At 44.6% G+C, this 64,767-nt stretch overlaps 2 protein-coding genes across 3 annotated transcripts; both read left to right on the top strand.

Moving 5' to 3' along the window:
• The first annotated feature begins 12,828 nt into the window (after nucleotides 1–12,828).
• CLSPN (claspin) lies at nucleotides 12,829–45,924 on the top strand. Its single transcript, XM_044237788.1, has 25 exons — nucleotides 12,829–12,998; nucleotides 15,733–15,841; nucleotides 16,591–17,036; nucleotides 17,637–17,807; nucleotides 19,154–19,231; nucleotides 19,555–19,627; nucleotides 21,008–21,116; nucleotides 21,289–21,863; nucleotides 27,132–27,323; nucleotides 30,796–31,037; nucleotides 32,013–32,191; nucleotides 32,526–32,590; nucleotides 33,188–33,387; nucleotides 33,715–33,869; nucleotides 35,218–35,444; nucleotides 35,990–36,101; nucleotides 39,062–39,137; nucleotides 39,387–39,490; nucleotides 41,751–41,915; nucleotides 42,007–42,128; nucleotides 42,353–42,480; nucleotides 43,020–43,122; nucleotides 43,698–43,780; nucleotides 44,029–44,190; nucleotides 44,501–45,924. Exons 1-25 carry the CDS (start codon nucleotides 12,975–12,977, stop codon nucleotides 44,609–44,611), a joined length of 4,011 nt encoding a protein of 1,336 aa, XP_044093723.1. The 5' UTR covers nucleotides 12,829–12,974; the 3' UTR covers nucleotides 44,612–45,924.
• Nucleotides 45,925–59,893: 13,969 nt separating this feature from the next.
• On the top strand, nucleotides 59,894–64,429 carry C2H1orf216 (chromosome 2 C1orf216 homolog). 2 transcript variants are annotated; one of them, XM_044236362.1, is made up of 3 exons: nucleotides 59,894–59,927; nucleotides 62,109–62,802; nucleotides 63,334–64,429. In XM_044236362.1, the coding sequence occupies exon 2, from the start codon at nucleotides 62,114–62,116 to the stop codon at nucleotides 62,798–62,800; it is 687 nt and encodes a 228-aa protein (XP_044092297.1). In that variant the 5' UTR covers nucleotides 59,894–59,927; nucleotides 62,109–62,113; the 3' UTR covers nucleotides 62,801–62,802; nucleotides 63,334–64,429. The 2 variants fall into 2 exon arrangements, with proteins under 2 accessions (XP_044092297.1, XP_044092296.1); XM_044236361.1 differs by having other exon boundaries at nucleotides 62,109–64,429.
• Nucleotides 64,430–64,767: the final 338 nt, after the last annotated feature.

The raw sequence follows: 64,767 nt of genomic DNA, 5'->3' as shown, positions 1-64,767 counted from the left end.
GGAATTAGCATTTCTTTACTGCCTACTGCACACTAGCCAGTGAGTTAGGGGTCTGAACATTTACCGTTTCATTGAATCATTATTTCACTGGGGGGAAATTGAATCTGAGAAAAGGGAAGTAACTTTCCTGCAGTCAAACGGCTGATAAGTGGGAGAACCAGTACTGGAATGAGGATCTCTCTGATACCAGTGCCCAGGCTTGTTTCCTCTGACTCCCACCTCACCTGGACTATAGCAACAATCTCCTCATTGCTAGTCCTGTCTCCAGCATTTCTCTTCTCAACCCATTCTTTAGATTGTAGCAAGCTGAACTTCCTAACACATGTGTCTACCTTGACTTAACATTGGTTGGCTTCCCTTTGGTAATGTGGGTCCAAATTGTTTGGTATTTAATGGTGGCAAGAATCAATTTGTTATGCGATCTTAGGCAAAATCATCTGTCCCATACCAAGCCAAGCCAATTTGCTTATTTGTTAATTATATTCTATTAATAAACTATTAACAATTGAGTAGGGTTTTATTTTTTCTTTTTTGGTCGTTTTTACTTTCAAGGATGAAGGGCAGCTATTAGTAGCCTTCAACGGGAAGAGAAGGGCCACATGTTCCTTCCTCAAACCTTACCACCAAGTGGTGTATTACAATGAAGGCAAGTCTTAGACTGACATCTGCCACATGCTCAAATATTTATTAACAAGCAGGCAAAACCAGTCATACAACTTGTTAGCTCAATGAAGTCTTAGCTCCTGATCTTTTTAGACACTTTGCCAAGCACTTGGCATGAAAGGTTTACTTTAGGTAAATAAGAAAATATTCTAGCAGCAGAATTTATCTGACCCGCTCGTCAGAATCAGGTAACACAATTCTCCACTAAATGGGAAGGAAAAAACTGAATAGGTCCTAACCCATAACATTTCTCCAAAGGAACCTAGTTGTTGGGCACACTAGATTCTTATATCTTGGTTAGGTAAGGGTGGGATGCTTGTACAATATAATACTTCTACCCAAATCACATATCTTGACCTCACTCATTTCACGCATGAGAAACTGTATCTAACACCTAACCATATTTAACAGCTTTTTTTTTTAAATTTATTTGACAGAGATCACAAGTAGGCAGAGAGGCAGGCAGAGAAGGGGTGGGGGGAAGCAGGCTCCCTGGCGAGCAGAGATCCCAGGACTCTGGGATCATGACCTGAGCCGAAGGCAGAGGCTTTAACCCACTGAGCCACCCAGGCGCCCCTAACAGCTTTCTAATGCTAATTAGAGACAGAGATAGTGGAAGTTCTTGTAACTGCTACTGGAATGTAGCCTATTGTCTAGCATTTCTCAGATACTAACTAACCACTCCTAAAGTATATTTCTTATTAAGGTACTTCCATGTTAACAAATAGCTTTACACTTCAGCTTTACACTAAAGCTAGTTAATATACTTGTATATCAAACTTTCTCGTCTGAAACACTGTAACACCTATTAACACATAATATATCAGATTCTATATTCTATATTATGGTATTTAATATAAGTAAATATCAACATAACACCTCCTCTAGGGCTCAGTCTATTTACATGAGGAGATAGGAGGAACTGACTTCTAAAGTTTCTTCCATGATTCTATAAATGGAATCTAATGCAGTTGTAAGGATCTGGGTTAGGATCATGAAAAGAATTTACTGATAGGTGGTAGAAGGTCATCAGCATGAAAACCTCTTTTCTAGAACACTCGGGTTTCCTTCAAAGGATTTCTTTTTCTGGGGTGCCTGGGTGGTTCAGTGGGTTAAGCACCTGACTCTTGATTTCAGTTCAGGTCATGAACTCAGGGTCGGGCGATCAAGCCCCATGTCATCTATGCCCAGCATGGAGCCTGCTTAAGATTCTCTCTTCCTGTCCTTCTGTCCCCCTCTCCCCTTCACCCTCTTTCTCTTCCTGAAAGACCCCCCCCCCAGAAAAGGATTATTTTTCTAAAACAGCAGCTCTTCTCCTTATCCCCCAACCACACCCATCATCCTCTAACCCTTCCTTTTTTTTTTTTTAAGATTTTTATTTATTTATTTGATAGAGAGAGATCACAAGTAGATGGAGAGGCAGGCAGAGAGAGAGAGAGGGAAGCAGGCTCCCTGCTGAGCAGAGAGCCGGATGCGGGACTCGATCCCAGGACCCCGAGATCATGACCTGAGCCGAAGGCAGTGGCTTAACCCACTGAGCCACCCAGGCGTCCATAACTCTTCCTTTTTAATACACTTTTAAGGGACGCCTGGGTGGCGCAGTTGGTTGGACGACTGCCTTTGGCTCAGGGCGTGATCCTGGAGTCCTGGGATCGAGTCCCACATCAGGCTCCCAGCTCCATGGGGAGTCTGCTTCGCTCTCTGACCTTCTCCCCTCTCATGCTCTCTCTCACTGTCTCTCTCTCTCAAATAAATAAATAAAATCTTAAAAAAAAAAGTCATTAATACACTTTTAAACACTAAGGTATAACTGACATACAACGTAATATTTGTTTCAGGTGTACCATGTTATGATTCAATATTTTTATACACTTGACCCTTGAACAACATGAGTTTAACTGTGTAGGTCCACCTATATGTGCATTTTTACAGTAGAATGCTGTAATGTATCATCTCTTATAATTTTCTTTTTAATCTCTTATAATTTTAATCTCTTATAATTTTAATTTTTATCTCTTATAATTTTAATCTCTTATAATTTTCTTAATAACATATTCTTTTCTTTAGCTTTATTGTAAGAATACGGTACCTACAGACTGCACTCCACTGTGTGGAGTCTGCTTGATATTCTCTCCCTCTGCCCCTCTTCCTGCTTGAGCTCTCTCTCAAATAAATAAATAAGTAAAATCTTTTAAAAAAAGAATACAACACATTATGTATACAACTTACAAAATATGTGTTAATGTACTCTTATGTTATTGGGAGGGCTTCTGGTCAACAGTTAAGTTTTGGGGGCATCAGAAGTCTATGTGGATTTTCAACTGGATGGGGAGGTCAGCACCAATCCATTTCCCCACATTGTTCAGGGGGCAGTTGAATATTTCAAACTGATTGCCACAATCTGTCACCATGCATAGTTACCGTTTTTTTCCTTGTGATGAGAACTTTTAAGATCTACTCTCAGCAGCTTTCAATTTTGCAACATAGTATTATTAACTACACTCACTATGATGCACAGTATATCCCCAAGACTTATTTATTTTATAACTAGAAGTTTGAGCCTTTTTAAAAAATATTTTTATTTGGGACACCTGGGTGGCTCAGTTGGTTGGGCAGCTGCCTTCGGCTCAGGTCGTGATCCCATCGTCCTAGGATCGAGTCCCACGTCGAGCAAGGAGCCCGGCAGGGAGCCTGCTTCTCCCTCTGCCTCTGCCTGCCATTCTGTCTGCCTGTGCTCACTCTCTCCCTCTCTCTCTCTGACAAATAAATAAAATCTTAAAAAAAAAAGATTTTATTTATTTATTTGTGAGAGAGAGAGGGCACAAGCAGGGGAGTGGCAGGCAGAGGAAGAAGCAGCCTCCTCACCAATGAAGGAGCCTGATACAGGACTTGAACTCAGGACCCTGGGATCATGACTTGAGCCGAAGGCAAACGTGTAACTGACTGAGCCACCCAGGCATCCCAGAAAGTTTATACTTTTTGACTCCCTTCCTCCATTTCACACACTCTCCATTTCCCCACCCCTACCTTGAGAAAACACCAATCTGTTCCCTGTATCTATGAAATCTATGAATTTGTTTTTTAGATTCCATATAAAAGTGAGATCATACGGTATTTGTTCTTCTCTGACTTTTTTCACTTAGCACAATGCCCTGAAGATTGTGTTGTTGCAAATGACAACATTTCATTCTTTTATATGGCCAAATAATATTCTTCTGTGTGTGTGTGTAGGTGTGTATCACATTTTTAAAAATCCATTCATCCATCAATGGATATTTAGTCTATTTCTATGTCTTGGCTATTCTAAATAATGCTACAATGAACCTGGTAGGGGGTGGAACGCATATATCTTTTCAAGCTAGTGCTTTCATTTTCTTCAGATAAATACACAAAAGTGGAACTGCTGGATTATATGGTAGTTTTATTTTTAATTTTTTGAGGAAGTGGCTGCATCAACAGTGTACAGTTTCCCTTTTCTCCACATCCTCACAAACACTTGTTATTTCTTGTCTTTCTGATGATAACCACTTTAACAGGTGTGAGGTGATAACTCATTGTGGTTTTGATTTGCATTTCCCTACTGATGAATGATGTTGAGCACCTTTTCAAGTACCTGTTGGCCATGTGTATGTCTTCTTTGGAAGAATGTCAATTCAGAGTCTCTGCTCATTTTTTTAAATTTTAATTTATTTTTAAAGTAATCTCTATGCCCAATGTGGAGCTCAGACTCACAACCCGGAGATCAAAAGTTGTATGCTTCAATGACTAAGCCATCCAGATGCCTCTCTGCTCATTTTTAATAGGATTTTTATTGTTTTTTTTAATACCAAGTTGTATAGTTATTTATATATTTTGGATATTAAACCAATGATTTATGATATATGATTTGCAAATATTTTCCCCCATTCAGTAGGTTGCTTTTTCATTTTGTGGATGGTTTCCTTTACTGTGCTTTTGTTTGATGTAGTCCCACTTCTTTATTTTTTCCTTTTGTTTCGTTTGGTTTTGGTGTCAGATCCAAAAAATCATTAAGAACAATGTCAAGGAGCTGACCACCTATGTATTCTTTTAGGAGTTTTATGGTTTCTTACATTCCAGTCTTTGATCCATTTTGAGTTCATTTTTGGGTATAATATAAGAATGTGGTCTAGTTTCATTCTTTTGCATGTGGCTGTCCAGTTTTCCTAACACCATTTATTAGACTGTCCTTTCCCATTGTTATATTTCTGGCTCCTTTGTTGTAAATTATTTGGTCATATATTCACGGGTCTCTCTCTCCCTCTCCTTTCCCACCCCACTGCTTTAATGATAGCCCTATACCCAACGTGGGGCTTGAACTTACAACCCCAAGATCAAGAGTCACATGTTCTACCCATTGAGCCAGCCAGGTACCCCATTTATAGGTTTATTTCTGAGCTCTCTATTCTGTTCCATTCATCTATGTGTCTGTTTTTGTGCCAATACCATGTTGTTTTGATCACAATAGTTTTCTAATACAGTTTTCTTTCTCAGGATTGCTTTGGCTACTTGGAGTCTACTCTCTAATCCTTTACCATCCTGTATTTTTCTTCAAAATATTTATCACTACCTGACATTATATTTGCTTATTTGTTTATTGTCTATCTTCTGGTAAAAGAACATAATCTCCATAAAAGCCGAACCATTGTTTAAAGATGTATCATCTATGCCTGACCCATGGTAGGAGCTTGTTTCAATTATCTATTAATGCATAGCAAACCATACTAAAATGTAGTGGCTCATTTATTTGCCCACAATTCTGTGGTTTGGCCAGCCTTAGCTGATCAGTTCTTTTCTTGATCTCATCTTTAGTAGCTCACATGGCTACTTTTATCTAGAGGCTCACTAGGGCTGTATAGTCCAAGATGGTCAAGTCTAGCAGGTAGCTGTTGGTTGAAGTGCCTTTATTTTCCTCTATGGGGTCCATATAGTACGATACCTTGGGTTTCTTAATTGGTAGCCACAGTGTTCTAAGGTAATGAAAATAAAAGCTGCAAAGTTCCGTAAAGCTTAGCCCCAGAAGTTGTATATACAATGTTACCTTCCCTACAGTTTGTTCATCACTGCAAGTAACAAGGAAGGCCCAGATTTGAGACTGAGAATTAGATGGGGAGACACAAATCACCTTGAGGAAGGGAGAGGACAAAAAAGCTGTGATTATTCTAGCAATCCATCACAACGCTCAGTAAAGGTTTGTGAAGTGAGTCAATGACTGTCTAAAGTTCCACCTTCATATTCAAGTTCTGCTGTGATCATGCTTCCCAGAGTGCAAATTTCCTATCTTTCCCGTAACACTCATCATATTCTGCTCTGTGTTTTTTATCCTCAAAGGAAGTTACCTTGTCTCATTCTCTCCCTATATTCCGAGTATCTAACAGACATTCAGTCTCCAAAAAGACACTCTATAGATCCTCGAGTTGAATTTAATTTAATAATCTTGACATCCTATCCCCTACCATCCATTCTATCATCAGGAAGTCACTGATTGAACAATTCCCTGAAAATCTTACCATCATTCCTATCTCAGTGCCCTTACCCATTGCATCTTCCCTGCCTAAAATACTCTCCTTCGGGGACCCCCGGCTGGCTCAGTTGGTAGAGCATGAAATTCTTCATCTTAGTGTAGAAGTTTGAGCTCCATGTTGGGTATAGAGATTATTTAAAAATAAAATCTTTAAAAAAAAATTCTTCCTCCATGCTTATTGCATTTAGCAACCTTGGCCCTACCCTCTAAGTTCCAGTAAAGGAGGGGGGCATTATAACAACTGTGATAAATCCCCTGGTTGAATACCACTAATAAAACCATTGTTTGGGCTTATAGTGGGAACCATGTTGTTTTGTCTGTCCAGTACCACCTCCTGTCTTAGGAGGTGTTCCTTCCCCACCTATATTGTGCTTGAAGGAGTTATTATATTAGTATAAGATTCTGCCCTTCTAGGTACAAATTATCTGACATGTCTGAAGTAGGCATTAGACTACCCAAAAGCAGGTGCTAAAATTTAATAGAAAACACAAGTGGAGCAGATCCCCTTTGTCCTTCTGTGGTGGAATCCCCTCCCCTAGACATGCTTAAAGATGTAGAGTCTCCCTAGACTCAAGGAACCTGTGATTGAGGTATAAGTAACCAAGTGCTGAGGATGCTGATGTCTGATTAAACACTCCTTGCAACACCAAGCAATTAAGTGTCTATAAGGTTTTGGAGGAGGGTTGGGTCACGAAAATACTTGGATTTTCACAAAAACTGAAGCCAAAAGCCTGAGGAAAAAAAGACAATAAAACAGGGCAGAGGAATTTTTCTTATACCTTCCCTTTTCCCTGCCCCTGGGTAGAAAGCCAGAAAGGAAAAGAAAATTAAGGAGAAATTATACGAACAGGAAACAAAGAGTTGCTGAGTTGAGGTTCTGGTTATTGCATGGAGAGGAGTGTGAAGATGGAATGGACAGAGGAGTCTGTGCCTGGGCAGTGCCTCTTCAGTCACCAGGAAAGCTAAGAGAGAAAGCTGCAATGTGGACAAGGTGTGGACAGGGGTAGTTTGGAAGGGGAAACCTTTTGTTCTACAATTTTATTTATTTATTTATTTTTTAAAAAGATTTTATTTATTTATTTGACAGAGATCGCAAGTAGGCAGAGAGGCAGGCAGAGAGAGGGAGAAGCAGGCTCCCTGCTGAGCAGAGAGCCGGATGCGGGGCTTGATCCCAGGACCCTGGGATCATGACCTGAGCCGACAGCAGAGGCTTTAACCCACTGAGCCACCCAGGCACCCCTACAATTTTTTTTTTAAGATTTTATTTATTTACTTGATAGAGACATAGCGAGAGAGGGAACACAAGCAGGGGGAGTGGGAGAGGGAGAAGCAGGCTTCCTGCTGAGCAGGGAGCCTAATGCGGGGCCAGATCTCAGGTGTGACCTGAGCTGAAGGCAGATGCTTAACTGACTGAGCCACCCAGGCACTCCTTTTGTTCTGCATATTAACCAAGCTTTTGGGCCAAGCTTAAGTGAGCCTGTACTTAGAATTAATTATGTATATTTTCAATTTTGGTACATGGCACCAGAATTGGTCACCCACCAATCTGAAAACCTGAGAGTCACAAAAGTCATACTGATTCTACTGTCCCCTGCCCCTCAAGGTTAATCATCCAACAAGCCCTCCTCCTATTTGCCTCTTTGTTCCCAATCCATCTCCTTCTCTCCATTGCTGCTATCATTGACCTAGTTCAGTTCCCTCTAATCTCCCACCTAGACAACTGGTCTTCTTGCCTCCAGTCTAATCCCCTTCCAATCCAGCCTTCATACCCTGCCAGAATAATCTTTCTCAAACATATTATCAAACCACATTGCTCTCCTTCTTTACAACCCCCACGCCCACCCCTAGATGCACAGTTTATTTAGACTAAGCATAGCATGCCAGACTTTTTTTGTTCCCTGTTTAATTTTCAACCTTTGTTCTGGCCATTCCCCTTTCCCTGCCCAAATGCATACCCTGGGCTCTAGTCATACTGACCTACTTTTAGCTCCCCAAGCACAACATGCTTTATCAAGCCCCTAAAGATACCTAAATGCCTTCTCCTCCCTGTGCCAGCCGAGACAGCTCCAATCCTTCTTTGAAACTCAGTTCAGGAGTCATCTACCCCTGGCTTACCCCAGGCAAAGTCACTTGCCTTTCTCAGGCCTCCACAGCTATCTGTACACAGTTCTACTATCACATGTGTGTATTTGTTTGCCTCTCTCCAACCAACAATGGGAAGTTCTCTGAGAACAAAACTGTATTTTATTTATCTTTATAGTCTCCGTGTTTAGAATAGACTTAATATAGATGCTCTGTTAAATGAGCGGATGAATATTGGATAGATACTTAAGCTTGCCAAAAGTTGCAGTAAAGGGGCGCCTAGGTGGCTCAGTAGTTGTGTGTCTGCCTTTGGCTCAGGTCATGATCCCAGGGTCCTGGGATCAAGCCCCACATTGGGCTCCCTGCTTGTCAGGAGGCCTCCTTCTCCCTTTCCCACTCCCTCTGCTTGTGTTCCCTCTTTCGCTGTGTCTCTTCCCGTCAAATAAATAAAATCTTAAAAAAAAAAAAGAAAGAAAGTTGCAGTAAAGGAGCTTCTGAATACAAAATAGCAGATGGCCTGTGCGCTGTCATGCCTTGGGAAGAGGCCCTGAGAGTTTTCGGTTTTGTTTTTTAGGCCATGGTATTTTCACCATTCATTCAACAATTATGTAGTAAGCACTCCTTATGTGTCAGATCCTGTGACATTTTTAAAGGTCGGGGGTTACTTAAATGAAGCCAGAAAAAATAGCCCTGGACTTACAGTGGGGCAGTTGCCAAGAGAAGCTTAAACTATATGGAATTACCGCATGAAATGATTTTTTAAAAAGATTTTATTTATTTATTTAACAGACAGAGATCACAAGTAGGCAGAGAGGCAGGCAGAGAGAGAGGAGGAAGCAGGCTCCCCACTGAGTAGAGAGCCTCATGTGGGGCTCAATCCCAGGACCCTGGGATCATGACCTGAGCCGAAGGCAGAGGCTTTAACCCACTGAGCCACCCAGGCACCCCTGAAATGATTTTTGAAAGCAGATTTTGGGAGATACAATTATTTCACTGCACCAAGGGAAAATTTAAACAATTCTGAATTTAAAAAAAAAATTTTTTTTTTTTTTTAAGAATGGAGTGGGTACAGGGAATAGATGGAATGATATGACCAAGGTCTGCCACTTGGTGGCAGTGCTTCTCCAGGGATAAAGACTCAATAGCCAAGGACTTGAGAAATGCAAGCCATTCCTCACACTTAACACCAGAATAGTAGTGCTAAAACTTAAACATGGGAGACTTTCTCAATTTGCAGAAAAGGTGAAATAAAATATGGAATTTAATCCCAGCTTTCTCCCTCCAAACTTCCATAAGCCTTTGGAATCTGCTCTTGTCTTCCGGTGAGCAAATGTATATATAACTTTGGAATGGGCTGACAATGTTAAATCCTGCAGATTAGTTTTTCATAGACATGTAATAAGGATTTCTTTTTTTTTTTTAACAATTTATTTATTTATTTGACAGGCAGAGATCCCAAGTAGGCAGAGAGGCAGACAGAGAGAGGAGGAAGCAGGTTCCCCGCGGAGCAGAGAGCCCGATGTGGGGATCGATTCCAGGACCTGGGATCATGACCTGAGCCGAAGGCAGAGGCTTTAACCCACTGAGCCACTCAGGCACCCCTAAGGATTCCTTTTTTAATATTGATTTTGTGTGACATAAGAATAGATCCTAGAAGTAAAAACAATTCCTAATTTCTATGACCAGATTAGGTGTGCTCAGTGCTGAAAATATTTCCTGTAGAGTACCATACATCCAGGTGATCTGCCAGTGAAACCCACTGGAGACTCCATCTGATTTGATTGGATTGGATCCAGTGTTTTCTACTTATAAATAAAGAAAACAAGACTCTGAGAAGCTAAATGACTCACCTAAGTTTACAAAGCCCTTTACTGGACAGATTCAGGCTAATCTCTGCAAAATGAACTCTGCAGAGATTTCCCTCATCATCATCAACTTCCTAAACAGAGCTTGTTGGATGATTAACCTTGAGAGTCAAGAGACAGAAAGGAGTCAGGTGACTCCCAGATTTCTAAATTGGTGAGTGATGGATTATGGTGCCAACCACCAAGATTGAGAATATAGATTGCTAATTCCAAATACAGACTTGCTTTAGATTAGCACAAGTAAATGTATAGAGTAAAAGGTTTCCCTTTCCTTACTCACCCATTCCGCTCATTTTCCAAATCAAGGCTCTCTTTCTTTGTTTTTCTGGTGACTGAATAGATGTTCTTCAGAGAGGAAAATGCTAATTACTTCTGAAAATGCTAATATCAGGAGTATTATCTCATTTATTCATTTCCAAAAGGAGTTCATGAATAGTATAGTTTCAAGTGAAGGAATTAGTTCAACAAATATTGATTTCCCTACCATGAGCCAGGTATGATTTAAGTCCTTGGTTCTCAAAGTGTGGTCTCCATACCAGCAGCATTAGCATCATCTGGGAACTTGTTGGAAATGAAAATCCTTGGGCCTTGGAGTGCCTGAGTGGCTTAGCCTGATAAGTGTCTGCCTTGGGCTCGTGTCATGATCCCGGGGTCCTGGGATTCATGATTCCAGGGTCCTGGGATCCAGCCCTGTCTTGGCCTCCCTGCTCAGCAGGGAGCCTGCTTCTCCCTCTGCCCCTTCCCCTTCCCTGTGCTCTCTTGTTCTTTCTTAAATAAATAAAATTTTTAAAATCTGAAAAAAAAAAAAAAGAAAATTCTTGGGGCTCACATCAGACACACTGTCTCAGAAACTCCAGGAGTGGGGTTCAACAACCTTCTTTACCAGCTCTTCAGGACATTCCAATGGCTGTTCAAGTTGTAGAACTAGTTAGTGAGGATATGGTGTTAAAGGAAACAAAGTGCTTGTCCTCTTGGAGCAGCAATATACAAATAGATAAAAGTAAAATTTCAAGCAGATGTGTTGTTGGGGAAAATAGAACAGGGGATGGAAGGAGAATGGAGAAGGGGCTCAGGCAAGGTCTCTCTGAGGAGTATGAGCTCTGGAGTCAGACTGAGCAGGGTATGAATATTGGCTCCACCAGTTACTAGAATTTAAAGGTTTAGTCTCCTGTAAAAATGGAGATAATATATTACTTACCTTACAAATTTACTCTGAAGGCTAAAAAAGATGTTTGCAAAATTCTTGCAAGTGTTTTGTCACAGGGTAAGCCCCTGATAAATGTTGGCTCTCCAAATATGAAGGAGGAGTACTATAGCTGTATATTTGGAAATCATCAAGTAGAAATAGTGAAGTGGGTAGAAATGTGGCTATATGGATGGGAGAGAAGAGGATGGATAATGGGATCTGGGGGAGGGGGCAAAAATGGGTTGAGAAGTGGTGAGGAGGTAAAGAAAGAAAGACGAGGAAAGAGAATTTTTATCTGAACCCAGCTAAAGCTAGAAACTTGGAAGAGGAGGCCGGTGGATATAGTAATTAACTATCCTGGTTTCCCTGGGACTGAGAATCTCAGGAGGTGAGATTTTCAGTGCTAAAACTGGGAAAGTCCTGGGAAAACTAGAAGGAGCTGGTTACCTACCAGGGGATAGGATCATGAGAGTGAAGTGGAGACGGTAACTACAGTGGCCTTTCTTTCTTGGTGCTCTCTGATCTCCTCCTTAACAGTAACATTGTAAAGTATCTTCCAGGAGTTTGACTCAACCAGAAGCCTGAGGTCAAGGGAACTTGGGTAACACAGTTGGGAGAAGTCAACCTTGCATGGACAGAGCAGGATAAGGAATGACAGAGAATGGACCCGCGGGGGGAAAAGATGTGACCAGCATAATGACAAGGGATTAGAATTGTCTGGGCTTAGTCTGACTCCAGATCTTTTATTCTTTTTTCTTGCTTTGTCTAAAGAGTCGAGGAATGGATAGGTAGGTGTTTTCTGCGTCCTCAAGTTAGCTTTATTATTATTTTTTTAAGATTTATTTATTTGAGAGAAAGAGAGAGAGCACAAGCAAGGGGGAGGGAAAGAGGGAGAAGTCAACTCCCCGCCAAGCAGGGAGCCCCATGCAGGGCTCCAGAGGACCCTGGGATCATGACCTGAGCCAGGGCAGATGCTTACCCCTCTGAGCCACCCAGGCGCCCTCAAATTAACTTTAAATAAAATTGTAAAGTCTATCCAAGGATATTCTTTGGTATCTGAGCAGCCCACAAAACTTTTCTTTGTCGATGTCGGGTAGCGTGAATGCAAGGTACGAGAAGGAGCAGGTAGGATTTAGCTGCTCTAGGGATGGAGGGAGGTCTTGGAGAAAATCCCTACAGGTACCTTCGGTTGCCCTGGGATCTTCTCTTAGTTCACTTCCCGCTTGGAAGGCTTACTCCTCAAAATGCGCTGCGGCAAGGGCCAAAGGTCAAAGGCCACCACTCGCCTGCTATTGCCTTACGAGGTCAGAGGGCCCCTTCGGCCCGCAGACGCGATACCCCCTGCCTCCTTTAGGTTCAATTGACTGGAGGAGCCGGGACCCGCCAACCCAACCCAGATTGTACGGGCGGGACTGGCCGAAGGCGCTTTGTGATTGGTAGGACAGTGTGGAGGGCGTGGCCTCATGTAGAAAGACTCCTCGGGATTGGTGCGAATCGCTAGGGCGGGGCCTCCACTCCGGCTGGGCGCGAAAGCTCGAACAGTGTCGCCTGACTGGAGACGGCGGGAGCAGCTGCACCCCGGCTAAGAAACTGGAGACCTGCTCCGTTACAGCGAAGCGCCGGGGAAGCCGGAGTCATGACCGGCGAAGTAGTTTCTGAGGTGAGTTCGTGCACAGATCCCCGTCCACGGCTCCAGAGGCCTGGCACCGAGGAGCGGTGTCGGGTAGGGGTCGAGCCGGGCGGAGCAGGTCTCGGACGCCGGAAGGACTACAGCTCCCGGCGTGCTCTGTGTAGGCGCGGCGCGCTGTCGGGCCTGGCGGGTTACCTCCGCAGCCCGGTGGGCTAGCGACCCTGCCGTCCAGTTTCGCGCTGGGCTTCCCGCCCCTCGGTGAGCTCGGCGGCGTCGCTTGTGGCCCCTTCGGCGCGCTCAGGCGGCCGCCAGCGGTTCCTCAGCTGGCCCCGCCCGTCCGGCCTCCCCTTTGGCGCGTTTCCTGCAGCCGGGGCTCTTCCTTGTTCAACTCCCCAAAACAGAGGCAGGCCGAGGCTGACCTGGGCCGCTGGGTTCCCCGGAAGTGGACGGCGGGAGTCTCTGGGAACTCGGAATTGAGTTTGCAAGGGGGCTTTGAGGTCATCGTACGGGACCCGGAGAGAAGCTGCAGTCTCGGGGCTTCCCGGCTGGTGGCTGGTTGATAGCTGGCGGGATTGGGCATGGAAGCATCTGTTTTCAGACCCGTGTTCTTTCCTGGGGCGGGACTAGGGTGACATACTAGCCTTGGGGGCAGAATTTCAGAGGGCTCCCCAAAACTCCGTAATTGAGATAGTATTTTAATACAGTATTTTTAAAAAATAAAGTAAAACCCTGCAGTTGCACTACTCCACCTCACCTTCCTCTAATCCTTGCCTTGTTTCCAATAAAACTTTATTTATAGAAGTAGTTGGCTGACCTCATGAACCATAGTTTATCAATTTGGTCTTTTTTAAATACTGCACTAAGATACTATCTTGATTACTGAGGTTTTTGAGACTTGACTCTGTCTTCACCCTGTTCTTGGCCCTGATTGTTGCTGATACTGGTACAGATTGCCTAGAATAAAGTGATTCAGAGCAACACCGTACTGAGTTATGTGGTTACCTAAACTCAGTTTCAGCATCCACAAAAAAAATCTTACTGCTTTAGATTGTTGAGAGAAACATCAGCACATGCATGATGATCCTCAGTGATTTCTCAGTACCTGTTACCCTTGGTTATTATTTAAATAATTGTACCAAACATTTAAATCAATTTAATAATTGTTTGAGAAACCAATAAGATGGGTAGTGCCCTACTACTTTACAGATGTTAATATTTACCCTCCTATTATGTCGATTCAGAGCCCTAAGAGCACCAAGGATGTAGGAGATCTGGCCTCTAGGATCAGCCTGGTCACTAACTGGTCAAGTCACCTAACACAGCAGTCCTACTTATATCTTTTACTTGTGACTTTTTGGAAACATTTCTTTTTTTTTCTCTCTTTATTTTAAGATTTTATTTATTTATTTGGCAGAGAGAGAACACAAGTAGGCAGAGGTAGGCAGAGAAAGAGGCGGAAGCAGGCTCTCTGCTGAGCAGAGAACCTGAAGTGGGGCTCCATCCCAGGACCCTGAGATCATGACCTGAGCCGAAGGCAGAGCCTTAACCCACTGATCCACTCAGGTGCCCCTTACTTGAGACTTTTAAAATGGTTTTATTTGGAAAATTTCAAACATAAACAAACACAGAAAGGCTGGTATAAGGAACCTATCACCTAACTTCAGCAGTTATCAAATCTTGTCAATCTTATTTCATTTATAGTCCCACCCACTTTCCCCCCTCACTGGATTATTTGGAGGCAAATCCCAGACATCATTTCATTTACAAATATTTCATAATGCATCTCTAAGATAAGAGCTTTCCAAAACAGATAACCACAAATATTATTACCACACCTAAAAAATTTAGAATTGTTGCTTAATACTAAATATCTAGTGTTCATATTTCATTGACTCATATGTATACTTCCAGTTTATTGGAAACAGGATCCAAAGTCTGCATATTACAATTGTTGATATGTGCGCGCACGTGCGCGCGCGCGCGCGTGTGTGTGTGTGTGTGTATCTTGACTCTACATAGGTCCCTCTCCCTTCTCTTTTTTTCTTGCTGTTTACTGTTAAGGAAGCACATAGTTTTTTCTATAGAGTTTTTCACATCTGGATTGCATCTCTGTGGTGTTAACACGTCGTTTGAATACACTGAGCAGTAGTTCAGACAGAATATGTGTAAATGCTTGATTCTTTTTATTTACGCACCATTACTCAAAATAAAGCCATTGGTTCTATAGCATTCTTCAAAGGTGAACAATGAATTTTTGGTTTTTTGTCCAGTGATTTTTTTTTTTTAAGATTTTATTTTTAAGTAATCTTTACACCCATCTTGGGGCTCGAACCCACAACCCGGGATCAAGAGTTATATGCTCAGGGGCACCTGGGTGGCTCAGTGGGTAAAAGCCTCTGCCTTTGGCTTAGGTCATGATCCCAGGATCCTGGGATCGAGCCCCACATTGGGCTCTCTGCTCCACAGGGAGCCTGCTTCCTCCTCTCTCTCTCTCTGCCTGACTCTCTGCCTACTTGTGATCTCTATCTGTCAAATAAATAAATAAAAATCTTATTAAAAAAAAAAAAAGGAGTGATATGCTGCACTGAACCAAGCCAGCCAGGTGCCCCTTGTCCAGTAATTCTTAATGTCACCCTTCGTTGAACCATTGTATTGGTGTTTTCCTTACTTCAGCCTTACAATCCTTTGATGATTTATGTATCATTATGTACTTAGAGGTTTTTGTCCCCAACTGACTAATGCAAAGTATGTTCTCATTTTCTAGGTTCACCTAGAAATCAGTGATTCAAAGCTCATTTCACAGGAAGAAGCCAATAGTCCTTCAGACAGTGGACAAGGCAGCTGCGAAACCATTGTACCCTTGAGTGACGGAGGTTTGTAATAGTGATTCTGTTTTTAGGAATAGAGTGTGAGGGCCTGGATTGTAAGTGGGTTGGATTAATTTCATTATTCTTTTGGTTTGTTAAATTATTAATGCCTAACCTTGTTATCTTATTTATTATAAAAACAAAATAGTAGTGCTTGTACCCTTTTGACATTAAGCATTTCTGTAATGTTATTGAATGTATAAAATGTTTAGAAGCTACCACATTGCCTTGTTGAATGCATTCATCCTTTATTTATTTATTTATTTATTTATTTATTTTTTAAAGATTTTATTTATTTATTTGAGAGAGAGACAGTGAGAAAGAGCATGAGCGAGGAGAAGGTCAGAGAGTGAAGCAGACTCCCCATGGAGCTGGGAGCCTGATGTGGGACTCGATCCTGGGACTCCAGGATCACGCCCTGAGCTGAAGGCAGTCGTCCAACCAACTGCGCCACCCAGGCGTCCCGCATTCATCCTTTAATAAAAGGATTTTTAACACCTGCCAGAAGAATTAGAATAACTTTACACTTTGTAAATATATATAATTATTTTTCTTAGTAAGAGACATTTTTCCAGGGAAAATGTTTTTCAAAACCTATTTTTAGATTTACTTTGCTACAGTCAGTTCTTAGTGGTAGTTACATAATTTCACAAGGTGACATAGCACATGGATAATTGGATGTTTTTGAGAAGCAATGGGACTAGGAGGCGGGCCAAATGACAGTAGACCTCTAAAAAAAATTATGTTTCCTCCAGATTCAGATGAAGAGATATTCGTGAGTAAGAAATTGAAAAGCAGGAAGGTGCTACAAGACAGTGATTCTGAGAGAGAGAACACAAATGCCTCTCCAGAGAAAACTCCCTATGACAGTGTTGAGGAAAATAAAGAGAATTTATATGCCGGAAAAAGTGGAAAAGTCAGAAGGGTTCATAAAACTCTGGCAGACAGTGCTGAAAATGACATCGAGGAGTCTTTGTATCAGGAAAACCTTGAAACCCAGGTGATGCCTTGCTTAGAGCAGAGTCTCCAATCTGAAAACTCTGTGGACTCCCCAGTTGACAGAAAGATTTCCAAAAAACTCAAACATGATAAAGAAGGAACTGAAGGAAAAGCCAAAGTAAAATCAAGGAGAAGACTTGAGAAAGAGGAAAAAAAGATGGAAAAAATCAGGCGGCTAAAAAAAAAGGAAACAAAAAATGAGGTATATTCAAAAGAATACATTTGTTCTTTCTAAGACAGATGAAGTTCACATCTTAGAAAGAGTTGCTTTCAGTTCTTGGGTTTCTGCACTCAGAATATAGCTTTGAGTTGATTGTTTTGCATTGTGAGTAATGAGAAAAGTAATTTAAACTTGTTGGTCTCATTCTCCATTTTGGATAAACGGACACTTCCAAATTAATAGATTTCTGATTTTCTTTGTGAGCACATGGATTAATTGCTGCCTCTGTTCTAATGAAAATTAACTTTCAGAGGAAAGTTTTTTAGGTATCCATAAGTCAAGTCTTATTTGCTAACTAGAGAAACCATCACGTTTTATAAAGTAGTTGCTTAATAAGTATTTAATTGACTCTTCAAAAAATATATATACTGTTTACTAAGTTAGTTTAGGACACTAAAATCACAGCATGAACCTCAAAGGAAAATTGTGGGTAGGAACCAGAGAGAATGTTCTAGAATGCCTTATATTTGTCTACTGATGGAATATGGGCTTTTTAATGCCTTGATCCAAATTACCTTATGATGTTATGAAATATTGGAGTTTGGGTGATTGGATTTTGCTTTTTCTTTATGTATCATCCAGGAAGATGATGTGAAACAGCCATTTAATGACAGTGGCTGTCTTCTTGTGGATAAAGACCTTTTTGAAACTGGGCTAGAGGAGGAGGAAGAGGAAAATGACTTTGCATTGGAAGACGAAGAGTCATTAGAATCAATAAGGGCAGCTGTGAAAAACAAAGTAAAAAAATACAAGGCAAGTAAAAGATGATTGCAGAAGAGCTAACCCACTGTTTCTAACCTTTGCTTTATCTTCTGATTTACTGTCGGAACTTTTTTTTTAACTGAAGAAAAACACGTGGCAATTGATGTAGGTTTTTTGGCTGTTAATTTTGGAATCAGACATTACAGGTGATAGACATGCTAACTTGTGTGGAAGCTAGTATTTTTTTTCTTAAGATTTTATTTATTTATTTGAGAGAGAGAGAGAAACAGCAACTGAGAGAGAGAGAGAGAAAAAGAGACAGCATGAGCAAGGAAGGGGTAGTGGGAGAAGCAGGCTCTCTGCTGAACAGCCCGATGTGGGACTTGATCCTAGGACCCTGAGATCATGACCTGAGCCAAAGTCAGATGCATAACCAGTTGAGCCACCTAGGCACCCCAGGAAGCTAGTATTTTGACTGCCCTCATAGGAATGTTAAGAAGAAAACAAGATACTTTATATTGTTGAGATATAAATTTTATAATCCTGTGGCTTCTGTGAAATGAATCTCAAGTGTTTCTGGAAAGGTATCAAAGAGAGGCAACAGTCAAATATTATTGTCCTGAATGTTTGGAAGCACAGTTGTTCTTGCTAAGATTATCTTTAGCTCCCTGGGAGTCAGTGTCCTTCCTTAGGGAAAGATATAATAAAGAAATGTAAGAAACAGGGGCACCTGGGCAGCTCAGTGGGTTAAGCTGCTGCCTTCAGATTAGGTCATAGTCTCAGGGTCCTGGGATCGAGCCCCGCATCGGGCTCTCCGCTCAGCAAGGAGCCTGCTTCCCTCTCTCTCTTTCTCTCTGCCTGCCTCTCCGTCTACTTGTGATCTCTCTCTGTCAAATAAATAAATAAAATCTTTTAAAAAAAAAAAGAAAAGAAAAGAAATGTAAGAAACAGCCCAACCTCCATTCAAGACAGTAAATTTTTTTTAGGCTTTATAGGGATGCTGTATGTTTAAAACTTTTATTTGATAATTATTGACTCATCATTAACATAGCATAATGTGATGTTGGGATACAAAACCAATCTTTTGAGTAGCCAATATCCTCTTATTTTAGTTTAATTTTTTCAAATAATTTTTTTTTTTTTAAGTTTTATCTATTTCCTTTAGAGAGAGAGAGAGTGGGAGAGAGTGAACTGTATTGGGGGCAGGGGCAGAGAGAGAGAATCCCAAGCAGACTACCTGCTCAGTGCAGAGTGCCATGTAGAGTTGGATCCCATGACCCATGAGATCATGACTGGAGCTGAAATCATGAGTTGGTCACTTAACCGACTCAACCACCCAGGCGCCCCTTCATTTTAATTTTTCTCCATATTTTTCAACTTGTAATATTTGCTTCTAGAAAAAGGAACTGTCTTTGGAGAGTGGAGTGTATCCGTTTGGAGAAGAAACTGAGTCGTCAAAAGGCACCATAAGGAAGGTGAGATAGGGCTCTGTATTATTGTCATGTTGATTTCTTTCCCCAAGAGGTTGTGAATTTCTGAGGGATAAATATTTTATCATGTCTGTCATATTTTCCTGGTACCCAAGATACTACTTTGTATATAGTAGGGACACAAATATGGATTGTGTTAAATTAATTCTGTGATAGGCAAAATAAGCAATCTTGAGTTTATATTGTACTGAACTTACTGCTTACTTTTCTCTCTCCGTCCGCTTTTCTTGGAGAGCGCAAACTCTTGAAGCATGAATATCTTTCTGGATAATAGCATTAATGTAGTCTCACTTTTTGTTTTCTCTAAGGAAAGAAAGGCAGCCAGATTAAGTAAGGAAGCGTTAAAAAAACTGCATAGTGAAACTCAGCGCCTTATTCGAGGTAATGTAAACCAGTGCAGTAACTTTGAGGCAAATCACAATATTTCTTTGTAAGTTCAACTTGGCTGTTAGGGATTTTTTTTTTTTTTTTTTTAAGATTTTACTTATTTATTTGAGAGAGAGAGTGCACACGTGCATCAGTTGGGGGAGGGGCAGAGGGAGAAGCAGACTCTCCCCTGGATAGGAAGCCTGATGTGGGGCTCAATCCAGGACGTTGAGATCACAGCCTGAGCCACAGGTAGACATTAACCAACTGAGCCGAGTACCCGAGATTTTTTTTTTTTTTAAGATTTTATTTATTTATTTGACAGAGATCACAAGTAAGCAGAGAGGCAGGCAGAGAGGAGGAAGCAGGCTCCCCACTGAGCAGAGAGCCAGATGCGGGGCTCGATCCTAGGACCCTGGGATCATGACCTGAGCCGAAGGCAGAGTCTTAACCCACTGAGCCACCCAGGTGCCCCCCCGAGATTTTTAAGACTTTATTTTTAGGGGAGCCTGGGTGGCTCAGTCATTGAGTGTCTGCCTTGGGCTCAGGTCATGATTCCAGGGTCCTGGGATGAAGCCCTACTTTGGGCTCTCTGCTCAGTGGGGAGCCTGCTTCTCCCCTGCCTGCTGCTTCTCCTGCTTGTGCTTGCTCTCTCCCTCTTTCTCTGTGTCAAATAAATAAACATTTAAAAACAAACAATTTCGAAACAAGATGGGATTGGGAGGGAGACAAACCATAAGTGACTCTTTTTTTTTTTTTAATAGCAGTGTGCTTTCTTTTTATTTATTTATTTATTTATTTGACAGAGAGAGATCACAAGTAGGCAGAGAGGCAGGCAGAGAGAGAGAGGAGGAAGCAGGCTCCCTGCTGAGCAGAGAGCCCGATGCGGGACTCGATCCCAGGACCCTGAGATCATGACCTGAGCCAAAGGCAGCAGGTTAACCCACTGAGCCACCCAGGCGCCCCCATAAGTGACTCTTAATCTCACAAAACAAACTGAGGGTTGCTGGGGGGAGGGGCGTTGGGAGAAGGGGGGTGGGGTTATGGACATTGGGGAGGGTATGTGCTTTGGTGAGTGCTGTGAAGTATGTAAACCTGGCGATTCACAGACCTGTACCCCTGGGGATAAAAATATATGTTTATAAAAAATTAAAAAATTAAAAAAACAAACAAACAAAAAACAAACAATTTCCTGGATCAGTTTGATTTCACAACTAGGTTTAAAAGCCACTGGTCTTCAGGAAGTTCTTTTGTGCTTAGATCCCATCTTTATTAAATCCAGGATTGTTTTCTGTTTCTCGTGATGACTTTTGCTGTACTGTTTAGTTAACTGAGTATGAAGTGACATTACAAATATACAGTATATGTATTTGCTTGTTTTGTTCCATTTTATAGAGTCTGCACTTAATCTTCCATATCATATGCCTGAGAATAAAACCATTCATGATTTCTTCAAACGTAAACCCCGACCCACTTGCCAGGGAAATGCCATGGCACTACTGAAGTAAGAACTCTCTTTCCTTGTGATTATAGTTTTTGTAAATATTCAGTTTTATAGCAACCATCTGGTATAAAAAGTTCAGATTACTCACTCCTAAAACCAATTTAATTGATATTATTATGAGAGTTTCACACATAGGATAGTTTTCAACTTCAGCTCATTTTCCCTTCTCTAGGTCATCTAAGTATCAGTCAAGCCATCCCAAAGAAACCACAGACACTGCAAATACAAGTGAGAAGACTAATGACCACCATAGCAAAGATTCTGAGCAGACAACAGATGTAGGATATGAAATGGAAATTCATGCCCTCCCTGCAGCTTCAAAGGAACCCCAGACCACTACTGGATCAGACGAGTCTTGCAGTAAGGATTTGATGGGAAGTGAAGAGCAAGAAATTCAGGAGAAACAGAAGCAGAGTGACAATAGACCTTCACCTGAGGACAGCTCTGTGGCACCACAGGAATCCAGCTTCCTCAGGAATGAGGACGAGGATTGTCAAGCCAGAGGGCTTGTGGCACCTGAACCTCGTGCTCTGGTGGAAGAGGAAATCCTGAAGAAAACAGGAGAGGCAGATGAGAAGGTGGAGGAGCCTGGGCAGCAAACTAAATCAATAATTGTGCCACCTGAAAAAGTGAGGAGGTTCACTCTGGATAGACTTAAGCAACTGGGGGTAGATGTTTCCATTAAACCTCGACTGGGTGCTGATGAAGATTCCTTTGTGATACTTGAAGAACCTGAGACCAACAGAGGTAATCCTTTGAATTGGGGGGAGCCTCTAGAGTAATTTATTTTTTTTTTTTTTGAAGATTCTATTTATTTATCAGAGAGAGATGGCGAGAGAGCAAGCACAGGCAGACAGAGGCAGAGGGAGAAGCAGGCTCCCCGCCGAGCAAGGAGCCCGATGCGGGACTCGATCTCAGGACACCGGGATCACGACCCGAGCCGAAGGCAGCTGCTCAACCAACTGAGCCACCCAGGCGTCCTGGCACCTTTCTATTATTTGCTACTATGGAGGATAGGGAACACAGGAGGAACCCATAACCACACGTGATTGTATTCTATAGACATACCAGATATGGGTAAAAATCTATTTAGATAAATTTGGCAGGGCATCAGAGTGTTCTCAACCTTGTTTAAAATGGAAACCTGTTGGGGTGCCTGGGTGGCTTAGTTGTTTAGCGTCTGCCTTCCTCTCAGGTCAAGATCCCAGAGTCCTGGGAACGAGGCTCACATTGGACTCCCTGCTTGGTGGGAAGCCTGCTTCTCCCTCTCCCACTCCACCTGCTTGTGTTCCTGCTCTCACTATCTCTCTGTCAAATAAATAAATAAAATCTTAAAAAAAAAAAAATAGAAGCCTGTTGATAGGTTAGTATACAAAAGAGGCACGTCACTGTTGTATTATGGTATGACATCTAAAAAAGCATTATTCATTTTTTTAAAAGATCTTTTTAATTTATTTGACAGAGAGAGACACACATAGCAAGAGAGGGAATTCAAACAGGGAGAGTAGGAGAGGGAGAAGCAGGCTTCCCGCTGAGCGGGGAGCCCAATGTGGGGCTCGTTCCCAGGACTCTGGGATCTTGACCTGAGCAGAAGGCAGACACAACCGACTGAGCCACACAGGCACCCCCAGCATTATTCATTTTTTCACTATAAAGAAAAACATTTGGTTCAGTAAATTGTCTGCAAACTGAATTTCTTTTCTTTCTCCGCTCATTTAACAAATATTAAACTATCCACGACATGCAAGGTTCTGTAGGGCACACCAAGAGCAATCTAAGATTTATCATACATTTAAGCTACTTACACTCTTGTAGGGGAGGTAAGTATGCAAATAACAGTAATAACGCAAGAGAGAAGGTGGAAAGTGACATCTAGAATGAACGTGTGTCACTGATGATTGGAAAAAATTATATGAGGGAAAGGGAAAAGTAGTCTTTGCTGAAGGAAACACTTAGCATAAAGTGCTCTGACACTTTAGAGGAAGGATTGGTTTCTTCCAAAAGGTGGTTAAAAGAAGGCTTGAAGAGTAGGTGGATGTAATTACTTGTTCACTGCCTTTCCGTTTATACTTTGAATAGGGATCTTCTGGCTTGTTCCTTACTCTATCACCAGTGCTTCCACAGTGGATGACAAATTATAGGCATTTATGTTGGATGAGTGAACGATGAATGGTCCTTCAAGACAGAGTTCAGAGTTCATGTATTACCAAATTAGGTAATATTACCATATCCTGAATAGTAGGTAGAACTGGGTGTTCCCTGCTCTGTACTGAAGCAGTATGGCATGATAATCAGCAAATAAGTCTTTGTAGCAAGACCAAGGTTTGAATCTGGACTATGCTACTCACTGTTTAACTTTGAGTGTGCTATTATATGACCTCTCTGAGCCATCTTTTTTAAGGGGGAAAAAAAAAAGGATATCCACTTCCCAGGGCTGTAGTGAAGATGTATTGAAATAAGGCACAGAAATAGATGGCATAAGGAAACACTCAAATAATGGCTCCTATTTCTATTATTAGTGAAATTACTTACATCATAACCATAACAGCTTCTGGCGGGCAGGTGCTCTGTCATCCATGGTATCTAGTGTCTATATTATACCCTGTGAGTCTTTGTTGACTAAATGGGTGGGTTTTTTGGAAGTGGAGGGAAGGACCTTCTTGGAAGGGACAGAGTGAGCGCTGCATAGAGCATATGGGTAGGATGGATAAGTCCGTTTTTTTTTTTTTTAAGATTTTATTTATTTATTTGATAGAGAGAGATCACAAGTAGATGGAGAGGCAGGCAGAGAGAGAGATGGAAGCAGGCTCCCTGCTGAGCAGAGAGCCCGATGCGGGACTCGATCCCAGGACTCTGAGATCATGACCTGAGCCGAAGGCAGCGGCTTAACCCACTGAGCCACCCAGGTGCCCGTGGATGGATAAGTCCGTTTGACCAGAGCAGGAGGTGAAGTGAAAAGAGTTGTATAACAGAACCAGCAGAGCTCCATTAGCAAAGAAGCAGGGAAATAAGTTGCCGAACGTGGAGGAAAAGTTTCGTGATGTGGGACCAGAAATAATCTGAACAGCGCCAGAGTAAGAGAGGGGAAGAAACATTTCTTAAATAGTTACAATACTAGACACTGTGAGGGAATCTAGACCATTCTGGACTGAGACAGGAAAAGGAAAAAACTTTTTTTTTTTTTTTAGTGACTACTATATTAGACATTGATAGATTCTCTATTAATTCTCACAGCCCCAGGTATTATTTTGCAGTGAAGAGACAGAGACTTGGAGAGGTTGGGTCATTTTTTCCAACATTACACTTGGCTTATATAGGGAACTAGCACAGTGCTTGGCACGTCGTAGGCATTTATTTTTAACTCAAAATATGTTTTCCTTCAGAAATAGTATTTGACGTGAAAGTTGGGTTTCCATGCCAGCCAGTTCCATATGTATGAACTTAGGATCAACTTTTATTTATCCATGCAAGAAACTTTTATCTAGCATGGTGTCGGCTGCTGTGTATACAAGCCATAGCCCCTGCTCTCAAGGAAGTTCAAGTCTAGTAGGAGGGACAGGCAGGCACACAGACCGTTACATGACTGGATGGTAAGGGCTGGGTATACTGTGAGACTAGAGGAAGGGTAACTCCCTTGAGTACCTCGTTGGGAGTCAGGGAGGCTTCTGAAAGGAACCAGGACCAGAGCTAAGTCCTGAAAGGCAAGTAGGAGGTTCCAAAGCAGAGAGGTGAGGGAGGGCATTCTTGGTGGAGGGAACAGACCTGCAAATGGCCCAACAGCGAAAAGAGAGAGAACAGGGTATTCTGGTGAGCCAGAGTGAAGATTGCAAAGGCATTGCAGATGGGTAATGAGAGACCAGGTCATGCAGGGTTTTTAGGCCCTGGGAGGAGCTGAGCCTTTTTCCTTTTGTTAGAAGAGAACCATGGACAGATTTTTAGCAAAGGAAATGACCCAATCAGATAGTCATTTTGGGAAGTTCAATCTGGTGGCTAGCTGGGTGGACAGGGGAAAGGGTTAAGAGTAAAAGCAGTAGGAACAGCTTAGTTTCCTTAACCTCACATAAAATAAGATTTACATGAGAAAAGGCAGGTAGATCTCAACTTAGGGATGCTAGAAATGTAGGACTCCTGCTTCCCATAATAGTGTAGGGAATAATCTCTGCCCTTAATTCTTCTACTTTCTGGACTAAAATATGAGAATGAGAACAGTTTTAGATTCAAGCTGCTGCTGGTGGAGACCTGAGCTGGAGCAGACTTTTCACAGAGGACATGAATGGACTTGGGAAGAGACTGATTGAGGGAGAGGAGCCTGAGCAGGGTTTCTAGGGTGAGGGGGGAGATGGTTGAGTCATGTAGTAAAAGGCAAGGAAAGTAGGTGCCAGGTACGTTGGAGTTGAAGAGCTTTAAGGAGACTAACTTTCTCTAGAAGAATGAAGGCAACTCTTCTGCCTCACTATTATTTTGGGTCCCAAACATATCTTCCTCCACATCCATTTGTTCTGTTCTGTTGGTGCCAATAACAACCTGCTTACTTCTGTTACCTTTCCACTTGCATTTCCCCATTGCTTCCAGCCTTACTGAACTGCTAGAAAAGCAGGTGCAAACTTACATCTTCTCTTCCTAGACCTTTATCATTCATTTTTTAATTTTTTAAAAGATTCTATTTATTTATTTGAGAGAAACACAGTGAGAGAGGGACACAAGCAGGGGGAGTGGGAGAGGGAGAAGCAGGCTTCCCACCGAGCAGGGAGCTTAATGTGGGACTCGATCCCAGGACCCTGGGATCATGACCTGAGCCGAAGGCAGATGCTTAATGACTGAGCCACCCAGGTGCCCTCAGGTGCATTTTAGAAAAAGAATCAAACTTGGAGTGTACTGGACATTTTAGATGGAAGAGAAGGCATGTGAAAATATCTAACAAACCTTAATCCCAAAGGAATCTTTTTATAACTCAGCTCTCTTAAAACAGCCCACTGTGGTGTGAGATCTTAAACAGAGGCAGAAGGTGATGATGCTAGGTCACGGCTAGCTGAGGGAGAAACGAAAAAGAAATTCTGAGCTATTATAGCAATGGGGAAGTGGAGAGAGATCCTATTGCCACTGGACCACTGAACTAACTGCTCCCAGCATATATATTCCCCTTTGTATACTAGTTGGATGTGTGGTATAGAGGCCACATGTAAATAGGATTTCCTTCCTGATGATATTGATCTTCCTAGGACAATAGTTTCACCAACAGACTTTTCCAGTCCTGCTGCTGAGTTACATCACTAACTGGATGAATTATCATTTCTCCCCCCTTTTTAATTGATGTTTTCCGTATTTAATAAGATTGCTAATTAATAGTGAAATGTTCAGAATAGGTAAATTTTTAAAAAGGGGCTGGAATCTATGAAAAATTAAGCCACTGAATGACTGATAATTATGGTGCAGTTTCTACCAGTTCAATACTTTTTTTTTAAGAATTGCCTACATTTGGGCACCTGGGTGGCTCAGTGGGTTAAGCCTCTGCCTTCGGCTCAGGTCATGATCTCAGGGTCCTGGGATTGAGCCCCGCATTGGGCTCTCTGCTCAGCAGGGAGCCTGCTTCCCTCTCTCTCTGCCCGCCTCACTGCCTACTTGTGATCTCAGTCTGTCAAATAAATAAAATCTTTAAAAAAAAAAAAAGAATTGCCTACATTTATCTGAAACTACTAATATATGTTAATTAACGGAATTTAAATTTTAAAAATGAGGAAAAGAAAGAATTGTTTACATCTAGAAACTTCAGTTATAAATTTCTACTGTAAAATGATTTGTGAAGTATACTGGAGAAGAACAATTGCAACATTTTATTAGTTTGGATTAACTTATATGGGTATGAATTTGACATAGGTGTTAGTAGCATAGCAGTGATTGGTGTCTTTAGGTATTTTTTTCTCCCCAAGCAACTTTTTGAACTTAAACATAACTGGAATCTTAAAGGAAAAAGTTTAAGCATAGCAAACTGACATACTTCTTGGTGTTTGGATCTAGAACTGGAAGCCTTGAAACAGCGTTTCTGGAAGCATGCTAACCCAGTGGTCAAGCCCAGGGCTGGTCAGAAGGTGAATGTGAACATCATAGTGAAAGGCATGGATACTGATGGAAAGGAAGAGCTGAAGGCAGATGTGGTACCTGTGACTTTGGCCACTGAGAAGCTGGATGGAGCAAGCCACACAAAGCCAGGTATTTGAGTTCATGTTTTTGTTCATTTGATTCCTTACGCTTTGTACTCAGGCAGGTATTTATGGCGACTGAAGACCCTGTCGTGAAAAGTTCTAGAATCTCTTTCCTTGGACACTTTGGAGATTGGATAGCAGTCCCTATGGCATGATTCCCATGTAGCATTGCTTAGGTGTGTGGGGTGGGTAGGATGACTTTATTTCCAATTGTCTTTGTCTTATAAAAAACAATAAGTAGAAATGCCTGGCTGGCTCAGTCAGAAGAACATGAAACTCTTGATCTTGGGGTTGTGAGTTTGAGTCCCCACAGTGTATAGGGATTACTTAAGTAAAAAACTTTAAAAACTAATATATTAATTTAAAAAACTATAAATATTCATGTAGAAAACACAAAGAATAAAGACAAAGCTTCTACGATCCTCTATCAGAGACACTTATAACTATATTGTATCCTTTTTTTTTTTTTTTTGATTTGTTTATTGTAGAGAGAGCATGAGCATGAGTTGGAGGAGGGACAGAGAAAGAGAGAGAGAGATTGGGAGAGAGAATCTCAAGCAGACCTCCTCCTGAGCCCAGGGCTTGATCTCACAACCCTGAGGTCATGAACTAAGCTGAAATCAAGAGCTTCCCTTAACTGCCTGAGCCACCTAAGCATCCCTATTGTGTATCCTTTTAATCTCTCTTTCCATGTATGTATGTATATGTTTTTAGAAACAATAGGATGATCAGACCATGCATTTGGATTTTTTTTAAATTTTTTTTTTTTTTAAGATTTTAAAAATTTATTTGATGTAGCGAGAGAGACAGGGAGAGCAGGAACACAAGCAGGGGAAGTGGGAAAGAGAGAAGCAGGTTTCCTGTGAACAGGGAGCCTGATGCAGGGCTTGATCCCAGGACATGGGATCATGACCAGAGCCGAAGGCAGACCCTTAACGACTGACTGAACTACCCCGGTGCCCCTGCATTCTTATTTCTTATCTGCTTTTTTGTTTTAACAATGTCTGTAGTCCCCACTTCTACTTTGAAAATACAATTAATATGACACAAAGAAAAAAATTAAGACATTGAGGAAAATGTATGAAATGCAAAGTTATTCTTCCTAAAGGTAGCTGTTCACAGTTTTTTATGTGTTCTGGGAAGGAAATTCATATTGTATATGTATACCATTGTGTGTGTGTGTGTGAGAGAAAGAGACAGACAGACATTGGATACTTACTCTATGCCAGGCACTGCTCTAGGTACTTTACTGAATACATCAATGTCTTTATTTTATATATGAAGAAACTGATATACAAAGCATTTAAGCCACTTGCTCAAGTTTACACAGCCCGTGAGTAGTAGAACCAGCAGCCTAATCCAGATCTTGTAACTTCAGAGCTCAAATATACATTTTATTGCTTTTGAAGTTTTTTGTTTTGTTTTGTTTTTCCAGATTTATTCATTTATTTATTTGACAGAGATTACAAGTAGGCAGGGAGGCAGGCAGAGAGAGGCGGGGAAGCTTCTAGCTGAGCAGAGAGCCCGATGCAGGGCTTGATCCCAGGACACTGGGATCATGACCAGAGCCAAAGGCAGACCCTTAACGACTGAGCCACCCTGGTGCCCCTGCATTCGGATTTCTTATCTGCTTTTTTGTTTTAACAATGTTAAAACAAGAGTGGGAGAAGGAGAAGCAGGCTTCCTGTGAATAGGGAGCCCGATGTAGGGCTCTATCTCAGTACCCTGGGATCATGACCTGAGCTGAAGGCAGAGGCTTTAACCCACTGAGCCACCCAGGCACCCGCTTTTAAAGTGTTTTTTAACAGCTGCATAATATTCTATTGTGCAACTATAACATGATTTGTTTAACTATAATCCTGCTAATGAATATCTTGTTTATTCTAGTTCTTGGCATTTTATACAGTGTTGAACTCCATTATCAGGTGTATATTGGTGTACCTGGATGCAGAATTCCTTACTCCGTGGAATTATAGAGTCAAATTTTGATATGTATCATCCCATTGTCCTTCAAAATAGTTGTACCAAGGGCACCTGGGTGGCTTAGTCAGTTAAGCATCTGCCTTTGCCTCAGGTCATGATCTCAGGGTCCTGGGATTGAATCCCATGTCTCACTCTCTGCTTAACCAGGAGTCTTTTTCTACCTCCCCTCTGCTACTCCCACTTGTAGTGCTTTCTCTCACTTTGGTTCAAATAAATAAATAAAATCTTTAGGGCGCCTGGGTGGCTCAGTGGGTTAGGCCTCTGCCTTCGGCTTGGGTCATGATCTCAGGGTCCTGGGATCAAGTCCTGAGTCGGGCTCTCTGCTCAGCGGGGAGCCTGCTTCCCCCTCTCCCTCTGCCTGCCTCTCTGCTTACTTGTGATCTCTCTCTATGTGTCAAATAAATAAAAATAAAATCTTTAAAAAAAAAAATAGGGGCGCCTGGGTGGCTCAGTGGGTTAAGCTGCTGCCTTTGGCTCAGGTCATGATCTCAGGGTCCTGGGATCGAGTCCCGCATCGGGCTTTCTGCTCAGCAGGGAGCCTGCTTCCCTCACTCTCTCTCTGCCTGCCTCTCCATCTACTTGTGATTTCTCTCTGTCAAATAAATAAATAAAATCTTAAAAAAAAAAAATAGTTGTACCAATTTACACACGGAATCACAGTGTGTAAGAGTTCCTGTATCTTCTTGTTATAAGAGATTATCAAACCTTCTAATTTTTGCCAAATATGTCAAATTATTTTGACAAATTATTTTGATTTGTATCACTTTAATTAGAAATGAGGGGAGGGGTGCCTCACTGCCTCAGGTGATGGAGCATATGACTCTTGGTCTTGGGGTTGTGAGTTCAAGTCCCACGTCTTTAAAAAAAAGAAATGAGGTTAAGCATTAGTTTTATTTATTAACCACATATGTTCATTTTTTTCTTTGAATATACCCTTTGCCCATTTTACTTTTTTTTTTTTTTAAAGATTTTATTTATTTATTTGACAGACAGAGATCACAAGTAGGCAGAGAGGCAGGCAGAGAGAGAGGAGGAAGCAGGCTGAGCCGGATGCAGGGCTCAATCCCAGGACCCTGGGATCATCACCTGAGCCAAAGGCAGAGGCTTTAATCCACTTAGCCACCCCGGCACCCCTGCCCATTTTACTCTTGAGTTGTTTCTTCTTTTCCTTAATATTATCAGTGTTGTCCTTCATGGCTTCTGAGCCAGAGCCAGAGTCCTGCTCTTCCACCGTGTTTTTGCTCTTTAATAACTTTATAATCTCTGTGTGGTATATTATTCCAGGGTGTAGAACATCACTGTGCAAGTTCTCTTACATTTTAGTTCTTTATACTCCTTATTTGTTAAGGTAGCAAAAGCCGAGAGTACTAAAGTCTCTGATTTTCCTTTGGGGATGTGACTAGAATGCTTCTGGAGTTGCCTGAAACACATGCTTCCATGATTGCAGTGGGCAGTTGGTCATTCTGTCTGAAGTGTTTCTCCGTATCTCTGTTCAGGTGAAAAGCTTCAGGTGCTGAAAGCCAAACTACAGGAAGCGATGAAACTCCGTAGGCTTGAGGAGCGCCAAAAGCGGCAAGCATTATTTAAGTTAGATAATGAAGATGGATTTGAAGAAGAGGAAGAGGAGGAAGAAATGACGGACGAATCAGAGGAAGATGGAGAAGAGGAGGAAGAGAGAGATTTAGAGCAAGAAGAGGAAGATTTAGAGCAAGAAGTGGAGGAAGAAGGCAATCAGGAGGTTCTGAAAATTATTTAATTTTGTTACTTGGTCAGGATGGATAAGAGAAAGAGAAAATCAGATTTGAATCAGAGCAGAGTAAGCATGTTCAATTGTATAAGAGATTTTAGGGGCAGAGGTGATGTAACTAGCTCAGAGGTACTGAAGTCCTAGTGCATTCAGTTCTCTCCACACGTTTGACTACCTGCCGTTCACAGGGCCTTTAGCCTTGGCTTCTACCTGTTAGTCTGCTTGTTGAAACATAAGGCTAAAATGGAAACAGCTTTGTATTCATAGTTGCTTTTATCTTGTTGTTTACATAGTTTTCTCTATTTAAGATGAACAGCAGTCTTAACCTTGGTCAGGTGGAGGTCTGGAATAAGTTTTCAGGCAAGCTGAGACCTTCCTGAGTTTCTTTCTTTCTTCACTGAGGAGGGTATTTTTAGAAGGGTCTCTTGCCCTTGTTTCTGGCTAGGTAAGATAGATGATGATATGGTTTTGGGTACTGAGAAAAAGAAAAAAGCCACCAAAGGAAATACATACAGACATACATAATTAAAAAGAAAAGCTCCCTTGCTGGAACTCTGCAGTCATTGTGAGAGTTGGCTCATATTTATCCTTGGGTAAGGAAAAAAGAAAGAAGGAAAGCAAAGGCTGAAGTAGGCAGCATGTCAGTCTGTTTTTGGTCTGAGGCCACTAGTTGTCCTTCAGTCTCAGGCTAATTATTTAGCCTCTTATTGCTTCAATAAAATGATAACCCAGTCTTTCACAGTCTTTTAGCAATTTGGGGAAGATAAACGGTAAAATAAGTATAAAAGAGCTCTAGAGGTGTCGGAAGGTTATGTTACTGCTAATGGTTAGACCAAGCTTCCTTCAGATTTACCTTTTCAGATCTAAGATGTGACCTGTAACCAAGCAGCCATATATTTGGCTAACAGCATATTTGCTTTTGAATTTTTTGACTCTTTTTGTTTTTGGGTGGTGTGATTGGTGAAGATTGCAGAATTCCTTCTCGGTAGTGAAGAAATGGAAACCAAAGACGAGAAAGAAATAGATAAAGACAACAGTGATGGCAGTAGTGACATTGGGAAATCAGTTGGACTTCTGTCTGTCCCCAAGCCTCTGTCATCCGATTCTACCTTACTTCTATTTAAGGACAACTCTTCCAAGATGGGGTAAGTAATTCTCTCTAGTGAAAGATAAGATTCCCTTGGGTTTGCCCTCTCATAAGAAGCAAAAACATGGGGCGCCTGGGTGGCTCAGTCGGTTAAGTGTCCGACTCTTGATTTCTACTGAGGCATGAACTCATGGGTCATGGGATGGAGACTTGCGTCTGACTCCAGGCTCAGTGGGGAGTCTGCTTGGGATTCTGTCTCTCTTCCTCTCCCTCTGCCTCTCCCCTTATCCGTGTGCACTCAAGCTCTCTTTTTGTTTTTCCTCTCTTTCTAAAACAAATAGATGTTAAAAAAAAAAAAGCAGAAACAAACAATTTACTTTCTTATTTTATAGTTACTTTCCTAGTGAAGAAAAATCAGAAACAGATGAAATCTCAGGCAAAAGGTCTAGCAAACTGGGTAAGTAATGACTCATACACAGAACTTGATTTTTCTTAGCTCCTCTAGCTTTGGTACTTAAGGACTACAATTCCATAAGATTCCATTTTTTTTTTAACTCTAGTAGACTTTTCTCAGTCTTCCCTGTGGCAATGAAAAGCATTTATGAGTTAGAAAATTTTTCTAAAAGGACTTTGTGAATTAGAAGATTTTTCTTCGTTCTGTTTTTGAAAGCTTACATTCAGTTTCTTTTCAGTTGACTGTGGACATATAATAAGTCCTTAGTAGTATGTGTTGATTAAATGAACCATGAAACATTTCTGTCCTATGTAGATAAAAAGATGAATACGTGATTGGATAACAGGGAGAGTGATGATAGGTGTTAGGCAGGATGAGAGAAAGATGGGAACTTTCAGGTGTCACTTAGCTTAGTGACAAACCCCGACTGTATAATGCTATTTTAGTACCATAATTCACCTTCACCTTCATGTTTTAGAACTTATAACTTGAGAGATTTGCCTATGAATGTTACCTGACAGTTTCATTCTCAATTCTTTTTCCTAAACAGATCCCCCTTATTTCTGGACCCATGCACTTAAGTTATTTCTCTTTCTTTAGATGAAGATGATTCATGCTCATTGCTAACAAAGGAGAGCAGCCACAATAGTAGTTTTGAGCTGATTGGCTCCACAATTCCATCCTATCAGCCTTGCAACAGACAGACAGGCCGCGGGACCAGTTTTTTCGCTACACCGGGAGGATTCAGATCTCCTTCCCCTGGGCTATTTCGAGCCAGTTTGGTCAGCTCAGCGTCTAAGGTGAGATGGTAATGGTTTTCTAATCTCCTCCCTCTTTTACTTCCCACACTGCTAAATTGTGTCCAAGCCAAGCAACTCCCACCACATTATGTATGTTCAGTTTAAAGAAACCACCCCCTTTGTGTATTAAAAACAAGCCTCATCCAGCGTTCTTACTTTCTTGAAGACGTTTTTTCTTTATTCTTCTCTTGGCTATGCATTGTCCTCCTCAACTGCAATTGCCTGAGAGTAGATAAAATCCTGCAAATAGCAACTTCTGTTGTTGTCATGACAGTGAATGACAATTATAAAATGTTTTGTTTTTGTTTGGTTTTGTTTTGGTGCCAGAGTTCAGGAAAGCTGTCTGAGCCTTCACTTCCCATAGAGGATTCCCAGGATCTGTATAACGCCTCCCCAGAGCCTAAGACACTTTTCCTAGGAGCCGGAGACTTCCAGTTCTGTTTAGAAGATGACACTCAGAGCCAACTGTTGGATGCAGATGGGTAGGTAGTTTTATGTTTCTGTGGGTGGAATGGTGCTGGGTACTGCTTAATTTTGTTTAAAAATAAAGTGAGCTTCTGTTGCTCCATCTGTGCTTTCTCTTCTGAGAAAGAGAAGGTGTACAGACCATTAGTATTACATTCTGCAAGTTTGAACAAAAGCTCTCCAGAAAATAAAACGTAAATAGTCCTTGCTGGCATTCTGATCCTTCGAGCTCTGCTTTCCTTGAAATCTGTCCTGCTGTGTTAGGATTGAAGTGTGGGATTGAGGGTGGACAGAGCTGTGGCACATTACATGGACATAGCACCAAGTTCTACTCTGGCACTGTCTGAAACCTAATATTATCCTTTACCCCTTTACCTTTCTAATAGCATTTATTCTCTTACTAAACTCCCTCCCTCTTTAGATTATCACAGGGCTACAGTTTGAATCCTTTGTCTTCTGGTTTGGGATCCAGCTTTTTTTTTTTTTTTTTTAAGATTTTATTGATTTATTTGAGAGAGAACATAAGCAGGAGGAGGGGCAGAGGGAGAGGGAGAAGCAAGCTCCCTGCTGAGCAGGGACACTGGCACAGGGCTTGATCCTAGGACTCTGAGATCATGACCTGAGCCACCTAAGTGCTCTTGGAATTCAGCTTAAAAGATTAGTTTTAGAAACATCAAATTTTGGGGACACCTAGGTGGTTCAGCTGGTTAAGTATCTGCCTTCGGCTCAGGTCATGATCCAAGGGTCCTGGGATTGATTTCCACATTGGGCTCCTTACTCAGCGGAGAGGGTACTTCTCCCTCTCTCTGCAGCTACCCCTGCTTGTGCTCTCTCTCTCTGACAAATAAATAAATAAAATCTTAAAAAAAAGAAAAGAAAAGAAACATCAAATTTTTTTACCCACAGTATGCCTGGGTGGCTCATTCAGTTAAACATCTGACTCTTGATTTCGGCTCAGGTCATGATATCGGGGTCATGAGCTCGAAGCCTGCCTTGAGCTCTGCGCTGGGCATGAAGCCTGCCTAAGATTCTCTTTTTCCTTCTCAGTCAACCCCTCCCCAACCTTCTTAAAAAAAAATCCTCTTCAGGGGCGCCTGGGTGGCTCAGTGGGTTAAGCCGCTGCCTTCGGCTCAGGTCATGATCTCAGGGTCCTGGGATTGAGTCCCGCATCGGACTCTCTGCTCAGCAGGGAGCCTGCTTCCCTCTCTCTCTCTCTGCCTGCCTCTCCATCTACTTGTGATTTCTCTCTGTCAAATAAATAAATAAAATCTTAAAAAAAAAAAAAAAAATCCTCTTCAAAATTTTTTACTCACTACTTTGTTTTTTCCCCTAGAGAATGTCTTATATTCTTTATTGTGCTTGTAGGTTCTTAAATGTTAGAAACCACAGGAATCAGTACCAAGCTCTGAAGCCAGGGCTGCCATTGGCCAGTATGGATGAGAATGCCATGGATGCGGACATGGATGAGCTGTTGGATCTGTGTACTGGAAAGTTCCCATCTCAGACTGAAAAATCTCTGCCCAGGAAGAACGACAAGAAAGAGAACCTAGAAGAACTTCTGAATCTTTGTTCAGGAAAATTCACTTCTCAGGGTAAATAGCCAAGAGATCAGGCTCACCATAGTAAATATCTTAAATCAGTGTCCTTGAAGAGAAGCCTGTTACCCTTGGGTGAGAAATTCACAGAAGGCAGGGCTGTGACGAATTCTTGTGGGTGGTTTGAATTCTTAGCTTCCTGACATTTGGAGCCCTTACTTTCTTAACGTGATAAAATGTCAACTTAAGCTTCGATGATTTCTTAACTTAACCCATGTGATTTCTCATTTATGGTTAATATGCATGCAAAGCTTAGAAGAGAGTTGGTGTATAGTTAATTTCATATCAATGCCTACTTATTTCCACCTGCGTGTTCCTTCCTCCCCGATGCTAGAATGTCAGCTCTCTGAGAGCTGGGATTTTTGTTTTGTTCACTACATATCCCTGGTGCCTGGCACATAGTAAGCACCAAATAAGGATTTGTTGAATGAATGGATGGTGAGCTCTTTTTGGCAAGCTTACCTTAGAACTGTATTGAGCTGGGGAAAGAAGACAGAGCTGTTATTTCTTGATGACAAATCTTTTTCTTTGTTGTGGTATAGACGCCTCTACTCTGGCTCCATCAGAGTTAAATAAACAGGAGAAGGAGAGCAGCTTGGGGGATCCCATGGAAGAAGCACTTGCTCTTTGCTCAGGTTCTTTCCCCACAGACAGGTGAGTCTCAGTGACTGGAGGGAATGTAGGAAGGCCCAGACTTCTGATAAAATCCTGAGGTCAGCAATAAGGAACCATCTTAGGCGCTTCCTATCCTGAGAGTCAGTCTTACAGTACATTTGAGTCTTATTTGCAAAGTAAGGAAATTAAAATACTTTCCTTTAGTTGGTGGAGAACAGGGTTAAAGAAAGCAAGAATACGGAGTGCCTGTTTGACTCCGTCGGTTAAGCCTCCGCCTTGGGCTCAGGTTGTGATCTCAGGGACCTGGGACTAAGCCTGGTGTCAGGGCCCGAGTTGGGCTTCGTCCTCAGCAGGGAGTCTGCTTCTCCCTCTCCCTCTCCCTCCACCACTCCTCCCATTGGTGCTTTCTCTCTCTCTCAAATAAAGTCTTTTTTTTTTTTAATATTTTATTTATTTGTTTATTTGAAAGAGAGAAAAATCGAGAGACAAGGCATAAGTAGGGGGAAGAATAGAAGCAGATTCCCTGCTGAGTGGGGAGCCTGATGTGGGGCTCAATCCCAGGACTCTGGGATCATGACCTGAGCTGAAAGCAGATGCTTAACCCACTGAGCCACATAGGCACCCCAATAAATAAAATCTTGGAAAAAAGTGAAAAGGGCAAGAATAGAAAGAGCTAAAACTGGGAGGCAGAGAGTGCAGATGACCGGGCATTGCTCATTTCTTTGGCTCCGATCTACTGTTATGCCAGGGCTCCAGTCAGGCCTGTGTCTGCCTCCTTGAGTAGGCCAGGATCCCATTTAAACAGCCTCCTAGAGCAGCTCCCCACTACGGGAGCCCTGACCAAGTTCCAGAACCAGCGTTGTCTCCTGGGACATTGCCACAGCAACCACATTTATTGGTGCTGAGGCTGCCACGGTTAGTGGGGCTGGTTCAGGGCCTGGCTCTGGAACAGTGGCAGCTTTGATCATTGGCTGTGCTAGGAACCCTTCTCTCAAGGGGCATCTCTTCTGTACCATTCTGGGCTTTGCCCTGTCTGAGGACACAGGGCTCTTCTGTGTGATGGTCGCCTTCCTCATTCTCTTCGGCATGTGAGCCTTCGTGGGGGTCGCCTACCTGTCCCTGCTGCTTCAATTTAAGGCCATGGCTGGTACTAAACGTGTGCCAAGCTTTACCATTAAACACATTTCTCTTTAAAAAGGGGGGAGGGCAAGAATAAGCATATGGAAGTGTTCAACACTAATAATTAGGGAAATACAAATCAAAACCAATAAGATACAATAAGATACCACCTCACACCGATTAGGATGGCGACTATAAAGAGAAAAAAAAAGCCCATAAAATAATAAGTGTTTGTGAGGATATGGAGAAATTAGAAACCTTATCCACTGATGGTGGGAAATGTAAAATGTGGAAGCTTCTGTGGAAGTCAGAATGGCAGTGTCTCAAAAAATTAAAAATAGAATATGATCCAGCAATTCCACTTTCAAATATATTCACAAAAGAAGTGAAAACAGGGTCTCAGGTGTTTGAACACCCATATTCATCCTAGCATTACTCATGATGATCAAAAGGTGGGCACATCCCAAGTGACAAAACAAAATGTGGTGGACACACACACGATTATTCAGCCTTAAAAAGAAAGGAAATTCTGACACATGTGACAACATGGATGAACCTTGAGGACATTATGCTAGGTGAAATAAGCCAGTCCCCAAAATACAAGTGCTGTAGGATTCCACTTACATGAGATACTGAAAGTAGTCAAATTCCTAGAAACAGAAAGTACAAGTGTAGTTGCCAGGAGCTGAGGGGAGGGAAGAGGGGGAACCTGTTGTTTAAAGCATGGAGAGTTTTGGGGCACCTGGGTGGCTCTGTCAGTTAAGTGTCCGACTCCTGATTTCAGCTTGGGTCATGATCTCAGGGTCTTGAGATCAAATCCCACTCTGGACTCTGCACGGGGCGTTGTGCTTGTGATACATGCATTTTGTTTGTTTGTGTCCTAGGCAAAGAACTTTATTAAATTAACATTGCTTCAAACTTTGTTCCCAGACTTCTTCAGCTTAATTCACTCCAAAGAATGAATTGTACATAAGCAAAATCTGAAAAGAGCTTCAGTGTCCAAGGGGCTTGGGCTTAAAAATATTAGAGCTCTAAATTTCATCAGATCCATGAACAAAATTTTAAAAAGCTGTTATAATATAAAATAGCAGCTCCTAGTAACTTCTTCAGGTTTTATCTTCTTGAGAAGTTGACTCTATTCCATTTGCTTCATTCTTGGAAGCTTCATCCAAATCTCCACAAGAACTAAAACTTCATCATCATTGTCCCCTCTGGTAGCAAGTGGGGCTTTTCCATTCACAGGTTGTGTGGACAGAGTTTCAGCCAGTCTTAAACTAGTCAGACTGTCTGCACCAAGCTGGTTTAAGACAGCCCGTATTGTTTCTGTCAGCTGCTTTGTCTCAGCATGGCCTGGAATGGTGAAAGTGTTCACCTCCAGTGATGCCTGAACTTTGGGGTTGTTAGAGCGGGTCACTGCTCTTCTTGGTAAACATACTCACTCCTTCAGTACCAGAGATAATTGTTTATCCCTAACTTCTCTAAGGAGAACCGAAGTTTTTTATGATCTGCTATAGCCATTCTATAAACCACCTTCTCTCGGCAAGCAGTTCCTTTCCCACCAATGCGCGCTTGTGCTTTGCCGTTTGGCAAGTTTTTCCTGGTTCATGAGAGTTTCTTTCATCTTGTTGGAGCGGAAGTGGGACCGAGTTGGAGAATAGGGTTAGCACTCAGGGGGTCTCGGGCAGGGCAGCTGAGATGAGGCGCCTTATGTGTATTTTATCATAATTAAACAAAAAATTTTTTAAAGGCAAGGCATCTTATTTCCTGTTTCTTGAAGAGATTGTTGGTGCCAATAAAATACTTTTAGTTTCTAAGTTGACTGAATACTTATAGTTTGCTTTCAACAACTTACTTATTGATTTCTTTATTTTGCACCTTAGGGAAGAAGAAGGTGAAGAGGAGGAATTTGGAGACTTTCGGCTTGTCCCAAATGATAATGAGTTTGATAGTGATGAGGTGAGTTGGAAGGGAACAGAGTAATCCTAACCGATTTCCAGGTGTTACGGCTGTTTGTCTTTTTCCTAGTCTGAATTGTTGAGAATTCTGAGTTTGGCATATTATCCGAAGCCATTTCCTAGAATGAGATGTTTGGGCAGAAGTTTATAAATCCTGTTTTAGTTGAGGACTAAAGTTAGGCAGAACAAAGTTAAGCAGAACATGTTTTGTTCTGTTAACCCCATGTGCGATACTCTGCATTTTTTTCAGGACGAACGTAGTAACTCTGATAATGAAGATCTGGCACTGGAAGACCATGAAGATGGTGATGAGGAAGAGCTCCTGAAGCAGTCTGAGAAGCTGAGAAGGCAAATGTAGGTGTTAGGACCATTCCTTCCACTGCTAGAGAAAGTTCTCCTAATGGTTAAGTTGTAGCTTGCTATTGTTTTACCTAAGTCTGCTGGTTCTGTTGCTTTTTGTGGCTAACACAGATGAAATAAACCCCATTCTCATGCTATCTCTTGAGTGTTCAAAGATGGTATGTACTCTTTAAGTGAGTTCTATACTAAATATCTCTAGTTCCTTCAGCTATTTCTCATATAACGTTGCTTGCCGACTCCTCTTGTCCTGGATATTCTCTTTATCCTCAGGTGTGGTGGGACTCCAGCTGTAGGTAGCAGTATAACCACATCCTTGTTCTGGGCGCATATGACTTACAAAGTAACCAACAATCCTAAGAGCAGAGTCACTATAGATCCTGAGGATTTAGTAGACAATGAAACTTCCTTGTCTAGGACTAGGGTCTTTTTTCCTATGAATTACTGTCATTTCAGGTTTTCCTCATCCTGGTCTTGGGCAAATGACCTCCTGTTCATTTTTGGGTTATTTTTTATGTTTTTTTCTGCTCATGAAAGTAAACCATTTATTTTAGAATATTTAAAAGAAGATAGGAAGCCAAAAATAAAAGCTTATCTGTGCTCATCATCCAAATATTTAATGAATGTGTGGATGGTAGCTTGCTCCATAACCATTTTTATGCATATATTTTCATATAGTTGAGATCTGTGCTTTTTTTTTTTTTTTTTTGTATGTTCACTTTTGCATCTTGCTTCTTTCTCACTTGGGATATCCATAAGCATTTTCCTGTGATGTTACAGTTTTATAAAGACCATTTTAATAGATATTCAGTATTATATTGTACATGAATGACTTTTGGAATTCACATATAGGATATCATATTGATTCCTACTAGCTCTATATTATTGTCTCTAACCCATCATTCCATTCTATTAAGATCACTTTGGGGCTTTAATTTGTCACTTGTCAAATTAACTCTTGGGCACCTGAGTGGCTCAGTGGCTTAAGCCTCTACCTTCAGCTCCAGTTGTGGTCCCGGGGGGATCGAGTCCCGTATGGGGCTTCTCTGCTCAGTGGGGAGCCTGCTTCCCCCTCTCTCTCTGTCTGCCTCTCTGTTTACTTGTGATCTCCCTGTGTCTGTCAAATAAATAAAATCTTTTTAAAAAATTAACTATCTCTTGCAAGTTTGGGTCATCTATAGATTTTTCTACGGTGGTGGTTCTTAAACCCTATTTAACAGCAGAGTCCTCTGTCCAAATGAAATCTTAGGAAGAATGATAGCTAAAAGTTGAACAGCTCCAAGTGGGTGAATGGGAAGATCAGAGAACTCAGCTGATAGCCCTGGAAGGAATTCCCCAGGAATCCTGAGATTTAGAGGAATTCAGCTTTAAAAAAATAACATAAGTCTGGGACACCTGGGTGGCTCAGTTGGTTAAGCTGCTGCCGTCAGCTCAGGTCATGATCCCAGGGTCCTGGGATTGAGTCCCACATCGGGCTCCTTGCTCAGCAGGGAACCTGCTTCTCTCTCTACCTCTGCCTGCTGCTCTGCCTACTTATGTTCTCCCTCTCTCTCTCTCTCTGACAAATAAATATATATAAATAAAATCTTAAAAAAAAAAAATAACATAAGTCTTTGATAAAAATCAGCCTTCCGAAAGCCATCAGACTTCTGCCACTCATGGCCATAGATGACAGGACTTTGAACTCAGAGTGACAGGAGACTTGTTCTCAGTAGGAACTGAGGTCATAAAAACTAACTAATAGTGGTTTTACTCACCAGTAACTCTGAGCCTCAGTCATGGCCTCTAACTTGGGGGTCAGGATATAGCTGTAAGGGATCCCAGGCTATTTTGTTCCTGTACCATACCATTTCTAACCTGTTTCCCAACACTGGTGAGCTTAAATACAGAACAGAATAATCTGAACCTGCCAGCGGGTATGTCCCAAATGTATAAAGGAGATCGGGAGTTCTGACTTTAAAGAACCTCATTGAATCCAGGCTCTGCTATTTCCTAGCTGTGTGACTTTGGGTAAATTATTTACTCTCTCGGTCTCAGTTCATTCAACTGTAAACTGAAGGGAATAATAGTCCTCCCCTTAAGATAATGCTGTGATGCCTGGAAAGCGCAGTTATTGGCATCCGGTATGTATTAAATGACAGACTTTATCTTTAAAATGTATTATTAAAATTTAAGTGGCTCTATGTTCTGCTTTTCTCATTTCATCCCTAGTCTGTGTATGTTTGTTGCATTTCTGATCTTCACAATTCTTTTCTAGGAGATTGAAGAAATACCTGGAGGATGAGGCAGAGGTGTCGGGGAGTGACGTGGGAAGTGAAGATGAGTATGATGGGGAAGAGCTGGACGAATATGAACAGGAGGAAATTGATGAAGTGCTTCCTTCTGATGAGGAGCTGCAGAATCAGATCAAGAAAATACACATGTCAGTATCCCGACAAGCCCTTTTGTGTGATGGGATGTTTCTACGACCATCCAGAGTGGTCCTGGTCTTGAATGCTGTACTTTTCCTGCAGGAAAACGATGTTGGATGATGATAAGCGACAGCTACGTTTATACCAAGAGAGGTACCTCGCTGATGGGGATCTGCATAGTGATGGTCCTGGCCGAATGAGGAAATTCCGATGGAAAAACATAGGTATCTTGGTCATTGCTTTCAGAAACAAACGGTACAGCGACCGTGTTTGTCCAGTTTGAGATGGCGAGTGGAAATCCAAACTGCAACAGACCTGGCTGTCTTCATGACTTTGTGTTAGTGAGTGGGGAAAGGTTGTGTCGATGTATGAGGAACAATGAGTACCTTGTGTCTGTCCCAGCACCTTCTCCTAGGAGAATGCTGACAACCTTGACTCTTTGCTTTAGATGATGCTTCCCAGATGGACTTGTTCCACAGAGACTCTGATGATGATCAGATCGAAGAGCAGCTTGACGAGACAGAAGCCCGTTGGAGGAAGGAGCGAATTGAACGAGAGCAGTGGCTTCGGGACCAGGTAGAAAATCCGCACGAAAGTCCTCTGTTCTGGGGCGCCTGAGTAGCTCAGTGGGTTAAAGCCTCTGCCTTCAGCTCAGGTCATGATCCCAGGGTCCTGGGATTGAGCCCCACTTCGGACTCCCTGCTCGGCGGGGGGTCTGCTTCCCCCGCCTCTCTCTCTGCTTACCTTTCCGCCTACTTGTGATCTGTCAAATAAATAAATAAAATCTTAAAAAAAAAAAAAAAGTCCTCTGTTCTGTCCCTAGTTTATGAATAAGAGAGGACCTACTCACCTCACTTGTCAGGATAGTCTCAAAACCTTGGGCAACTTATTGCTGTCCCTTTTAATCCAGTTTTCTTTTGCGCTTTGAGAAGATGACCATGAGCGGTTCAATTCATGTTTGTCCAGTACCGATTTTTTTTTTTTTTTGTCTACAGCAACAAAGGTTGCAAAAAGGAAAGCAAATGATATCCCAGGTACCTTAGCTTCCCAGTCCAGGCTCTGCTATCTATTTGGCGGCAGGGTAGACTTCTGTTAATGCTGATTTTTATTTTCAGGCACAGCAGGGAAAAATTGCAGCTGAAGAAGAAGACATTGGGGAAGACAGTCAGTTTATGATGCTAGCCAAGAAGGTTACAGCCAAAGCACTACAGAAAAATGGTGAGCTACTGGCCGTCCTCGGGTTCCAGCCCCCTGGATTGTTTGTGCTGGAGCCTTAAAGTGACTCCAGCCTTAGGGACTCTTGTGGCTTAGGCATGGGCCTGTGCCTAACATTGTCTTAAAGAGGCCTTCCAAGATAGGAAAGGATAGTGTTCTTGGATCTTAGACTATTGGGCAGTGGACATTGTACTTGTGAGTATATGTAGCTGGTTTGACTTCATCTTCTAAGGCCTCTCAGAGTAAGAATTCTGCCTTCTTTATTTAGTTGCCCAGGATTGTGTTAGAGGTGGACTTTGAACCCAGATGTATCTAATTCCAGAATGAGGCTCTAAAACACTATTCTATACTCTTACCATGCTTGTTTTTGCTTATTACTGTCAGCTATTTATCAATGTTCAAGTTGGTTGTCTGTCTTCCTGCTGCTCCTTACTATAGTTTCAAGTCACTGTTATAAAATAATCTAAGTTCTTAAGCTTTAGTTTACTGGTCTAGTTACAGGCTTCTTTACTTGTTTAGATTTAAAGGTAATTCTATCAGCTTTGCCCAGAACAAGCCTCTCTGTCTTGTCTTTTCAGCCAATCGCACTGTGGTTATGCAAGAACCAAAGTCTTTACTCAGAAATCCTTTTGAATCCATCAGTCCGGAAAGTGCCCACCAGGTTGGTTGGGAGTTCATGATCTGCAAGGTTCTACAGGCCCAGATCAGGCTAAGGGAGTACTCTGTCATTAGCAGAGGGAGGTGGCTGCAGGAAATGGAAGTAGATGTCAAAGGAGTCTGCTCTTTCTTTTCTACTTGAGTGGGGTAGGAATATGTCCCCTCAAGACAAGGGGGAGGCAGGGAGGGACTGGCTTCTAGTTCTTCCCTTGGCACTTGGGATCTGATGCCAACCGACTCTTCTCTCTTTAGCCGAAGACAGGCTCACTGCTAAACCAGCCCAAAGCTGTGCTTCAGAAACTGGCTGCCCTCTCTGACCTGAACCCCAGTGCACCCCGAAATTTAAGAAACTTTGTCTTCCATACACTTTCTCCTACCAAGGCTGAGGCAGCGAAGGAATCGTCTAAGGCTCAGGTAGGGAATTTGAGAACTGATTTGGTGGCTGTCCAGAGCGAGATTGATGGATGATTGATTTTTAAGTAAAAAAATATAGATATTTCTAGCTTAAAGGCTTACACTGTGGTGTTAATCTTGTACTCCCCAATGAAACAGAAGAGGACTGCTACCCGCAGTAGGTCATCAGCTTTGAAACTTTCCCAGAAAGTTTATATTTCTCTTTTTCCTAAACATCCATGATTTAACTCTGCGTTCCTTAAGAGCTAATGGAAGGTAAGGACTTGTATGAGGGTCTTGAGCTGGTCCTGACTCTTTCTGTGCTCTCTAGGTAAGGAGAAGAACTCCATCTTTAATGACATCCCCTTCACCTAAGCGCCTCAAAACAGACGATAGCACTTCAGGATTGAAGCAAAGCATCTTCAGATACTTGGAAAGCTAACATCATCAAGGGTGCTGGCACCTTTGCTGAGACTGCTTTGAGAAGTTCCTCGTGTTGAAGATTGGAATTGGAATTGGAATTGATGCTCACATAGATGATCTCCACTCCCCTCCCTCCTTTGTAATCAGCGCATTAAGATTACAGACAGAGATTCCAATTCTTTCCACTGCATCGCTCTGGACATCTTTTTCCTTTCCTACTATTATTTCCTGGGTTGGCCACTAATCTTAATTCTGCAGTGTTTACAACATTAACCCATGGCTGCTTGGGTGAAGGCTCACTTCTTCCATTGTATATTTGGCATTTTAGCCTAGCAGACTCTTAGGTTGATAGCTCTTTGTGAAATGGGTGGTTGGAGGAGGAGGAGGAGGAGGAAAAAGTTTGGCATTACGGAAAATTCCAGAAAACAGGGAATGTTGATACCAGAAGGAATCCTTCACACCCTAAGATGTGCCCCACAGTGACCTGGACTCAGTGAAAGAGAACTTCTTGGAGGACCTTGGAACCCGCTGATGGGCTGTTATATTTATCTTGCCCCTTCCGTTTTCCCGTATGCCTCTTCCCAAGGCAGCCTCAACTTGCCAATTAACTTTTGCTTCCCTTATGGTAAGGACGCAAATCGGTACCTAAGTCAGAAAGACGTTGACCCTTGTTTTCTGGATTATGAGGATGAAGGTAAAGGGTTGCACACACCCGGTGTCAGTCCACATTACCCCATGGGACAGAGAGAGCTCTCTCCTCCAGGAGCTACATTCTCAACATGGAACAGTGTTGCTCAAGGACCTCCCTTCTCATCCTGGCAAAAGACATATAACCATTATTTATTGCACAAAACGGGGTTTGTTTATTATATTACTCTGACCAGAGGACAACACTTCATTGCTATTTAGAGAGAAAACCACTATCAAGTTTATAATCAAAATATTGTTGAAGAGAATGGTCCCCCACTCCCAATTTTCCCTGAACAATCATGAGGCTCTCAATTCTAGACAGATTTTTTTCATCCTCCTCAAAACTGAGTGTCACTGCTACTTTGGAGAAACATTCCATGTGAATATGGCGGTTTCACTGTCAGGAACTGGACTTAAGAAATTGGATGAATTGTGCCAGTTTGTTACAGGCAGATGGGGAACACCAATTTAATTGCTGGAGTTAGGGCATAGGTTTTCTACAGTTGTTTCTAATATACAAGATGCTGACCTTGAACGTGTATATTTGTAATCTTGTAATGGGGAAAATGTATATAAAGATGTTTTAATATGTATGTAGCATTTCAATAAAACTCAATGCCTGAAGGCAGGGTTTGCCCTCCAGATTGGGTGCTTGTTCTTAGGTCAGTGCCCGTTTTATGCTCAGAAGCATTGTTTTCAGGCCTCTTCCCTCCCAGGGGAGCCCCCTGGGTCTAAAGAGAGGAAGGCCCTTGGAGTTGCCCCTCCTGGCCTCTCTGCTCTAACTCCCGAAGTGGTTTGGGTTCAAGGCAGGTGAGGAGAATTTATACAAATGGTACCTGGGGTTATAGCTCTTTGATTGGCAGCCTGAGGTCCAAGGTGAGGGTTAATTCACCCACCCCCCAGCCTTCTAAACAGGGCCCCAGGCAGGCAGCCTTCGCCATGCAAAAGAGCTGGGAAGGCGGGCCAGCTATTTCACCCCTCTTGCTTTCCAGACCCTTTTTGGAGGGAAAAAAGAAGAGGGTTGGAATTGATCACTGAGGATAAGAAAAGCAGTGCGAAAGATGGCCAGGGAGCCGGTGGTTTCTGTCCTAGGTTCTGGAAAGAAAGCACTCTTTGGAGAAAGCAAAGTTGGGTCTTCAGCTCTGGATCACTTTTTCCCCATACGGGTCTAGCTGTCATAGGGGAAGCCAAGCCTTGACCTTGCTAACAGGATTGGAGAGTTGCCTCCAGACCCAGAGGCCTGTGCGCCAAACACTGAGCCATCACCTTCAGGGATGTACTCATGAATCAGGCCCCAGGGCCCTCTGCAACGACGGCTCCTGCTGGGACTCCTCCCTGGAGGTGAAAGAGCCCGGGTGTCTGAGAGAGATATGTTCAGTGTTGGCCCTCTCCCCTCCTGGTTCTACACAGTGGGGTAGGACACATGGTTTTACTTCATGCGAACAGGTCTCTGATCTTAATTCGGCCCACAGTTGTACAAACTACACACCGTTCCAGGGCTAGTGCGTAAAGCATCAGATTCTGTTCACCAAAGCGCCATGGGGACAAGCCGCTCAGCCCTCTTGCAATCCCTCATCTCAACTGCTTCTCCACAAACTGCCCTTTGAGAATTTCTAATGGTCCGGACTGGACATCCGTGGTCTTTATGTCCTGTACTTGTTTAATAACTCCTGGGGTTTCCTGTCTTGACTTGTTCACCTAAGGCTAGGGGAGCATATTTCTGGGAGGAGTGTCACGCTATCATCACATCATACTCGAGACAGCATTCTGTCTTCTACCTTGTATTCTTTTTTTTTTTTTCTTTTCATAAAGACTTCATTTTTAAGTAATCTCTACACCCACTGTGGGGCTTGAACTTACAACCCTAAGATCAGGAGTAGCTTCCTCTACTGAGTCAGGCGCCCCTCTCCTTATTCCTTGACTTGCAGCCTGGAATGTACTGCTGCCTAGTAAAGGTTGAATGAAAAAAAACACACCTTTCAGAGCCTCCGTTTATAGCTATAAAATGAGGATCGTCATTCATGTCTGTCTCGGAGTGTAAGGTGTAAGGTGTAAGGTGTCTGTGAGGTGTAAGTTGGAAAATGAACGTGAATGCATTATGTCAAGTGTTTCTCTACAAGCGTAAGAAATCACCACTGTCTCAACTGTATCACATTTTGTGGACAGCTTCTTAAAAGGCCCGTTGTCTCATAGGCATCTCAAATGTGTGATGTTAAAAAGCATCTTAAAAATGTGATCTTCCCGGGGCGCCTGGGTGGCTCAGTGGGTTAAAGCCTCTGCCTTAGGCTCAGGTCATGATCCCGGGGTCCTGGGATCGAGCCCCGCATCAGGCTCTCTGCTCAGCCGGGAGCCTGCTTCCCCCTCTCTCTCTGCCTCTCTCTCTGCCTGTCTCTCTGCCTACTTGTGATCTCCGTCTGTCAAATAAATAAAATCTTAAAAAAAAAAAAAATGTGATCTTCCCCATGGCACCTGGCTGGCTCAGTCAGTGGAGTGAGCAACTCTTGATCTTGGGGTCGTGAACTCAAGCCTCATGTTGGGCCCAGAGCTTTTTATTTTATTATTTTTTTAAGATTTTATTCATTTATTTGACAGAGAGATCACAAGTAGGCAAAGCAGCAGGCAGAGAGAGAGGAAGGGAAGCAGGCCTCCAGCAGAGCAGAGAGCCCAATGCAGGGCTCGATCCCAGGACCTGGGGATCATGACCTGAGCCGAAGGCAGCAGCTTAACCCACTGAGCCACCCAGGTGCCCTTAAGTATTTCTTTTATATTTTAAGCCCAATGCGGGGCTTGAACTCACAGCCCTGAGATCAAGACCTGAGCTGAGATCATGAATTAGATGCTTAACCAGCTGAGCCACCAAGGGGCCCCAAATATTTTATTTTTAAATAACCTCTACACCTAACATGGGGCTTGAACTCACAACCCCAGGATCAAGAGTCGCCCACTATACCCACTGAGTCTCCAGGTGCTTCTGTAAGGGCATGGACCCCTCCTTCCTTACTTCCATAATCAAACACTCTTAGACCTGTTATTTTGACTTCTACATTGCAATTAGCTGTCTTGCCATTCCATAGCCAGTGCCCTAATCCAAGTTTCCTTAATTTCCTGCCAGCGGTCTGTGGCAGCCTCCTGAGCTCTCCTCTCCTAAAATATTTTAGCTCGCCTTCCATCTAATCTATGTACAGCAGCCAGAGGGTGACCTTTGTATAAACATAAACTGGAGAATGCCACTCCCTCATATGAAACCTTTCAGTGCCTTGAGTGCCTGGATGACTCAGTTGGTTAAGTGCCTGCCTTCAGCTCAGGTCATGATCTCAGGGTCCTGGGATCAAGTCCCAAATAGGCTTGCTGCTCAATAGGGAGCTACTTCTCCCTCTCCCTTTGCTGCTCCCCCCATTTGTGTTTGCTCTCTCTTTGTCAAATAAATAAAATCTCTAAAAAAAAAAAAAATAAAGATTCTCTCCTCCCTCTGCCCCCCCCCAAAAAATAAAAAATAAAACCTTTCATTGTTTCCATTGCACTCGAAGTTCAAACTCCTCATGGCCTACAAGGCCCTTCATTATATAGCTCTGCCTCCCAACCTGTCCACTCTCCTTCCACATTACACTTAACCTCAGAGCCTTCCAAAGTGTTCTTCCCTTTTCCTGGCATGCCTTCCTCTCCATCCTCCTTTTTTGTCTGGCTAGTGTATAATTCTCCAGATGTTAGCTTAAATTGAACCACCGAGAAGCCTTCGATTACCGTCACTTTCTTAATGTGCTTACCTCTGTTAGTTTCCTTTTTATTGCATCTTTTATCACAATTAAAAAAAAAAACAAAACCATTTTATTTATTTACTTGAAAGAGAGAGAGAGAGCACAGAGGGAGAGGGAGAAGCAGACCCCCGCTGAGCAGGAAGCCCGAGGCAGGACTTAATCCCAGGACTCTGAGATCATGACCTGAGCCGAAGGCAGACACTCAACTGACTGAGCCACCCAGGCACCCCCTTTTGTCACGGTTGCCACCTTAAATGTTTGTGTAGGTCTGTCTCCCCTGTTAGACTAAATTCTGTAAAAGCAGAGACCATATCTGTTCTGTTAAAAAATATAAAGAAAGGGGCCCCTGGCTGGCTCAGTCCATAGAGTATGTGATTCTTGATCTCAGGGTTGTGAGTTTGAGCCCAATGTTGGGTATAGAAATTGCTTAAAAAAAAAAAAAATCTTAAAAAAAAAAATGTTAAAAAGTGGCAGGGGGGTGGGAGGTTGGGGTACCAGGTGGTGGGTATTATAGAGGGCACGGCTTGCATGGAGCACTGGGTGTGGTGAAAAAATAATGAATACTGTTTTTCTGAAAATAAATAAATTGGAAATAAAAAAAGAATGAAAAAAAAATGCTAAAAAAAAAAGAAGGAAAAAGCATAGGTGTCACCATACCTAGCACATAGAATCATTCAATCTTCCTGAGCAAAGACTGATTTAAAGCCTAGAAGAGCTAATGGGGAGAAGCTTGGAGCTGAACTGCTTATAAAGTAGCTTCCTAGTGTGGGATAGAATATTGGTGGTGACTGAAGCCTTAAATACTTATTCTGCAACTTACAAGGGGCATGACCTTGAATAAGTCATTCTCTGAACTTCTTTCCTCAACTGGAAATGAGGCCTGTGTGAAATGACTGGGTTTAGCTCACAGGGTTGTGTTGGGATCAGAGGCACAAATTAATCTGAAATGATAGACAGAAGAGGCCACACTGATGGCTACTAGCCCGCTGCTGAGGACAGGCTGGGGGTCAGGCTTCATAGGATTCTGGCTGAGTGGGGAGGAGAAACCAAACCTAGCCAGAGCCAGCAGCCCATGGCCCGTGAGCTGGTCGTGCGCTGGGACCTGTGGGAGGGGTCGGGATGAGCGCTGGCCGTGTACCCGGACTCTCGCAGCAAGCTGAGGAGATCAGCATGACTTTGTGGATGGTTGGGGTCACCTCTGTACCTTTGGAGACCCCGGCACCAGACCTCTATCCCTAGTAGCTGTGTCATCTGTCTGTACTATCCACGTCCTTCCCGTCCCCTCTTTTTGTCCTCTCTTCTCTCACCTTAAAGGTTTTCATTTTCAGTGTATTGATCTAGTTCTTCCCTGTGGTGGGATACATAATGGGAAAAGGGGGTTTGAAGTAGCTCAGCCTCAGGGTGTTTGGAAGAAACTCTGGGGCTGAACGCCTGGGTTCTTTCCCTTTATTTTCGAAAGCACCATGGGCTGGTATTCTTGATGGCTGGTGGGTGAGGCATGTGGGGGTGAAGGGGAGGCCCCCAGTTCTCGACTTGGGGAATCACAGGGCCGAGTCTAAGGGGTGGAAAATGCTAGGGAAGGGTTGGGAGTGAGTCATGGTGTACGTTTTTCAGCCCCTGTCTTTCTCTCAGAGGCTGATGGAAGGAAAAAAGCCAACTGCCCACCCCTCTCTTTGTTTGTCTTGTCTAATTTAACTTATGTTATTTATCAAAAAGACAGGTTATTTGGAAAGCCAGATGGACCCAGGCAAAAATCATCTGGGTTTTCCAAACGTGAAAAATTAGGTTCTGGGGGCCCAGGAGGAAAGGCGTGTGTGGTGTATGTGCATACATGTGAATGTGTGTGTGTGTGTGTGTGTGGTTGGGAGGGGTGAGGAATATTGAGAGTATTTTATGTCTCTCTGCAGTCAGACCCAGAAGTTGCTTGATATCCAAGCTTCCTCCCGACACACATACATGCCTCTTTTTCCTTCAAGTTCTTTATGATTAGAATCTAAATGAGAAAACTAAATCTTTATGTTGGTGACAGGGAGACTTAACTGGCCAAAGATGAGAACGGGTCAGGGCTATAATGGAACAGAGGCTGACAGGTTCCTCTATCTGTCCAGCCCTCACTCCCTACAGTTGGGTTATGAGAGCTACAGAGTACAGAGAGGTTTTTGGAGCAGAAACCTCCACCTAAGGGTGCTTGGGTGGCTTAGTCGTTAAGCGTCTCGCTTTGGCTCAGGTCATGATTCCAGGGTTCTGGAATCGAGTCCTACACGGGGCTCCCTGCTTGGCGGGAAGCCTACTTCTCCCTCTCCCACTGTGTCTCTCTCTGTCAAATAAGTAAATAAAATCTTTTTAAAAAGAAGTAGAAAAAAGAAACCTCCTCCTCTTGTCCCATCAGGGCTCTCCCCAAATGATCATGCAGTTAAGGAAGTTAGGTATCGGAGGTAGAACTCACCGTTTCGTGGATTTTCTAGTGACCAGATGACCCAAGAGCAGCAGGGTTGAAGAGTGGTCTGTCCCTTTAACCAGAGAAGAAGCAAGTTCTGTAGTTACAACCAGGAGTTTTTATTTCTTTTTAAGATTTCTATTTGTCAGAGAGAGAGAGAGCATAAGCAGGGGAACAGCAGGCAGAGGGAAAAGCAGACTCTGTTGAGCAGGGAGCCTGACACGGGATTCGATGCCAGGACCCTGGGATCATGACTTGAGCTGAAAGGGGACGCTTAAACGACTGAGCCACCCAGGTGCCCCACAATCAGGAATTTTTAAAGCTCGTGCTTCTGTAGAAAGGAATGAAAGCCAGAGGCCGTGGAGGCACGACTCTTGGCTATGATCTAGGAAATATTCTGGCTAAAAGCAGAGAGAAAAGTCACCTCTCTCCATACAGGCACGCGCATACACAGAACAGAGCCGACACCCCTTTGGGCCCCGAAAGAACTGTGAGAGCAGCAACAGCACTTGTCCCATTGTGTCATTTTTTAAAGTGTCATTGCAAGGCAAAAGCCACTTAGTAACTTCATCTCACGTGACTAATCTACGTTAATACCAGCCACACAGATGTGAGGATTAAATAAGAAAAACATTGGTAAAGTGTCTCCCTCCAGACCTGGCATACAGTAAATCCCAGTGAGTGTTTGTTGAATGAATGGATCCACGAGTTCGAGCATTAAGACTCCCTTAACCATTTCCCAAGATCAGTTGCTTGAATAACAGATTTGGAGGCTGCCCCCATTGAGCCTGGAGCCCGAGGTGGGATCGAACCACGCTGCTCCTGTAACACACGTTTGATGAGTATCTGTGGGGTAAGGGGTAGACGGGAATGTGCTGTCCCATCCACTTCCAGGAAGACCTTGTTGGCCCAGTTTTGGGGAACACTTTCTGCAGACAGCTTTCAGTGCTCAGCCCCTTGAAGGACTGCCTTTGCAGCAGAGAACCCCTTGCCTGAGGTCATGCCCCTTTCCAGCATGGCCTGCATGCAGTGACAGGAGTATGAAGGGCTGGCCATTTCTGCTCATTTGGGGACAAATTAGAAGGACCATCCAAACTTTAGAGTTCCCTGAGGTGTTGACTGAGGCCGTCGGGGGCCTGAATGGCGGTTGGGCTTCTGTCCCCTCTCTTCCACAGATGTTGATCCTAAGGGCACTTCTTTTTTTCTTTTTTTAAGATTTTATTTATTTATTTGACAGACAAGAGATCACAAGTGGGCAGAGAAGCAGGCAGAGAGGGAAGAGGAACCAGGCTCCCTGCTGAGCAGAGAGCCTGATGCAGGACTCGATCCCAATACCCTGGGAACACGACCTGAGCCCAAGGCAGAGGCTTTAACCCACTGAACGACCCAGGCACCCCTCAAGGGCACTTTTTAACTCCATATGCTAAACTGCCTCAGCATCTGCTTCCTGGGGTTTGCTGGTCCTGGTGGCCAAGGCTTTAGAACAGAAAAGGAAACAGACTTTGCAGTTTCTAGGAAGTTTCCAGCATTGGAGGTGTTGAGACTGTCTTTTTGCCCACCAGAGGGCAGCAGCAGCATAGCAACCTGCCCTCCTGGGCTCAGAGAAGGGGGCTGGGGGACTTCTCCCTCTGACTTCCCACCATTAATGTTCAGTATTAGGCAGGATCACCTTCCTTCATGCATCTACCCTCCTGTCTCAGGGAAGAAAACTTTTTTGGAACTTTCAAGGCCTTAATTTTTGTCAGTCTCAAACCACCCCCTTCCTGTCCCAGTACCAAAAGCCAATCTGTTTTCCTACTGCAACTCCCTTCCCCCTCCTGAGCTGGGCAACTTCCTTGCCCAGGATCTCCAATCTCTACGCATTTAACACCCACATAGATTTGTTTTCTGTGTGACAGGGTAATTATGAGCTTGGGGCCAGGAGGCCCAGGGGCCAGTCTGAGGATGGTCACTTCAATCTGGTTCTCCTTGTTCTGCTAACATTATTGATTTTTAGTTTTATTTATTATTATGTTGTTGTTGTTGTTTTCTTTTCTTTTTTTTTTTTAAATCTGGCTCTGGTGACATGAGGTGTGGAGGCTAGGAAGCAAAAACAAATTTATTTTTGTCACAATTCAGCTTCTCGAAACCTCCTACCCACCCAACATTTTTTTAAATATATATTTATTTTTTAATTTTAAGTACAATCTGCCCCCAATGTGGGGTTTGAACTCGTGACCCCAAGATCAAGAGTTGCATGCTCTACCTTCAATCAGGTGCCCCCTCAAAAAAAAAAAAATATATATATATATATATATATATATATATATATATTTTAATCTACTGGTTTTAGCATCTCTACTTACCTGTCTTCCTTCTCTCCTCTAATTCCCAACATTCTCCCTAAGATTGTTTTTAAGAATCAGAGGCAGATGTGGCTGGAGAATGGGGGTTAGAAGTGTGGACAACAAATAGGATACCTTCTGTTAGCAAGCCTTTACTGTATGCCCTTTTTCTGCAGGCCATCTCCAGGCTGAACTCCAAACCCTGCTTTTTTGGGCAGCCCTTCCCCTGGAGCAGTCCTGAGAAGGGTCAAGCTATGTGCCTTTTTTTTTCCTGCCTCAGTTTCTCTGGCTGTGAAATGGGTTTGAGAAAAACCTGACCAGGAAGATTTTAGAGAGAGTGAGGTTGAGAGTGGGTGGAGCGAGTTCAGAGAGCAAGCCCGCCTGACCTGCAGGCTACTCAAGGCATCCTTTACCTTGTCACGCACTCTACTTGCTGGCCAGGAAGAGGAAGGGCTGCCTGGAGGCAACGCATTACAAGTGGGAGGGGGCGCTCCGAGCTGCTTCATTGCCTCCGGAATCAGCTGAGGTCAAGGGCGATTTGTGGGACCACGTTCCCCCCCCCCGCCTGTTTTTTCTGTGTGTGCCAGGAGAATGAATAAATCATTGTTCGGGGGTGGGATGCAGCTGCCGGGCTCCTCCCCTCGGCACATGCCCCGACTCCCGCTCCTCTATTGAGGGCTGCTGGAGCAGAGCGGTTTATACACCCAGCTCCCCAAATCCTATTGAGGCCTCCCCTTCTGCACGAGCCACCGGCTCCAAGCCCATTCAGCTAGGCCCTTTGTGCTGGGGGTTAAGTGGTTACATGTGGGGGGCACCCAGAAAGGACCTGTCAGACCCTGAAAGGCTGTGCTGATACCGTGCCCTCCTACTGATGAATGGGGTGGGTGGAGGAGAGGTGGGCGGCCAGAGGGTGCGGAGGGGGAGGGCGCATGGGGATTACGGAGCCCAAGGAGGCAGCTGGTAGGAAGGGGGTGGGACAGGCAGCACTGCCTTCTCCCCGTCCTCCTTCCCATCAGCTTCTCTAGCCCGCTCCCTCTGTTGTGGACTCCAGCATTTCCCACAGCCTTGGGACCTCGGATTTGCCTTTCTGGTCTCACGGTGGGAGAGGTGTTTGGAAGGGACCATTTACCACTTAGGTACATTAAGAGAAAGAATCTACACTACCGTTCATTCCCCCAACAGCTCCAAAACACCCCTCAGTTTCTCCTTGCCCCTTTCGGGGGAAGCAGGGGTGGTGAGTGGAGGGATGCATCTCCTAGCGCATTTGTGACTGTGCCCCATCCCAGCTTTAAAAGCTTCCTGGGAGCTCCTCAGGAGCCATTTAGGGTGGAGGGTTCCAGCAGAAGACGAGATCTCGGTCTGGATATACTGCATAGATTTTGTTTGGGAGAAAAAAAAAAAAAAGATTCCAAGACTTAGGGGGAAAAAAAAGATTTAAAACTTCTGATTTGAGGATGCCTGGGTGGCTCAGTGGGTTAAAGCCTCTGCCTTCAGCTCAGGTCATGATCTCAGGCTCCTGGGATAGAGTCCCGCATAGGGCTCTCTGCTCAGCGGGGAGCCTGCTTCCCCGCCCACCCCCCACTTGTGATTTCTCTCTCTGTGTGTCACATAAATAAATAAAATCTTAAAACAACAACAACAACAACTTCTGATTTGAGGAGCACCTGGGTGGCTCAGTGGGTTAAAGCCTCTGCCAGGGTCCTGGGATGGAGCCCTGCATCAGCAGGAAGCCTGCTTCCCTTCCTCTCTCTCTGCCTGCCTCTCTGCCTACTTGTGATCTCTGTCCAATAAATAAAATCTTAAAAACAAACAAACAAACAAACAAAAAACAACTTCTGATTTGTTGTTGATGATGGCGCTCCCCTCATTTTACAGCTGAGAAAACAGCCCTATTGGGGGTGGGGAATGGACATGTCTTTTTTTTGGGGGGGGGGGGGGATGGACATGTCTTACCTAAAGTGATCGCACAGCAATTTCTTGAGAGAAGAGAGCGACACTTTACCTTTAAAGGGCAGCGGAGAAATGGATGAACAAAACAACTAGGTCATCAGCTCTGTAGGCCTTCTTTCCCAGGATGAGCTAATTCTGGGGGATGATTTTCCTTCTCATCGGCCTTAAGGACTCTCTGGGACACCAGAGGTCTTCCAGGGCTGTGTCTGGTGCTGGGAGTCCAAGGAACCATGTTCACAATTACAGTGTTATTTAACCATGTTCCAGGCACAGTACCGTTATTTAATCTGGAAAGTCTGAAATGCTTTGCTTTGCCTAAGTTCCCAAAGCCCTGTGGGGAACCTGGCAGATGCCGTGAGCTCAAGGAAAGAGAAGAAAGTGGGTAGCAATAGAGTTGGCCCTCCAGGGGCTCAACTGTGCTTTGGTCTGATGAGGAAGCTTTGGGGGCGTGCTCAGGTTTTCTCTGCTGCCCACAGGATGAGGCTCAGGCTCCTTGAAATGGTGGGTGGTCAAGGCCTTTCACAGCCGGGCAACTTCACCCTCTAGCCTCATCTCCTACCTTCATTTCCTCTCAAGTCCCAGTCACCTGGGCCACAGTCTGAGCATACACACAGCATATAATCTCCTTGGCCTTCCCCCACTTTCTCTTGGGGAACTTCTATTCATCCTTTCAAGCCTGGCTCAAATATCCTCTCTGGGACGCCAGAGAGTTCCTTACCCTCTTTTGTACTCATTACTTTTGCCTCGTAGCTCTGTCGTAGGACCTGCCACCCTGTACGGCCCACTTTTTTCTATTTCCCTTTCTAAACAGGGAGTCGCACAAGGCCCCCACCAGTCCCCATTCTGCCCTGAATCCCCAACAAAGCCTGGGACCCAAGGTGAGCCCTCTGCTGGGTGTGAGGGAGTGAGGGAAGGGACAGGAAGGGGCAAAGTCTTTGAGGCTGAAACACCTTGATCCTACCCCCCACCCCTTTCTTCCTGGGAGTACTGATGCTGAGAAGTGCTCCACCTGAAGAGGAACTCATGTCTGTCCTATTTCCTGGGGTAGAAATGCCTCTCCTTTCCCTTGTCTCCTCTCCTGATACTCTAGGCCCCAGGGACCTGGGTCTGGCTACTCACTGCTAGCCTCTCCTAGTTCTGACATCTGTCTGTCTGCCAGGACATCTGTCTCCTGTCCCGGGCTGGCCTAGTCGGACTGCTACTGGCCCTCTCTGATTCCTATGTCCCTGCCAATTACATCCCTGAAATCTATGCAGGTAGGTGGATGCTTGCTTTACCGCTCTACCTGGAATGACTGGTTCCTTGGCATTCTAACTGGAATCTTCCGGTGAATGAACCACAGATATCATATATCTGCTTTTCTGTGATCATGTGGGCATGGATACCCCTGCCTTCCTGGGGTTTTCTGTTCTCAAGGCTCCGGGCTTTTGAAAATTATGGCATGCCCAGGACCACTGTCTGAACACTCACTGCACTGATTAGCCAGGGCTGAAAGATCCCACACAACTTTGCCCTTGACTAAGAGAAGAGAGGCTGCAATCTAACGCCCTTGGAATTCCTGTGCCTTCTCCCAGATGATGCTGTTGAGAAACAACTAGCTTAACAGGACAATGGAGAAAGCGATTGATTATGCAGCTACCCCAGGTGGTGGGCTGCCCCGCAGAGCACCGTAGAGGCTCCAAGTCAACCATCAGCATAGAATTGGGATCTGGAGCCAGAATACATAGTAAGAGGCAGAGGTAGGCATAGCACGTTTTGCGATTGCACGTGACACTTTCTCCAAGACTTTGCTTCCTGTCTCCGCCATTCTAACCTCTACAGGTCAGGAGATTTCGGAGTCTGGGGAGGAATGTCTCACTCCTCTCCAGAGGGAACAGTATGATGATTCCACTGCATCTCAAAGGAGGTCACCATGTAAGCTGGGTTGATAATGGCTACCGTGGGGAGACAGAGTTGCTCCTCCTTAATGATGGCTGAGAGGTATATGAGAAGAACCCTTGGGTCACCACCTTGTGACCTTGTGTTAATCAGGATTTTTTGATTGCCGGTGAAGGAAATTCCACTCAAGTTAGGCTTGGCAACATAGGGGCCTTATTGGAAGATAGAGAAAGGCCTCAGGAAGCAGGGACCGGAACCTCGCCAGGACTTCCGTCTTTTGTCTCTGCTTCCGTGCACGAGCATCATTTTCTCCTGCCATAAACTGACTCCCACTTGGCACGCAATGTGATTGCCGCAGCCCTGTTCATCCATCTTCCCTGCTTTGCCTTCCTTTTATTTCAGAAAGTCCCAGAGAAGGATGCTAACTCCCCTGGAGTGGCTCCCATTTGGCCCACACAGTTAGATCTGGGAGAGATGGAGTCCACAGGAGCGGGGTGTAAGGGGAGGAGAAGCTCTGGACCCACAGAACCACTAACTATCTGACACAGCTGTAGGGCGCAGGAAGATCGGCAGAACTCGAGACCACACGGGCTCAGGGTGACTTTAGGAGGATCTGGGTCACGTCATTCAATCACTTGGCTAAAGGCAAGAGGAACTTGCAGTGGGTAAGGGAAAAAGGGAGACTAGTTAGTGCCTGATGTAGCAATGGGGCTGAGGTCTTAAAAAATAGCAAAAGATGGGAGGGGGAAGCAGAAAGAGATGAGGAAAAGACAAGAGTATTTTTAAATGTATTTGATTCAAAGATAAATTCATATCAGTTTTATTATTTTTTAAGATTTTATTTATTTATTTGACACAGAGACACACAGCGAGAGAGGGAACAGAGGCAGTCGGAGTGGGAGAAGCAGACTCCCTGCGGAGCAGGGCCCATGGGGGGCTTGGTCCCAGGGACCCTGGGATCATGACCTGAGCCGAAGGCAACCTCTGCTTAACGACTGAGCCACCCAGGAGCCCAGTTTTATTTTGTTTTTAATGGGGGAAGAACGTGAAGAAGGTTGTAGCCAGTTGCTTGCTTTACTCGGGGAAGTGAGGGGTATGGAAGGGATCTCCTAGAATCTCATGTGGGTGTCCTGAAGGCTCAGTTTGTCCCAGTCTCCTTTCTAGGGCTGCCTTAGGCAAGAAGTTAAATTTAAGAAGTGGTAACTTCCCTAACACCAGCCAGTGCTTTCTTATCATTAGAGTCAGAATCAGCTCCCAATCCATTCTCTCTTATTGCAAACCGAGGCCCACTCCTTCACATTTCATCCTAGAAGGCAGGGAGTGAGGGGGTCAGGCTTTAGTAAGCAGGAACTGAGAAGAGCTCACTGCACAGACACCATGGAGAGGTTCTCTGCCCCTGCAGAGAGGAAGGTGCCAGGGCTTAGGTGCAGGACAGGAGGCCCAACCCTGTCCCGGAGCAGATTTTCTTTCTTCTCTTAAAACATAGCTTTCATTAAGTGACTTTCATGAAATAAGCACAAAGTAAATATGTCATTTCAAACTGCGATAGATTCTATGAAGGAAAGGAACGAAGTGCCCTGGGATAATATAAAAGGGGAAACAAATCTGGTCTAGAAGGTCAGAGAAGGTTTATCCGAGAAGAGAGCTGAAACATGAGTAAGTCGAGAATGAGAACAGAGTTTCAGGTACAGGGAACAGTGTGTGCAGAAGTCGTGTGGCAGAAAGGGTCGTGAGGCCTAACTGCAGAGATGGAGGGCGGAGGATGAAGCTGGGTAGGTAGACAGGACAGGTGACTCAGAACCCTGTGGCTGCTGCCTTCGGGATTTACCCTGAAAAAGGGAAGCCATTTGAAAGGCTTTAAGCAGGAGGCAGGTGACATGATCAGATTTTCATTTTGAAAATGTCACTGTATTTGCAGTGACGCAAAGCGATCCGAGCGACCCAGTGGATGCAGTTAGAAGATAAACCCCTCACCCGGCAAGCCTCGGTCGAGGCTGCAGGAGGCGGGGAGTCGGTTCGGGCACTCGGGCTGCGGGAGCCGCCAGCTCGGCAGAACCCCCGAACCGGCCCACGTGGGCCCGGCCGCCCCGCCCCGCCGCGCTGACGCCGCCCGACTCCGGAGTCCGGGCCTGGGGCTTGGCCGCGCCGCGCGGGAACCCCACACCCCACGCCCGGCCCGCGGGGCCGCCCAGGTCAGGCCGAGGGACGCCCCTCCTCACCCCTCCCCGCCCCGAGGGACGAGATCCTGCCACCGGGTCCGCGGGAGCAGAGCCACCGCGCTGGGGCGGGCGCGTCCAGGCCGTGAGTCGGGAGGGGAGGGGAGGGGTGGCGAGGGGAGGGGTGCCGGTCCAGGTCTGGGGGGCGGGGGGAGGAGGGGGGGGTGTCGCAGCCTCCGACTGGCTGCCTCCTATGGGGAGCTTAGGGAAGGATGGTCTCTATCCTCTGTTTCCTGGGGAGGTCCTGTCCCTCAGAGCTAGGCAGGAAGGGAGGCCGTCTCCCCGACCCTTACTGAGACAAGCGCCGCCCCCTCCACCCCATCCCGCGACCCCGGCCGACTTGCAGATTAGCTTAGGGGGAAGCCTGATGCCGGGGTGTCTGGGTTCCCATTTCACCATCTCAGAGAACCCCGGGAGCCTCAGTGCCTCAACCACCGCATCTCTGCTTGCCTTGTGGCCCCGCCCAGCTTAGGAAAAAGAGAAAACATTTGGCCCCGAGGAGGATCTTCAAGACAGCTTAGAGGGATGGGAGCATATAGGTCACTAAGGGACTCCGGGACTTTTGCCCACTACTGGATGTAGGGAGGGTCCCTGCTACCTACAAATACCTCTTAAGTGCGTGCTGTATTTCCACTATCCCTTGCTCTCGCCGATCCTCTACTTTTCCTAATCCTAGCAATATGCGGTCAGTAGAATCCTCTTGTTGATTCAAACCCTAATTTTGGTAGACGTGGTTAGTGGCCAGGGAGGAATGCTGTGATGGGCCCTCCCTCTGGGGCCTCAGGATGGAGCGAGCTAGGGCTGGGGCACGCAGGAGATCAGAATTGCAGAGGGAAGGGGGCAAGGTCAGGAGAGAAGCTTGTCAGTGGGGTGTGGGCGCAGAGCATGGAGGCGCTCCCTGGGGCAGAGGAGGGAACTGAAGCCAGCTCTTCCAGCCCTGGGCAGCCAGCAGTAACCTCCTGCTACTGCTGGCTCCCTCTTTCTGAGCACAGACAGCCCACTGCAGTCCCCCTCCTGCGTTCACTCCCTCAGCATCTGTGTATTGTGACACCGCTTAGTGCCAGGCTGAGCGCTGGCTCCAGGGATAGGACAGAGGAGATACAGAAGAACTCCAGAATTAGTCACGTACAAGTTGCTAGCACAAGATAGTCCAAAAACAAAACAAACCCCCAAATGACTGCATAGAAACATTTACTGACTATCAACTCCGTTCCAGGGACAAGGAACAAATACGGATGAAACAGTGTATACCAGTGCAGTTGGGGACCCAGGGAAGACCTGGTTAACTGTGCTTATTGATGTTTGCTGGGGTAGGCAGGGGGAGGTTATCAGGAAGACCTCATCGAGGAGGAGAGTTGAGAGCTGGGAAGTGAGAGCTGGGTTTGGGGTTTGCTCAGAAAGGAATTTGCTGGGAGAACAGAGGAGCATAGAGGTGAGGGGAAGGGGAGGGTGTGTGTGTTGGGGAAGGGGATTGTGTGAAGTGAATGGTGGCATATTTTGAGGTTTCTGAGCAGTTTGGGGGTGGTGAGAGGGCCAGAGTGGAAGAGGCCAGTCTGGAGGGGTGAGCAGGGGCCAGCTGAAGCACAACCTTGTGGGCCATGTGGAGGTTCAGCAGTTTAGAGAGGGCACCCAGGGCTGTGACAAGTCAAGTTTACTTTTTTAACTGGAGGCAGGGAGATCAGTGAGAAGGCTATGGCCATCTGTATTCCAGGGAAGAAATGGCCTGAATAGGCACAGGGTTTCATGAGGAAGATTTGTCAGCATATGGTGGCCAGTGAGATGGGGGAGGGAAGCTGGCGAGGAGTCGGGGCTGCTTGCAGGTTTCTGGCTGGAGTGACTGAATAGGTAGTGGGCCATTTCGCAGAGCACACTGGGGAGGGAGAGCTGGTTTGGACGTGTAGAATTCGGGGGGCCTGTGGTTGGTGGCAGAGTTGGACAGCAGTCGGATCTGGGCTGGAGACACCTCTGAGAGTCACCAACACCTGACGGTTCTTGAAGCTACAGCAGAGGATGTGGTCCTTTGGGGAGGCAGTCATAGAGTGACCTAGACAGGCATAGAGAAGACAGGCTGCCTCAGAGGGCTGAGAAAACCCTAGGCGGGAAGGACACTGAGTTAACAGAGAGGGAGGAGGAGAACCACAGAGGGAAAGGGACTGAGACTGCCTTGCCCCGGCCACTAGGTTGCCATGACTTGGGACACGCCCCCCACCACCACCCCTGGAACACCTGTCCTGCTCTAACTCATTCTTCTGCTTCCTGTTTACAGACCAAATGTTCACCATCCAGCCAGGGCTAGCTGAGGGGGGCCAGTTCCCAGGGGGCCCACCGGGAGTATGTCAGGCAGAGTTCCAACCAGACAGCAACTCTAACTTCATGGCAAGTGCCAAAGACGCCAATGAGAATTGGCATGGGATGCCTGGCCATGTGGAGCCCATACCGATGAGGAGCTCCTCTGAGTTGCCCTCTGACAACCAGGCCTTCCAGGACCCCGGACTCCCTAAGGGGGAGGTGCGCAGCCCCCCAGAAGGGGCAGAAATCCCCGGAGCTAAGCTTGAGAAGCTGGGCGGCGCCAACGCGGTCCCCTCCCCGCTGGAGGACAACAGCTATGCCAGCAGCTCTCCAAGCACTGATGGCTCCAGCAGCAGTCCTGAGCCGGCCTGTGGGACCCCCCGAGGCCTGGGCCCTGCAGATCCCCTTCTGCCCTCGGTGGCCCGGGCTGTGCAGCAGCTACAGGCCCAGGAGCGCTACAAAGAGCAGGAGAAGGAGAAGCACCATGCGCACCTAGTGATGTACCGCCGGCTGACCCTGCTGCAGTGGATACGGGGCCTGCAGCACCAGCTGGTGGACCAGCAGGCCCGCCTGCAGGAGAGCTTCGACACCATCCTGGACAACCGGAAGGAGCTGATCCGCCGTCTCCAACAGAGGGCGGCCCCCTCTGGGCCCCAGGAGCAGGGCTAAGGGTGTGTCTCTGCTGGGGTGCAGGGGTGTATGTCCAGATTTGTGCGCATGTGTGTGCTTGTGCTCAAGGAAGTACGTGCTTATTTGCTGGTATGAGCTCAGGCAAGCAAATGTGAGTGTGTGCGCCGACCTGCAGGCAGATGAGTCCAGGCATGGACCTGTGTGTACACGCCAGCTAACTTGGGTGCAGGCCTCTATGTGTGAACATTGGGTGTGTGGAACATGTAGAGGAGACGGAGTAAGTGTGTGTATGTGTGCATGAACAGGTATCCAGCAATGTGCGTATGTGTGCACGAGGGAGGATATATATACAGAAGGTATGTGTGCATATGCGTGAGTTTGAGGTTGTGGGAGGTGTATATGAATGTGTCTTTGTGTGTGCAGGTGCAGGCATGGGAAGTGTGTATCAGGGGCACGTGTATTTGCAGGCAGACTCACAAACAGGCGTATGCAAATACATACCCAGCAGTTTATGTGGGGGTATCCACACCCTGTGTTACCCAATGCCAACCCTAGCCTTCTTTCCTCTGCAGGGTCCCATTGCTCTGGAGAGAGGGCTAGCCTGCAGTATTTATCTGAGGGTTGTGGCTGATCCAGTCCCCTGAGATTTCCCAGGCCGGCTCTCCACCTTCTCCCCATCCCTCCTCTCAGTCTGCTAAGGCTATTGTCCCTGATGGTGGATTTGCCCTGGGAAGTATGGTGGCCGCTTTGGCCTGCCATGGCTTTTTGGCCACAGTTCTGCCAGGACACCTGGGGCACCTGGTAGAGAATTAGTGTGAGGGAGGGGAGCCGGGGGGGGGTGATCAACACTGTGGCAGGGATGGAGGCAGGTGGGATCAGAGAAGAAGATAAAGGACTGTCTCACTTGAACTCTGCCTTGGGGCACATGGGAGATGGGGATGGGGGAGAAGAGAGTGCAGAACCCTGTGAAGAAAAGGAGAAAGGGAATTCTAAAATATCACTTTGAAACAAAGCACACTTCTCCACGGCAAAGGAGCTGTTGCAGACCATATTGATTTAAGCTTCTGATGAAAGTGAATGTGTGCTTATTCGCTTGCAAGGAATGGACAAGGTGTTCCAAGACTGCTGCGGAAAAAAAAAAAATCTCACTTTGTTCTCTGTGCCTCTACTTGCTGTGCCTCTCTGGCTTTAGCGACACTGGATGTTAAATTAGGTTGGTCTGATTTCCTGAAATCAGGCTGTCTGGGCCCAGAGGAGCCATAGTCGGCTTTCCAGGAGGAGCAGGGGGTGATGTCAGCCTATAACCCTGTCTGTCACTGCATGGTCCTTTTGTTGGGGGTTGACAGGCTCCAGCCGAGGCTCCATGACATGGAGAGTGGGTGAATTCTGGGGAGAACCAAGAACTACAGGAGCCAAGCTCTCTGCTTTGCTTTTGGGAGCCATTAGGATACAATGTCTTGGTGGGTGAGCAGTGGCATGATACCAAGTCTCCCTCTCTTCAAAATGGGGGTGCTCTTCCTTTCTCTAAAGTGTTCCATTCCTGACAGGTGGGTGGGTGAAGGGCATAGGAAGTAAGGTTGAAGTGACTTTTGTGTCTAGCCCTTGCATGTTGAGTATGAACCAGGCCTCTGGGCCAAGCCCAGGAATAAACTGGGGCAGAGAAATGCATTTCTTGAGTTTGTGTTTCTATTCTACCCATTGTCTGGTGGTCTCTTTTCCACACCGTGTGAGCTGCCCTTTTGAGCAGAGTTCTGGGCTGGGAGCTAGGGGACAGATGGGGAGAAAGTCACTGGGGAGGAGAAATTCAACCTGCTGTGGCTCTTGGGGGTGACAAGAAGTTCTCCCTGGGGGCCTCTTGGTCTGAGGGGGGAGACTTGGCCACAGCCCGAGAGCCTTGTATAGGATTGTCCTTGTCCTAAGGCACCTTTGGACCTGAAGGTGGGAGGTGGTAGGCATTGATGGTAAGGGATACATATGCTTCCTCCCTCCCTACCCCCACACTTCTA

Source organism: Neovison vison, chromosome 2 (assembly GCF_020171115.1).
Source record: "Neovison vison isolate M4711 chromosome 2, ASM_NN_V1, whole genome shotgun sequence".
In the NCBI taxonomy this organism is placed as follows: domain Eukaryota; kingdom Metazoa; phylum Chordata; class Mammalia; order Carnivora; family Mustelidae; genus Neogale; species Neogale vison.
This window is presented reverse-complemented; position numbering and strand designations above follow the sequence as displayed.

Excerpts from the sequence above, each read along its gene's own strand:
- CLSPN (XM_044237788.1), top strand. The coding sequence starts at position 12,975 with ATGACCGGCGAAGTAGTTTCTGAG. Across the intron at positions 33,870-35,217 it reads CAACTGTTGGATGCAGATGG|GTTCTTAAATGTTAGAAACC; the intron begins GTAGGTAGTTTT and ends TTGTGCTTGTAG. Across the intron at positions 39,491-41,750 it reads GAGAAGCTGAGAAGGCAAAT|GAGATTGAAGAAATACCTGG; the intron begins GTAGGTGTTAGG and ends ATTCTTTTCTAG.
- C2H1orf216 (XM_044236362.1), top strand. The coding sequence starts at position 62,114 with ATGTTCACCATCCAGCCAGGGCTAGCTGAGGGGGGCCAGTTCCCAGGG.